We start from the raw sequence: 72,089 nt of genomic DNA, 5'->3' as shown, positions 1-72,089 counted from the left end.
ATTGATCATTTTAGCACGAATGGTACGTCTGTTTGTGTTGCGACCGTTCTTTGTGCTGATAAGCTGAATGCCCTGTGACAGCCTGGCCTCCACCGCTTCAGGCTTAAACATACCTATAAAAACTCAACTTGGGCACGCTTCTCATCCTTAGTCCAAGCACAGAGCTCCGTATACAGTTGTAGCAGAAAGACGCTCCAGTCCACCCAGTAACCTTTACGTTTTGTCTTTTCATGTGTGTTTGTCAATCTTTTTCAGACCACAGGTTCGCAAAAATTTAGCTCAAACCCTCTTTTTGGTTTGTTCTTTTTGCACCCTTTTTTCGACACATAAATCTGTCTTTTAACTTTCACGTCCTCTGGCTAGGGTAGGCCTTAGCGTGCCTATACCACCGAGGTACACAATTACATGGTCCTGACGAATGCCCAGTAACACACGTACACTTAAAGGGCAGAAACATGTTGACCCCGTTGTAAATCGTAAGGGGAAAACACCCAACACACTAGTTGGTACATTTCCCGACACATACTTTTTAACTAATACCCAGCTAACCACGGAATAAAGTTTTTGTGTGGTAAGCGCTGCTGGTATTTTTTAATATAACTCACTTTTTTTCACATTCTGTCACAAAAAAAACCCCGCTCCGCAGTAACCTGGCGTCGCAGCACACCAGGGAGACATTCGGTTTCTCCTGGTGGGCCCAATGATGAAGCATGTCACCACCCAGGGTGGTGAGTGAGGGCTTAAAAAGAATCCCTTGGAAATTCCTATTCAGGTAGATTTAAACTTTCCTTGTCTCTGTGCTGGACACCTGTACCCTTCAGTGGGCACTCTTTTGTTGTTTATTACTATCTCGTGGGGGACCGAGAGTGTCCTTTCCCTCTCTCTCTCGTTGTTGTTATTGCTCCTGCAGATCACCATAGAAAGAGATTTGGTAGAGGGGTTATTGATGCGGAAGACACAGCCGGACAAGAGGGAGGAGATTTTCTAACAGGGTTTCTTCCTTTTGGGGTCCAATGGTAAATAGTAGAAACATCAGACACCTAGTTTGTGTGGTTGATGCTACCATAAATGTAGCTTCTGGAGCATTGAATAATTTGACAGCTGAACTTCAGGTGGATCGCCTTATGACTTTGCAGAACCGAATGGTTCTAGACATTGTCCTTGCAGATAGAGGAGGAGTCTGTAAATTGATTGGGTCCAGTTGCTGCGTTTAAGTTCTGGATAATGCCCCTACAGTATACCAAGCCATTTCTAAGCTACATGTCATCTCCGAGTCCATTCATCAGGACACTGGAGATTGGTATGTGATGGGATGGTTTTGGGGACTACTGTCCACATGGGGATGGAGAGTGTTAACTTTCCTTGGAGCGATTCTAGCAATCATCTTTTCTTGTTGTCTTTGTTTACAGTGTGGTCCAGCTATTTGCGGAATTTGTGCCACTGTGTGTGTTTCTAAGCCAGTAACACAGGAAACAGAGAACATTAGAATGATGTTGCAGCAACACCTCTATGACCTCATGACCATCGATATCGACTCAGACTAACATGAGTCTTTTTGTGCTTTGCCTGAGTATGGCAAAAGGAGGGTCTGAGGTTACGTGGTTTTCGACTTCGCTTCGTATCTAGCCGCCATTTTGTGTTTAACCGCCATTTTCTGTTGCCTCACTCAGGCAGCACGGCGGACGTGGTGAACGTGATGTTTTTGCCTTTTCAGCTGCTACATGTCTCTCCCGTTAAAGAGTAACTCCTGCCCATGTTTACGAAACCGATGTCAGGGTCTCCCGAGTTTTGTAAATCCATGTCTAGACTGATTAATCCATGTCTTACTCCACTGTATGGGTCCCACCATTCTTCTTGACTATATCTTGTTTAACTGACCTTCGCGATTCTCTTTGTGTGTTCTTCTGTTACATAGACTGACCTTTGAAGCATTCAAACATGTTCTACCACCTGCAAATTGAATTACGGGCACTAGTGTTGATTAACTTGAGGGGAGGAGAGCATCCAGAGTCTGAAAGGAGGGTGTAATTTAGACATTCGATAGCTTGTTTTCAAACTATTCCTATTTGTCAGTTTTGTATGTTTTGGGAGTTGGCATTGTAAATCTGTCTAGTATAATATATTGTGCGCAACGGAATGAAGTGGCAGTCTCCTGAGAACCTACCATTTGGTGTACTTACAGGACCACTGTGCTTAGCTGCAGCTAATAAATCTGCTTTTCTATGCCTAACAGAGTGTCATGTGCCTCTGTCTGCCAAAGCAGGTGAACCCAGAGATCTTAGGCATGCCCTGCGCCGCCTGGCCCATAAGGTCAGGTTCTACACTCCGCTACAGTGTAGTTCACTTCAGCGTGATTGAACATTTTTGACAAAAAGGCCACCGGATGCAGCTGACCCGTTTGTTTGTCCCTCTGTGATAATACTGCCCCAATAGCCACATCGGAGGCATCAGCTCCAACAATGAACGGAACATACATAACACAATGTGGGTTTCCGAACTCTTTCCTGTGGAAACCTCCAATGAAGGTATCTTCTACTCCTGGTGTGAGATACGGTCTTTTATGGCTCTCTTGCTATCAGGCTGAGCTTCGGCAACCAGAGCCGCTGTCATGACTGCCACCTGTTTACCAGGGTAGAAAGGATTTCTCTTTTTTGGCTTAAGAGTGCATTCCCTAACATAGTGCCCCTTCTTGCCGCAGTACATGCAGAGGCCCTGAGCACGCCTGCTCTCCCTTTCTGCCTTTGTCAAAAGGGGACGGATAGCCCTGATATCCATAGGCTCAGGACCGGTTTCTTTTGTACTGGCTGGTGCTACATGTTCCAACCCACCACCCATTCTATCACTCCTTTTACGTTCTCCACCCCTCTCAGACATACGATGATCAGATCTTAAGGTGAGGTTGATCAAATCGGTACAGTTGGTGGGTTGGGATCTATCTGTGCCAATATGTCTTTGATTTTTTCAGTCAACCCTTGATAGTACAAAGCCATTCTCTTCTCTTCTGGCCAGGGGGTTTCCACTTCTAGCCTATTGAAGGTGGTCATGTATGACACCAAATCCTTTCTTCCCTGACGCAACCCCAACAGTTCTCGATCAGCACTAAGAGTGGTTGCTCGCCAGTCAAACACCCTCTCAAATTCCTTTCCGAAATTATCCCAATCAGTTAATAAAGGATCATCATTGGAAACTAACGGGACCGCCCAATTGGCTGAACCCCCTGTGAGATATGAAATAGCAAAAGCCACTCTCAACAGATTGGTAGGAAAGGAGGCCAGCCTACATGAAAAGTGTAAAGTAATCTGTGTCAAAAAAGTCTGTATTTTTAGAGGGTCTCCAGCATACCTCTCTGGACTAGCCAATGGTATAGGGGGGGCACCATTACCTGAATTTGCGGTGCTCCTGTCAAAGCATCAAAAGGGTTTCTAGTATGTCTGTCCAACCTTTCCTTAAGAGCGGCTGTTTCAGCACGAGAACGGGATAATTCCTGTTGCACCAAAACCAATGCCTGCAATACATCATCTAGCATAGCCATCTTTCAGCAACCCCTGACCGGGAGGAGAATAAAACCTGGGTCCGTGATTCTGTCACGATCGTCACCTCCTCAGGATCAGGGCGATGCTCAAAGGGGTCCACCTCCTGATTTCCCCGTACTCTGACTGATAAACCATACACAGAGCAAAAAGGTAATCAAGTGAGAGAAAGGTAAGGGAAGGGACAGGAACGGGAAGGGACAACTGAAACGAGAAAACACAAGGATTATAACATGTATCACTAACTACCCTTATTAGAGTCTCGCTAGTAGAACACGTACCAAAAGTAGCTTCCTGGAGGTGAACCCTTCCTCTTTGATTCTGGTAGCAGATGCTTCTCTCTACACGGATCAATCGCTTTCTGCAAGATAAAGCCAAAGTTACATGCCATTCATGCTTTCTCAGACTGTTAGAAAATAGAAGCACACTACGTTCCATACATACCCGTCCAGTCCCCCGAAATGAAATAAGGAACCCCTCTCCAATAACCGGTGAAAAGAAAAATACTCAAGGGGTAAAAATAATGAATTTAGCAGATACTTCGATCTCACCAAAAAAAGTCTTGTACTTTGAAAAGACAATGTTTAACAAGATCCGAGCTGAAAATAGCTACAATGTTAATCCACCATTTGAAATGTTGTATCCCAATCTAGAAGAAAATGAACTTGAAACCTCACACAAGGCTTACCCCAAAATAAATGTCACGATCCTCAACAAGAAAACATAAACCTTCCTATTAAGTGGCAGCCATTTCCGCGACTGATGCACCCGGGAAGAATGCAAACAAAAGGTTTTCCAAACAGAGGGAAATACTCCAAGAAATGAAACGCGTCTCTGCCGAGAACGCGTAGCATCCTTTTCCACTGAAGCCGCTAGCAGGAAGGATCCTGAAAGGTCGTCTAAAATATCCGAACCTCCTAGAGCCTCCAAATCCTTGACTTTCTCACAACAGCATCTCAGCCGAGAACGCGCAACGACAACTCCGCCACAGCCGTAGACGGCAGATATCTTCCAGCAAATAGGTTCGGCAGCCGCCGAACATTCCAAAACGAAAGGCCAGGTACTTCTTTAGCCAAGAAATCAGTGTCTCAGCTGAGAACGCTGTAACCAAGTACTTCCCAATGATCTGTAACACCAAAGTAAACACGAAACAGATTTCTGAAGTGGAATCACGTACAGGGCACGTTTGTGCTACGTGCAACTATATGTCTTTGGCTCCTCCCTTGCACTGGGCATTCTGGGACCTGTAGTTCTGCAGGCGCTTCCGGCATATCGTGACAAAATGGAAGGTAGTTGCAAGGGTTAAGGAAGGTAGCAGACAAACCATCATGGTACCAGCTGACGCTGCCAGCTTACCCATATTCACTGAGGAATCACTCTATAAACGGATAGTGCAGGGAATCTCTAATCTTCTAGACCCTCTGATGCAAAAATTGTGCCAAATAGATGAAAGACTCACAAAATTATAGCAGCACTTGTCTCTCCCCACACCAATTTGTGCTGGAGCATGGTTGGAAGTGCGGGCCTGCACCACCCAGCGGGTAGGGTGGAGAATAGGGGGGACATCACCAAGGCCTGGACTTCCACCAAACAAGCCCATATTGCCAATCCCTGTGCACCCTCGACCCAGGGTAGCATCAGTACTCAGGGGCTGCGGCAAGATATGAGAGAAACACACATACGCACAAGTTCCCCCAATTAATTGCGCTCAGAAGGGGCACAATGTGCCCTAACTACTTACATTTACCACCGGTAGCAGCCCCCTACACTGTAGTCTTAGGTAATGTTCCCGGGCTTGCCCCACAGGCACATGAGGATTGGTCCACCCTGAGAAATAAGGCTTTCCATCTACTGAGTACAAGAACAGGGATCAAGGATCGATTATTTAATGAATTTAAAATGGCCCATAGAATACCCTGGGTAGGGAAGTCCGCAAAGTCACTCAGGGCTGACTGTGTGGTATTAAGCTTCTGGACACCTGGCTTAGTTCATCAAATTTTGGAGAGAGCTGGATATTTTGTTGGGGACAATATCTCTGTTCTCCCCTTGGGCTATTTTTATTGACCCTATAATGTTCCCTTTATGGTTGAAAGGAGAGGTTTTTCACATTCATCTGGCCACCCTGTTAATCCTGTTTCCCTTAACAACCGTTTTGATGTCCTCACCTCCTTAGAAGACATTGACTGATTGACTAAGTCCAACTGTTTGGTCCCAATTGGGTCCACCTTGTCCAGGGAGTCTGAGGCTGCTGGTAATTGCTTCCCCACATGCCTGCCTCCGTACTCCCCATTAGGAATACAGGTTGATATGGCAGAGGGGGATGCCCCATGTAACAATTTAAGCCACCTTGGAGGAGGTTGCCTCCCGCAAGGGAAACACAGAACGGAAGGGTGGGATGACTTGGGCGATGTCCACTCAGCAGGTCTAGCTGTATCTAACAACTACTATTGTTCCGAAATGCCGGTGGGCAATACATCCCCCCTTTACCTCCCTTGTGGTAGCCTGCGCCAAGGACAGGCCATGTCTGTTATGACAGTAGGATCCTGAAATATTGCAGGCTTTGGCAGAAAACATTATCCTACGACTGGGCAGTGTTTATTGATCAGTTTGATCTTTTGCCCTATTTTGCTGGGTGAGACAGCAACAGGGGCGTAGGTATGAGATGGCGTCTATTGATAGTGCAGACATAATGGTATTACGGTTATGCACGGATCATGACTGGGTTACATTGATAATTAACATTTATGCCAGAGGGCAACCTGGAGGGAGGCGTTCGGGCACAGTTGCACTTTTAGATAGCTTCATAGATAGTCCGAGGAGTGGGTGTTCTTTGATTATTCTGGGGGATTTTAACTGCACTTTTGAACCGCTTGATTAGGAGGAGGGTAATTTAAGCTCCGGTGAGGATTTGCAGTGGCATATTCCATCCCTAGATCTATGCCCTATAAAAAAATGGACGGAAGCTGCCCTGCAACTTAAGGGGTTATGCTTGGAAAGATTGGTGCTAATGGTTAATGGGAGGTCTCAATCAGAAAAGGAAGGTGCCCATACATTTAACAAAGGGCTGAGGAGTAGCCATATTGATTTTATTATGCTTAACATCGAATCATGGCATTCCCTTCTTGACATGAAGGTCCAGAAACACATTAAAAGTGACCATGACCCCCTTATTAAGACAATTAAGGCCCAGAGTACGTTAAACATCCCTAACAAGTCTGAGGTAGGCATACACACTGAAATCCTGTTTTCTAATGATATGAGATGGGTCAGATGGTCCTGGATTATTGAGAAGGAAGGGGATCTGGGTGCAATGAAGGATTTGGTAGCCCCTTCAATAACATGTCTCCAATGCTGTTCCTCACAGGAGGATATAAACCAGATTATCCCCCAGGTTCACAATGATCTGTTTACAAACCTTAAAACCATTTTTATCAAGCCCAGTAAAAAGAAGGCAAAGGATGGGGTTCTGATGGCCTCTTGGTATAATAAAACTTGTAGAGAGGTGTAAAAAGTATTGGCAAAGGCCAATTATAAACCAACCCAAATGAAAGCAAAAAAGGAGTGGGATAACAACCGATGGCAAGACCTGCTTTTGGCAAGTAATGATAAAAATATGGCCAATTTTTTGCGGCTAGTGAAGCGGAAAAGTGTTGGGGGGCATCTAATTCACCTATAAATGTTGTACCGCCAGATCAGTGGGCCCAGTATTTCAAGGCCCAATTCTCCTCCCCCATTAACAACCTGGAAGCTTTCAAAATGTCTACACGGATACTCACTTTTAAGGAAACTGAGGTAGCGACAGTCCTATCTCTGGCCCTGAGTGGTAGGGCCCCGGGCCTTGACTGTGTTCCTGTGGATTTATTCGCCCATGATAAAGATAACTGGGTGACTTACATTACTTACCTAGCGAACACCATTGCTAGTGGTGGGAGTCTTCCTGCTACCTGGTCTGGTGCTGTTATAGTTGTGGTGTATAAGAAGGGGGTCTGTGCATTACCCGGTAGTCACAGGCTCATTAGCCTCATAGACTCTATCCAGAAAATAGTTGCGAGGCTAGCACTGATCCGAGTGCAGCAATAGAGGAATTTAACATATTATCACCTATGCAGGCAGGGTTTCGACCCCATACCAGCACAATCGACCAAGTACTCAAATTTGTAATGATATTCTGGCAGGTGGTTACTTTAGGTGGGGGTACGATATATGTGGCCTTAATCGACTTGAAATCTGCATTCAACTTTTTCTCTTGTAACAAAATGTGGCGAGCTTTTTTGGAGGTGGGGATGCCGACGGAGCTGCTAGCTATTATAGTTAAATTGCATGACCATAACTATGCTCAGGTCCCATGGGGTACACACGGAGAAGTTACAGATAGATTCCCGGTGGCCAAGGGTGTGCACCAGGATTGTGTCCTTGCCCCTACCCTGTTTACTTTATTGATTGATAGGGCGGTACAGTATTATTCCACATGCCCCACCGATGCTCCAACTCTGGGGGGCCTGAAAACCCCCTTGCTCATGTTCACGGACGATACTCTGATTTTATCTAAGACTCAATCTGGCTTACAGGTAGCCCTGTCCAGATTTGAGGAGTTCTGCTGCAACCATGAGTTGGTAGTCAGCGTGGATAAGACAACGTTTATGGTGCTCCACTCCCAAAAGGTTATGAGGGGCAAGGTCCATACGATTAATGTTTTTTTTGAGCAGACTGAGATTTTTACCTACCTGGGGGTAACTTTAAACAGGAAATTGCAATGGAAGCCCCAAATCAATGTGCTCGTCCTGAAACATGCACAGCTGGCAGGTGCTCTTTTAAAAGAGCACAGGCTTTCCTTCTAAACCCCTAGCTCCCGCACTAAAAATATAGAATTCCAAGGTTACGAGCGCAATCCTATATGGTGCAGAATTGTAGTTGACATTACATCTATATTCACAGCCCAAAACAAATGTATGCGGGCACTGACAGGCCTGCCGCAATCCACCCCCTTGGTGTCCCTGTTTTTGGACTTCAGATGTCTTAGTATCGAGGATCTGGCCCGATTTAGGCCGATAGCACTGTGGAGAAGGCTGTAGGCTACACCTGAGCTGTCCTTGTATGCTAACTCCTTATTGGACTTTAGGGCAGTTGGGTGCCTAAGCAAGATTAAGTGGATTAGGCATATGAAAAATACTTAATAGATATGGGGATGGGCACATTGTGGGAGAATCCAGAAACGTCCCCCCTACCGACAAAAAATTAGCTTAACCCCTTCCACGCTGATGACGAGCTGGGCTCGTCATGGCGTAGCCTCCTCGCACGCTGATGACGAGCCCAGCTCGTCACGTAACATGCGCTTTTGAAAATCTCAGCGTAGGAGCGGAAGTCCGCTAGCGCGCATGTGGTTAAAGCAGCATACATGGACATGGTGAAGTCCAAATGGTTTTCCTCTACTACTAGGCCTACCTTGACTAGGGATTTTTAGTCATTGAAACATGAGGCTGGCTTTGAACAATATTGGGACACCATCTTAAAACCTTGGGATAGGAAGCTTTACCACCAGTTTAGGGTAGGTTCCCTTCCTACCAGAATTTTTTCTGCCAAAAGGCTTAAACCAATGTCCGATCTATGCCCGCTGTGTTTAGGGCAGCCAGAATCAGTTGCCCATATTTTATTTGCCTGTCCAGCCTACAAGTCACAGAGGATGAAACATGTTAAACCCATTTGTTCCAACTTAAGCACAAGAGATTCTGCAGTTGCTCTAAGTATCCTACAGACCTGCACACAGGAACCCATCGCCCTTGCCATGGTGAAATTATGGAGTTGGGCCTGGGTGACACAGGAAAATAAAATGAAGGGCTTATTATCCTAATTTGTCCTTTTTGGAATAGATCTTTAGTGGGACGTGTGACAGCCAGGTCTACCATATTGCTGAGTACCGAGGTTTTTTTTGTGGATTTTGATAGCACCTGGGTAGTCCTTTCCCCAGAGTGTAGGTGACTTGGTTTTATTCTTCCTGCTCCCTCCATGAAATTGTAAGTGGGCTGAGATTTTATTCTATCTTTTTTAACTAGATGTTTTAACTGTCATCAGTGCTGTGTATTAACGGTTTGATGCTTTTTTTAGGTAATTTATAGTGTGATTTAGTTCTGTGTAATTTTGAAATTGTCATTATTTATGTAATCATAGTCTGTATTCGCTTATTGTTTTGATAGTATGTCTTTCATGATTTATAATCGTAATAAAGACTGTTGAAACTGAAACTTAAACTCCACATCAGTTATTCCATTCTTCTGAAAATAAACAACCTTACTACAGTCAAATCTATAAATCACCTAGTGGGTACCTGTTAGACATGACATCATTGGCTTGAGTCTCTCCTCCATTTTTTCTGTTTTGCCTCCACTGTTTTACGATGTTTTGCTGGTATATGCTTTGGGCGCCGTGCCACTGCTGATCAGTGCCATAGCGCAAGTGCTCCCTAGGTTAAATTGATGTATCTATTGTATCCATGTTTGGCTTATTTGGTTTACTGTCAGTCCCTAGTCTAGTGCACCAGGAGTGCCGGGGCTTGTAAATACAAATGCCGCTCGTGGGCTTGCAGCACGTGTTGTGCCACCCACAGGAGCGGCCTCATAAAAGAATGTCTACGGGTCGGTCATTGCGAGACCCACGTGCAGCCTAGTGCTGTCACGCAGGCTGCGCAAGTATACCTACTTGCCAGCCCCTCAAACCTTCCCTTGACTTCATGTTAGTCACCCCTATGGTAGGCCCACGGGCAGGGTGCGTTGTAAGTATAAGGTAGGACACGCCTGACCAAGTTGGCATGTCCTAATAGTGAACAACAGCCATCTTCGTTCTTCACTATTGCGAGGTAACCTGCTCTCCGTTAGTTAGAATGGGCCACCGGGATTATTAACGCTATGATCCTAGCTGGCTCGGGGAGCATGGTGCAATGTCGAGTTTGGTATCCCTGAACTCGGGGTTTAATTACGCATCCGTTGGTGTGGATGGTTTTTGGACTCTGGGTTTGAAAATAGCACTTTTAGAAAGTGTCTATTTTCTTGTCTAACCATATCTGGTTTCTGCTGGTCTTGCGTGTGTGTGACAGGAGCTGGGTGGCTCCACAGGTCTGGATGAGTCAGTGTGGGATGAGTGGGACATTTGCGTTGAGAGTAGGGGGAGAGTAGTTGCTGATAGCCTGCCCTGCCTGATACAATGCTGGCTCCACCTCCTGCTGGGCGTCTGAGGACCCAGCACTGCGCAATGAATAGGCCAGGTGCTTCTGCCTGGCTCCACCCACAACAGACCCAGGATGTTGGGAAATCCCCATGCATGGACAAAGGGATCAAAGCCGAAAAGGGGTATAAGAGGAGGACCCCTGAACCAAGAATTTAGATCACTTCTGACAAGGAACCCTGTAACCAAGGACAAGAGGCTTGCTGATCTGAGGCCTTGCCTACCCCTTCTGCCAGTGTGCTGTTTGCTGGGGGGAATCCTGCAGTGCTTCTTTATTTTTGCCAAGGAACCAGGAGAGAGGAACTGTGTGTGTACTCTCACGCTTGATAAGAAAATCTCCACGGACTGGAAGAGTGCCATTCTCCTGCTGAAGTCACAGGGCTAAAGGACTTCATCTGCTTAAAGTGCTATTTGCTGGAACCTGTGAATCCAGCACCTCTGAAAGAGCCAGCAACCTCGACGCCGACGGACGTCGCCGAATCCAGCTCGACATAGTGGGTAACGGCCCCAGTGTCCCGCTTCCTCGATGACCGGCCGCCGGGCCCGACCGATGCCAGCAGCAACGCCAGTGAGTGGGAGTACGGCTCCAGCTCCAAGGGACCTCGTGTCTGCACCGCTGCTGATCGCATCGCCCTCGTGCCCTCTCGACGCCGTGAGCGCTGCTCACTCTGTGCAACAGCATCATCGACAACGACCCCTGCTGAGGCCTGATCGACACCGAAGACGCGACGCCGGATTGCTCGACGCCGCTGATCATCGTGTGCTTCATTTTCCAAAGGTACTGTGTTGTTGGGGGTCCGTGTGACTCCGGGCTCGACGTAGCGCTCCTCGCGGTCGACGCCGAACCTTTGGATTAACTTTGCCTCGACGTCGTGTAGCCTCCGTGTGGGTTACCCTGTTGCTAAGAACTGTATTGCCAAGAAGAAGATTTGCTTTGATACTAAAGACTTTTTGTGCTAAAGAAGAAACTACCTTTGAACTATCATTTTTCCCTTCCCAAAGTATTTATTAAGATTGTGTACATTTTTGTCGTTATTTTGTCTTGTGCTAAGCCTTATATAAAAATACTTATTTTTATAATACTACTGTGTCGTGTCCATTTGTAGTGCCTTCACTTTATTACTGTATGTGGTCATAAATGCTTAACACACAGCCTCTGATATAAGCCTGTTCTGCTCTGCCAAGCTACCAAGGGGGTGAGCAGGGGTTATCGAAAGGTGTGATCCCCTTGCCCTGACTAGAAAAGGTGTGTCCCTATTTGTCAGAAGTGCCTACCTCTGCCAACTAGAGACAGCCGGTTCTAACAGTACCAAATCAAAATTCCTCTCATATCTGGCAATATAGTTTTGGGGTTTTTTCTGCACAATGGAATCTTAGTGAACACATCCCAGGGATTGAGCATTAGATTGCTGATTAGCATTCTCGCTGCTTACAAGATTACTGCTCTGTCATTGGTTTGTTCCAATGTTTAAGGAGCTTAAAAATTGATGGGTTCCCTTTTCCTTCAACTTTTTTGCATATGGTCTGAATTTTCAGATTCAAAAACTTTACATATGAAGACCACATGCCATAGCTCTAGTGTTTGATGCATTCCTTCATCTGTGGAGCTTAGGCATTCCTTAGAAATTCCCTCCTTTCATTCTAAGATATAGAATGATATAGAAGATTTAGAGAGAAGGCTCCAACCTAGTCCTGATAATTTTAATTTGGAATTCTCAGACATGTTTCCCAGATTTTCTAGATCTCTTTGTAGATTATCTGATTTACCCTCTGTCTTTTACCCACCTCCTCTCTGACCTGAACATCCTAGCACACAAATAAATCTACTCAAGCCTTCACACTTCACCTAGTGTCCTCGAAGGTATCAAGACAAAGATCAAGACTACTGGCCTTTCTTCAAGCTCTATCCCATCCATCAACAATGCATGAGCTCCAAGCCTAAAAACGTGCATATATCAGTCTGGTCTGAATTAACAGGATTCATATATTATGTAAAGGGCACACTGTCCCTGTTTGCACCATTGGCCTTTTTTAAACAGGTGCCCATGAAACTAATAGGGACAGTGTGCCCTATTATAACTAATGGGCTGCCTGAAGAAAGCTGCAGGCTCGAACTGCCATGAAGGCAGCTCATTAGTGAAATATTGGGTGGCTGTTTTAATCAGCCCTCAAACGTTTCTGTACACTCTGAACCTGCCTGCGCATTAAAGAGGTGACAGTGATTCTTCTGCAGGCAGGTGCAGTGAGCTACTACACCTGCTTGCAGAAGGATGTTTTGGTGGGTCCATGCACTCAGGGGGCACACTTACTATGGACCAACTGTCTGTGGTGCACAGTCAGTGCTCCTTCTGATGGCCTCCTTGCTCTGCATCTGCATCCATAGTAGGGCATATGTGCAGAAGCAAAGGGTTTGCTTCATTGGCATGGGCCAATCCTCCATGCCAATAACAGAATGCCCCCTAATGATAGCTAAGCAAACATAAGGAGATGATGGACTGAGCACTGAAACTTTTCAGACTCTCACCCCTAGTCACAGATCTGGGTTAAATCCATCTTGATTCTTTAGCTCACTTCGCCACATCAGTTTAGACCCAGCTATATAGAAATCAGTCTCGACCTGGTGCCTCATGGGAACAGTCTAGCCTTAACTGCCAGCAAGGTCTTCCCTGAACCGGAACCAAGCATACTGAGACCGGATTCTGGGTAACACCCTTTATCACCAAGGCTAGCTTGAACACAGTGACAAAGTGAGCAAGGGACCCATGTCTGGGCATACCCTGCCACCTTAGGTCGAACAAAGCAAACACAATGAGATGATAGATGGAGCGCTGAAACTTTTCAGACACTCACCCCCAGTCACAGATCTGGGTTGAATCCATCATCATTCTTTAGCTCACTTCGCCACCTCAGTTCAGACCCAGCTATATGCAAATCAGTCATGACCCTGTACCTCATGGGAACAGTCCAGCCGGAACTGCCAAGCCAGGTTTTCCCTCAACCGGAAATAAGCATCCTGGGAACAGTTTTTGGGTAACACCGTTCATCAGCAAGGCTAGCTTGAATCCAATGGCAATGTGAGCAAGGGACTCACGTCTGGGCATACCCTGCCAATTGAAGTTGAACAAAACAAACACAAGGAGATGATGGGCGAAGCGCTGAAACTTTTCAGACACTCACCCCCAGTCACAGCTCTGGGTTGAATTAATCATCGTTCTTTAGCTCAATTCACCACCTCAAGTCAGACCCGGCTGTATGCGAATCAGTCTTGGCTCTGTGCATCATGGAAACAGTCCAGCCCGAACTGGCAAGCCAGGTCTTCCCTGAACCAGAAACAAGCATCCTGGGACCGGTTTCTGTGTAAGTCCCTTCCTCAGCCAGCCTAGCTTGAATCTGGTGGCAAAGTGAGCAAGGGATGCATGTCTGGGCATACCCTGCCAAATTAAGGCGGACTAAGCAAACACAAGGAGATGATGGATGGAGCGCTGAAACTTTTCAGACACTCACCACCAGTCACAGCTCTGGGTTGAATTCATCATCGTTCTTTAGCTCAATTTGTCACCTCAGTTCAGACCTGGCTGTATGCGAATCAGTCTTAACTCTGTGCCTCATGGGAACAGCCCAGCCCGAACTGACAAGCTGGGTCTTCTCTGACCCGGAAACAAGCATCCTGGGTCCGGTTTCTGAGTAGTACCCTTCATCAGCCAGGCTAGCTTGAATCCAGTGGCAAAGTGAGCAAGGGACCCACGTATGGGCATACCTATCCCACTTACGGTGAAAAATGCTACGCAAACCAATGATGTACAGAATGCTGAATAAATCACACATTCACAGACATTTAAGAGATCTGCGTTAAATCCATCGTTCTTTTGCTCACCATTCCACCCCAGTTTAGACCCAGCCATATGCAAATCAGTCTTGAGCTTGTGCCTCACAGGAACAGTCCAGACCGAACTGCCAAGCCAGGTCCTTGACTAAGTGGGATGGGAATGCCCAGATGTGGGTCCCTTGCTCACTGTGCCAGTGGATGCAAGCTAGCGTGGCTGATGAAGGGTAATACCCAGAAATCAGTCACAGGATGCTTGTTTCGGGTCCTAGGAGGACCTGACTTGGCAGTTTGGTCTAGACTGTTCCCATGAGTCACAGGGCTGGGTCTAAACGTGGGTGGCACGGTGAGCAAAAGAACAATGGATTTAACCCAGATCTCTTGACTGGTGGTTAATGTAAGAATTATTCAGCATTTCATCCATCATTTGTTTGCATAGCCCTAAAGATAGCTAGCACAGTTGCCCTGTGTGTACAGTGCTAACGGTATTACTGATGAGCACACACAAGAATGTGCTTCTTCTGTAATACTATACTGCCCAGAGGTGCACAACATGGTTGTTCAAGCCCATTGCGCACCCTGGGAGCTGTTTTTAATATGCCCACTAGTTTGTGGATTCGGATGTCGATCGCCTTTTGAAGGATGCCTTGGTTATTGCAAATTTCTTAACATCTCTGGATAAAAAAGGTAAGACATATGTGGAATAAATTTGGTTATTAGTGGAGAGATGTCATAGGACTCAAATAATAAATGCAATCCTTGTTGGGTTAACCACAAAAGTCTCTTTTAGTTATCCTGTGCATATCCCTCCTGTAGTATGGCACAAAAGGAGTCAGGCTTAATTTCGAGCCAATGTGTAAAATATGTATGTAGTACACAAACAGTGGTAAAGGCAAAACACAACACAAGATAACTCCCAGAATAGTTTAGAAAAATAGACAAAATTTTAATAAATAAATTGAAACAAAAACAAACAGAACCCAATCAGTAGAAACAGAGATATAAATCTTTAAAATTTTAGGCTAAAATATGCCAAGGCGCTGAGAGTGCCACTCCGAGTTATCTGGTCAGGCTAGACCGCAGAAAAGTCACAAGCTCAGACTGACCACAATGGTTCACGGGTCTGATACAGGCACCAGGTTGGTCCTGCTGAAGTGTAATGTTCTCAAAAGAACGAGGGACCCCACATCAATAAAATGAAGGTAGATGGGGAAAAATAAAGTGTCAAAACAGGAAAGGAACCTGCCCAGAGGTTTAAGAGATTGGCCTATAATGGGCCCAAATTAAGTACCACTCTGAGCCCTATGTGGATATCTCATAAATGCATCACAACTAGAATTATATCAAAGAAGTTTAATATGGGTTGTTATAGTTTATTTTTGTCTTTTTTAGTATTTTTTAGATACAGGTAAACATGTGCAACAATGGCAAATATAAATATACAATAAAACATTAGGATTATTTCCTAAACAGGGCCCATATTTCCACAAAACATATCACCAGGCATACAGACAGTCATTCTCAATCATTCACACTTTGCTTCACACAATTTCCGTAGATGAGTATGGGACAGATGGCATAAAGTCCCAAACAGGTTATTTAGTGGGTTCCAAGGGTGGAACAAACGCCGACGCGTGTTTCGGTGTATAGCCCAGGCCGGGCTACACCTTCATCAGGGCGGTGGTGAAGAGGAGGGAAACTGGGGCCACAGGAGAAAGGTAGTTCTCTGTAGGGAAGATATATTAAAATAACATTTATTTAGAGGATATCCAGGAGAGGGTTTTTCGAGTTGCATGATTTCAAATAGGGATATTTTAAACAAAATACACAATATCATAACAAAGACAACCAGGGGTTCCAGTGATCAGTATGGCCAAGACAAACATAGTGACGTATCATTTACATAAAACATTCACACATTCATAGGGCAAAGAGATCCCATTTCTAACGGGTGTTATACCTTGATGGAGAAGGTGGAAGGCGAGCTGAATCTCCCAATTCGCTAGGGGATTGGATTCAAGGGGAAATTTGATAGGGGGTGGAAAATGAGGGTCAGGTTATAGTGACTAAGATGGTAAAAGGCATACTCGTACCTAGATAGGTCTATGTAATCTTCTCAAGTCTGGTGTGAAGATGCCGGTCGCATTAGAGTGGGCAGTGAGTAGGAGGCTTTTGGCATGAGAAGGAGGTTGAGCATTGTGGATGATCGTTGCTGAAGTGCGAAGAACTGGTTGTCGCTGGAGTTTTGTGTTGGTTGTTCATAGCGGATGGTTGCAGTCTGCACATGTCATGCTGCTGGCCATCACAGAATGTCGATATCAGCGTGAAGAGTAGGTCCCCCTGGAGTTTTGTGCAGCCAGTCATTGCGTTCTGTCCATTCTTGGCACAAAGAGTTCACTTCATGGTCGCTAGGAGTCTAAAACCTTTTTCTTCATCTTTTGGATGGAGCTCTCACTGATGCCAGCCAAGGGGCTGGGATCTGGGAGATACCACTAGGGCTTTAGGACTCAATGAGGCTGTGGCCAGTAGCAGTGATCAGGCATATCCAGGTCGGTCCAGTTGGTGCTGGTCTGCTGGCGAGTTGCAGGAAGGCCTCTGGAAGCTGGTTGCATCCCTGCAGGTGAAACAAGGGTTCAGCAAACTACCCCTTGAATTCACTGTGGGTTGCCTGGGATTTAAGCAAGCAGGTCCAATCTTCCTTCGTTGGACAGCAAGGCAGTTACTTTAGCATTAGTGCAGTCCTTCGAATGAACCTTCCACAGGTTCAGGAGTGTTCTGAGGAGTAGTTCAGAAAGTCTTACTTTTATAAATAGTGCAAGCCTTTGTGTGCAGGGAATCCCTGTCCCAATCCCCAAACTAGCTCTGGTCAATGTTGCCCCTTGCCTTGGTGCCAATCTATCTAGGTAGACAAAGGCATGGGCAAGTCTGGTCTCAGTTTCCTTTGCAGGTGCTGTGGTCAATGCCCTTTGCAATGTAATTTGACCAGGGTCCAGCTTTTCTCCAACAATCCTGCCAGGAAGACTTTGTCCCCTCATGCCTAGGCTTCCTCTGCCACACTGTCTGCAAGCAATACGCAACCTAAAACATCATGTGACCCAGGAAAGTGGCAGAAAGACACATTTGGTTTCAGAAGAAAAATAGCAATTTTCTAAAAGTAACTTATAAAAAAGCAACATTGCTCTTATGTTGCTTGTGCCCAAGTTTAGAGAGCAACTGGTTGCCAGTTGGAGCTGACCTGTTCCTAGTGGGGAAGGATCAAGACTCATTTGCATATTGCTGGGTTTAATCTGAGGTGAAATGGTGGACATAACAATGATTGCTTGAATGCAACCCCAGGCAATTGCCAGTGGATAGACTTATTGCAAGCATCTTTCCATCACTTTTTGTTTGTTTGATGTAATATCCTAAAGCCCAGGGAATGCCTGGATGTGAGGCCCGTGCTCAGTGTACCACTGGAACCAAGCTTCACTCGACTGAAGAGCCCCAATAAGAGTGAAACCGATCATGAGTTGCTTGTGTTCCGGTTTGGTAAGGACCGGGCATGGAAGTTTGGGCTGGGTCTAATGTGAGTTGGAATGGTGGACAAAAGAACAATAGGATGGAGTTCTACCCGAAGGGATTACCTAGGGTCAGACTTATTGCAAGCATCCTCCCATAACCTTTTGTGTGTTTAATGTAACACTTTATGTGGCTACGGGTATACCCAGACATGGGCACCTTGCTCACTGTGCCACTGGCATCATGCTGCAACTGCCTGAAGAGGCCCAATCAGGGTGAACTTGGTCTTTGGTTGCTTGTTTTCTGGTATGGAGAAGACCTAGCTTGACATTTAGGGCTGGACTGTTCCTCTTGGAGCATGGGCAAGACTGATTGGCATATGTCTGGGTCTAATGTGAAGTGGCACAGTGGGCAAACCAAATATGATTTTGAACACTACCTTGAGCTATGGCCAGTGTTTAGACTTATTGCAAGCATCCTGCCATCACCTTTTGTGGGTTTGAATAAGCTAAAAGTGGCATTTTTTAAATTATAACCTAAAGTCTAGCTTCACCAAGAAACAGTATTTTAAAGTATAATTAATTTGAGTGTAAACATAATTTCTCTGTTTGCTCCCAATTTGAAATTAGCCCTTATTAACTGCAATAAGGTAAGACAGTCTTAGTGTCTGTTAGAGATAGGCCTTACAACAGTTAAAAACAAACCTAAAGAAAAATTGCCTGTAAAGAGCTACAAGGTGAGTGTCCAACAATCCTCACTCATGCCATGTATCCAAAAACATCTTCTAAAAATATCACAAACTGCATTTGATAAATTATCTCAGTGAGATAATGAGATAGTCCATCAGACATCCATAAATTAGTAGTCAAGGTAGATGAATCATTCATCTTTGTTCCTTTGGTCATTTTTCAAGATAATAATATACTAATAAAAATAACCTTGTAAAAGATTATGATGCATGTAGGAAGAATCACCTGTTAATCATTTTAAAATATAATTTAGTGTCCACAAAATAGGCAGTTTATCACAACCTAATAATGGACTGACAAATAAAAGAAGGGCACAAAATATGTGAAATACTGACCCATAAAATGAAAATGGTAGAAAGTGTATTATTCAATTAAGTTCATAACACATCTACATATGACATTTATAGGTTAATAAAACAAAAAGATGTTTGTCTATAAAAAGTTAGGGGATACTCCTTTTTTTTTTTTAAATGGTTGATAAAAGTGTTACTTAAGCTCTATAACATCTTTGGTATTCTGACATTGCTTGAGTGCCTCCTTGCAACTGAAGATGCCCCTTTTCTTTAAAAATGTGTATTCAAAAGTTTTGTATTTCCTCTTTAGCCCTGGGACAGTGGCAGAAAAGGTGTAATATAGTTTTCCTTTGATAGTAGCACAGTCTGAATAGAAGCTTTTTGTGCATAATTTGTCCATCACCTCCTGAAGTATTTTATTGGAAGGAGCAAAACGCACATTCAAATAATGCTGAGACTATTTTGCTTGTTTTAGTGCTTCCTTCAAGTAGTATTGCATTAGTAGTGTGTTCCATGAGCCACTAATAAAATTGCCTTATTGAATTGGATGAAGGTGGTGTAGTCATTACTAATGACACAGCTGCTGGGCCGTCCATGGGAGTTGGGTGGGGCGAAGGTGAAGATGGTGTGAGTTCCCACCACCACCAGGCCCCCACAGCCAGACCCATTCTTCCTTGTCCACTATGTCCTGATTGAGAAGGGCTGTGGGTGAGGTGTTAATGAAAACACTTTTTCAGGGCTGCGTGTGCCCCAGGGGGGCTGAGGTGAAAATGTTTCAATGGCCTGAGGAGCACCTGGCCCCCTGGGAGGACAATTCTTACACACAATCACCCCTCCACAGCCCACCATCAGCGTGATTGCAGGGCAGGGGTTTAATAAGAGGCCCCTACTGATCACCGTTGAACGACCGCCCAGTGAAGCTGCTTTCCGCTCCCTGTCAGTGCTCTCTGTGGACTGGAAAAGGGGAAGAAAAAAACGACCCACAGAGGGCACTGAGACACTGGACCTTCGGCCCATGCCCGAGTGCCCGCAGTGCCAATCCGTCCCTGGTCATTAGTATGAAAGATACGCTTGAATCGCACCTTTAAGGTAGATTTAAAAGCTGCTTTGAAGTCTATTTTGCTCCATATGGCCGTGAGTTCTAGGTTTGTGATGACTTTTCCAAACATTTTGGCCCAAGGGTTTGTGGGGAGGTCCTGAGCCTTAATCAGTTCTTGCAGGGACAGAAACAAATGCAACCCCAGGCAATTGCTAGTGGGTAGACTTATTGCAAGCATCTTTCCATCATCTTTTGTGTGTTGTATGTAATATCCTAAAGCCCAGGGAATGCCTGGATGTGAGGCCCTTGCTCATTGTACCACTGGAACCAATCTTCACTCTACCGAAGAGCCCCAATCAGGGTGAAACCGATCTTGAGTTGCTTGTGTTCCAGTTTGGAAAGGACCTGGCATGGAAGTTTGGGTTGGGTCTAATATGAGTTGCAATGGTGGACAAAACAGCAAAAGGATGGAATTCAACCTAAAGGGATTTCCTAGGGTCAGACTTATTTGAAGCATCCCCTCATAACCTTTTGTGTGTTTGATGTAACACTTTATGTGGCCACGGGTATACCCAGAGATGGGTACCTTGCTCACTGTGCCACTGGCATCATGCTGCACCTTCCTGAAGAGCCCCAATCAGGGTGAACTTGGTCTTTGGTTGCTTTGTTTTCCGGTATGGAGAAGACATAGCTTGGTAATTAGGGCTGGACTGTTCCTCTTGGACCATGGGCAAGACTGATTGGCTTATGTCTGGTTCTAATCTGAAGTGGCACAGTGGGCAAACCAAAGATGGGTTTGAACACTACCCTGAGCTATGGCCAGTGTTTATACTTATTGCAAGCATCCTGCCATCACCTTTTGTGGGTTTGAACAAGCTAAAAGTGGCATTTTTAAAATTATAACTTAAAGTCTAGCTTCACCAAGAAACAGTATTTTAAAGTATATTTAATTTGAGTGTAAACATAATTTCTCTATTTGCTCCAATTTGAAATTAGCCCTTATTAACTGCAATAAGGTAAGATAGTCTTAGTGTATGGGAGAGATATGCCTTACAACAGTTACAAACAAACCTAAAGAAAAAATGCCTGTAAAGAGCTACAAGGTGAGTGTTCAACAATCATCACTCCTGTCATGTATCTGAAAACAGCTTCTAAAAAATCACAAACTACATTTGATAGATTATCTCTGTGAGATAATGAGATAGTACATCAGACACCCATAAATTAGTAGTCAAGGTAGATGAATCATTCATCTATGATCCTTTGGTATTTTCACAAGATAGTAATATACTAATATAAATAACCTTGTAAAAAATTGTGATGCATGTAGGAAGAATCACCTCTTAATCATTTTAAAACATAATTTAGTGTATACAAAATAGGCAGCGTATCACAACCTAATAATGGACTGACAAATAAAAGAAGGGCACAAAACATGTGAAATACTGACCCATAAAATGAAAATGGTAGAAAGTGTATTATTCAATTAAGTTCATAACAGATCTACATATGACATTTATAGGTTAATAAAACAAAAAGATTTTTGTCTATAAAAAGTTAGAGATACTCCAGTTTTTTTTTTTTAAATGGTTGATAAAAGTGTTACTGCAGCTCTATAACATCTTTGGTATTCTGACATTGCTTGAGGGTCTCCTGCAACTGAAGATGCACCTTTTCTGTAAAGATTTGTATTCAAAAGTTTTGTATTTCCTCTTTAGCCCTGGGGCAATGGCAGAAAAGGTGTAATATAGTTTTATTTTGATAGTGGCACAGTCTGAATAGAAGCGTTTTGTGCATAATTTGCCCATCACCTCCTGAAGTATTTTATTGGAAGGAGCAAAACGCACATTCAAATAATGCTGAGACTATTTTGCTTGTTTTAGTGATTCCTTCAAGTAGTGTTGCATTGGTAGTGTGTGCCATGAGTCACTAATAAAATTGCCTTATTGAATTGGATGAAGGTGGTGTAGTCATTACTAATGACACAGCTGCTGGGCCGCCATTGGGAGTTGGGAAGGGCAAAGGTGAAGATGGTGTGAGTTCCCACCACCACCTGGCCCCCACAGCCGGACCCATTCTTCCTTGCCCACTATGTCCTGAATGAGAAGGGCTGTGGGTGAGGTGTTAATGCACACACTGTTTTAGGGCTGTGTGGGATCCCACGGGGGCCGAGGTGAAAATGGCTCAATGACCTGAGCAACACCTGGCAATTAAACAGCTGGGGGCAAGCCAACTATCGGATCTGCAAGGGAGCCTGGCAGGTTTTAAAAAAGCCGTAAACAATACAGTTAGGAAAGAATCCCTCCTACAAGACAAAGCATCACTAACGGAGAGAGCACATGGCTGGCTGACAGTACAAACCTACAATAAACTCACACCACAGGCATACCTTCTGACCAGCTTCACTAAAAAAACAAAAGAAACATTCCTAAAATTACGATTAGGAGTATTACCCTCAGCTGACCACATGGCCCCTTGGCTGCGGCCCCCAAAACCGTCAAACTGTCGCCTGTGTGGAACTCATGAGGAAAATATAGTACATCTCATTACCATCTGCAAAGAGCTGCATCAAGATCGCAGGAACCTACTGAGACCCCTATTCATAAAAAAAGGAATCAGGACGTGCAGACAAGCAACTCTGGCTTGCTTCAGAGGCGATGAAGTGCAAATGGCTTGCCGACTGGTTAAATACCTCGGAGCTGTAGAAAGCAGAATCAACACAAAGAAAGAACAAACGGACACGGACAGCACACCCTCAATATTGTGAGTGCCAAAACATCAAGACAGCTCAGAGACTTAAACTGAATTAAAACACTGGCATACTATAACTAAAAGTTACGAACATTTAGGGCAAATGCCAGCCAGTCTTCTTCCAAAAAGGAATAGGCACTGCAACACTTAACTATGTATAGAAATGAGGGTCAGGACTGACAAAAGAAACCCTCTCCGTAGAAGGACACAAGCATCTAACGGCAGACGGACACTCCGTTCTTTTTAACTTTTTTTTAAACTGCACTTTGTAACATAGCTCAAATTGAATAACTCCATCATCTATGCTGCTACAAATATTTTTAATACTTTCCTTTTTTACTGCTGATTGTTTTTGTAATGGTTTTTATTAACTGTACAATAAAGTATTACTTACTTACTTACCTGGCGCCCTGGGAGGACGATTCTTACACACAAACACCCCTCCCCAGCCCACCATCAGTGTGATTGCTTGGCAGATGGTTAAGGAGAGGCCCCTACTGATCACCGTTAAACGCCCGCCCAGTGAAGCTGCTTTCCGCTTCCTGTCAATGCTCTCTGTGGACTGGAAAAGGTGAAGAAAAAAACGGCCCACAGAGGGCACTGAGACACCGGCCCTTTGGCCCATGCCCGAGTGCCCGCAGTGCCAATCCGTGTCTGGTCATTAGTATGAAAGATAAGTTTGAATTGCACCTTTAAGGTACATTTAAAAGCTGCTTTGAAGTCTATTTTGCTCCATATTGCAGTGAGTTCTAGGTTTGTGATGACGTTGCCAAACATTTTGGCCCAAGGGTTTGTGGGGAGGTCCTGAGCCTTAATCAGTTCTTGCAGGGACAGAAACGAGAGCACCAAAAGAACTTTTTTCAAATCCGGCTTAAGGTGGAACAAAACATACCTAGAAAACAGGAAAATACAAGTTAGAGAATTGGCCCCATAGAAAGAAATACCTTGCTTTTCTAATGGAGAAGTGCGATGGCCTATACGAGGCCTTGTGCCAAGCGAAGGTGACCAACAATAAGTCAAGGCCAATGGCAAACCCCATTCTAAGGGGCACCATAGAAGGGGTCAGAAACTTGCAAATCAGGGAAGGGAACCTGCAATTTAAAGCAAATAAAGAAGAGGGTGTCGCCAATGCATCATGCAGGTACAGAGATCGCCTGACTGAGCGTGGCTCCCAAACACCCTCAGCTCACGAACCTAGCAAATATGTACCAGCAAAATGTAAACAAGTGACAAGCCCTAATCTAATAATCTGTTCATGGAACACACATGGGTTAACTGACAGTAAAGCTCAAATGGAAGCCATCAGCGTATTAAAGAAGTTCGATAGCCTGGGCCCTCTATTTGTCCCTTCGCCTGACTTTACAGCCTCTAAATCAATGTCAGTAGCCTCATGGACAGGGGGCCATGCTTCTGGTGGGCTGTCAATCTATGTGAAGAATGATTTGGCAGCATCTGTCATATCACTGTGTAAAGGGAACGGCAACTACATTTTCGAACAAACTTTCGATGGCTAAAACTGGCAAGGTAAGAACTGAGCTTACAACAATTGCTTTAGACTGCTTCTTTCTTCCCCCTGTTAAGACAAAAAGAGAAACTATGATAGACACACTATTCCCAGCCATGAAAAAAACTGTGAGCCTTCTTTCCACGTGACATGTGGATTGTGATGTGCGATTCCAACACAAATCTCATGCCTACAGACCAAACACTCCCTTCATGGCCCATGATCAAATCTGGGCCATACCATTAATAAAGAGGCAATTCCAAAGATCTGACAAATAGGGAGCTATAGTGGCCTCCTTTCTAAACCAGTGGGCCTACGTTTGTTAAATGGGAGATTCTACACAGAATTACCTGTGGCTTACACACACACCTCCTGTTTTAGAATAGCCACCCTGGACTATATCTGGGTATTACTGGCTTTCAAAACATCCGCAAGTTTTTCGTGACCTCAACCCTAACCAGTGATCATGCAATGCTTACTTGTTGAGTCCTAGCCCTTCGATAAGCTCGCCCCAAAATAGGACCTCTCAGTACTGAGGAACAGTATGAGCCTGTCAAGAAAATAAAGTGGTCCACAGCAAACCAAGAGAAGTATGGGGAAAGAGTGGAATTTCCTGGACACATTCCAGTAAGCCAGCAATGATATAACCAGCACAAACCTCTGGTAATCCCTTGTAAACATTTAAGGGAAAACATAAATGGCATGGGCAAGACAGGAAAAGATCATCCATCACCAAAGTTTAGCTGAGTAGCTGAAAGGAAACAGCAAATAGCATTCTTGAAATGTGACTTAAACAATGCAATGTGGAAGCTTAGCAAGGACAAGGAGGCATGCTAAAGGTAAGCCTGTCTGCGCCCATCCGTGCCTGAACATTGCCAGACGCCAGGACTCCTGGTTCTGAACTGTCCGTAGGCGAGTTTACAGACAGGAATTTCTGCTTGCACTACAATCTACAGCCACTTGTGGACAAAAGAACTGGCATCTTGACACTTCCCCACCGCAGTGCAGCGTATGCCGTCTCAGGGGGGGTACGTGGTCTCGGCAGCAGCTCCATGCCTCTGGGTTTAAAGATTTTGCCATCTGAAGTCTTAATTGCAGGTCCCTTGTCAAACATCATGCAGAGGTATTAGACCTCCTGCAAGAAACCGCACAATACATTCTATTCCTCACAGAAACTTGGCTCACTAGTGATTCTGTTGCCATTCAGGCCTTGGCACTACCTGCAGGCTACACGATGTGCACACAGAACAGAACAGTCGGGAGGGGGGGTTAGTTATTATACTTAAATCAATATGTTCCAGCAGCCTCATCCGCAGAATATCCCCAACTTTGAAAGTGCCCTTTTGAAAATTACACTGACCCACAATTTTACATTATCTGGGCTGCTTATCTATCATCCACTCTGTCCTCCGAAAGCCTTTCAAGAAGCCCTAGCTAATACTCTATCCACGCTAACAAGCTAACAAGCAGACAACTTTAGCATCATTGGGGACCTTAACTTACACATGGAATCCCAAGAGAGATATGGCTGAAAGCCAGCTAACGCAGTTGGTTGAGGGACCAACACATGTAGCGGGTCACTTTCTTGACCCCGTATTTTCAAATCTCCAGACTATGGAGGCTAACCCCCTTTCCTATGATCATTCCCTCATCTCTGAGACTTTGCTTAGAAGGCCCCCCACTGCAACTCTTTTGCCCGCCTTCAATGAATCGCATGTGGCACAAATAAGACTTGACTATTTTTACAGCCACTCTAAACTTGCATCGCCCAGAATGGCCAATAGATATAGAGGCAGCTGACTCTGCCTTGAGAGTTGGGTCAATAATGCACTAGATAGCTGTATCCCAGCAAAAATTACCCATGCCAAGCGTATCCAAACTCATGCATGGTACAATGAGTCAGTGATTGCGTAAAAGAAAACATTTAAAATCCTAGAACTGGCCTGGAGAAGTTCCTATGATCTCAGAGCAAAAACTTTCTATAGGAACGCAGTTAAAGTATACCATAAACTGGTCTGGAAGACCAAGGCAATGCTCAATGCTAACATGATTACTACGAGCAGCCATACAACTAAAACCATTTTTGCCCTATGAAAGAAATGACAAAACCCCTGCCTCCTGCCAATAGCACTATATCCTTCAATTTGCAAATCGAGACACCGGACAAATTCTTTATTTGCAAGGTGAAACGCATCTACAGCACACTTTGTCTGGGGAAGGCTTCTTTTTATCTTCGGGAGAATCCACTCTAGGTCGCTATGTCTCACTCCCTCCAGGACCTTCTGCACCTGTCCCCTAAAGACATGGAGGCCCTGTCAGTCAAGGTGAAATCAGGCTCCCCTGACAACTCTTTAAAACCCGACCTCTTTAGAAAATTCCAGCACTGCCTCATTTCCGATGGCCGGGAGCTGACTGATAGGTCACTTTCAGTGGCAGTGATCCCTAAGTCCTGGAAACATGCCAAAGTTATCCCCCTGTTAAAAAAATCGACGCTGGATGTGTCTCTGCCAGAAAACCTTCGCCCAATGTCTCTGCTACCAGTACCTTACTGAAATCTTGGAGTCCTATGTCAACACCGTCTTGACTCAATACCTGGAAGCAAATTTGATTCTAGATAGGTTACAAAATGGCTTTCGGCCGAGACATAGCCCTAAATCTACACTACTTGCAGTTAGAGAGCATCTATGGTCTGTCTTGGAAAAGGGAAGAACCTCTGCACTAATCTTGTTGGATCATAGCACGGCCTTCAACACGGTCGACCATAGGATCCTGTTACATCGACTAGAGGAGATCTGAGTCAATGGCAAGGCCCTGGACTGGTTTGTGTCCTCTTTGACCGATCGGTCTTTCTAGGTCTCTGCTCCTCATTTTACCTCCAGTGTCCATCCTCTCAGTTGCGGTGTTCCACAGGGATCTGCCATGAGCCCCACCTTTTAAAATATTTAAGCCTTCTGGCCAAAGCTTGGAACATGGCCATGGTATCATACGCCGATGATACCCAATTGGTGTTCACATTTTCCAACAACTCAAAGCAAGATCAGGCAAAATTCCAAGACAATCTTACGACCATCTCTGAATGGATGTCTAACAACTACTTGCAAATTAATTCCACCAAGTCAGAAGTGCTTTTGGTGGGCCAAGATACCCATTAATGGGCAATCAGTGGTGGCCTATGGCCCATGGAACCCCCAACCAAAACCCGTGGTTAAGAATCTGTGAGTTCTGGTGGAAAGCGCCCTCTCATTTGAGGGGCATGCTAGGAGAGTGAGGGGCATTTGCATTGGTCTTTTACGTGGCCCGAGTCTCGTTTTGGGACTCTTTGACATATCCATCCAAAAGATGATCATCCAATCCACTGTGCTGTCTTGACTAGACTACTGTAACAGGCTACTACTTGGCGTTAATAAAGCTGTGGCCAAAAGACTTCAACAGGCACAGAATATGGCTGTCTACAAGCTCTTTGCATTACCTGAGTATTGCCATGCTTCAGACCTTCTTCACCGGCTCCACTGGTTGCCTATAGAACATAGAGTCTTCTTAAAGACGCTATGCACTACACACAAGATCCTGCATGGCATAGGTCTGCAAATTCTTAGCAAGCTGTGCTCGATGTATGTTCTGGCCTAAGCCTTGCGCTCTGCAGACCTGCATTGGGCCTGTGTTCCACGGGTGCACAGGACAAGAGCAGGAGGGTGCTCATTCAGGTCATATGCATCTGCCCTTTGGAATTCCATTCCTCTTGCTGCCCGCAGCATGCTAGACCATTGGGCTTTTAGGAAAATGATTAAGACGTGGCTTTTTTCCAACCTTTAGCTTAACTTCTTCCCTGTCCGCTTCTATTAGATTTTTTCACTGGGACAGCCCATTGCTGGGGCAGCCATGCACTTTAGCTGTGTAGATAACATAACATAACATAAGGAAGTGAATAAACAACTATGAACCCATGTTACCTCAATCTGTCGGGAATATGGAAAAGCTCTATATTTCCATTAGAGGGAAGAGTAAGACCAGATGGGGATTGAAGCACATGAGGTGATAACATCTAAGGACTAGATAAAATTCTGGATATGGGTGAACAAATGATTCAAACCAAACCATCAGGCAGTCTGCCCCTGGATACTGGAAAACTTACATTAAGGCCCTTTATGTGGACCTCACAGTGGCCCATTGCCAACTTAGATCTCCAAAAATCAATGACCAAATGAAGCAACCAGACAATGATAATGTTTTAGAGACACCAGATGATGAGGATACGCTCACAATAACTGCAGCCCAAGTAGCACTAGTTATCAAATCAATGTGTGCAGGTGGTGTGCCCGGATCAAATAGCATCCCGGCAGCTGTATGCAACTGGGCACCTTCCCGATGGACCACAGTGATGGTGCTTTTATTCCAAGAATGCTGACTAGGGGGAAGTATTCCTGAGACATTGATGGGCTCACTACTGATACTGACCCATAAAAAAGGATCACAATCATACTCAGGGAAGTGTTACACCAGCATACTAAATCAAAAGCTATTAGCTTGGGCAGAAGAATGACAGCTGAACCCTCTATCGCAAACTGTCTTCCAAAAGTCTTCCAAAAGGGTTACCACATCACAAACAACCTTATTTGCATCTCCCATTTCATCAAAGCCATGCTAGTAGCGAAGAGAAGGTCTGTATACGTGGTTCATTGACCTTCCGGACCCCATTTAATAGTGTGCCTTGGCATTGACTCTGGTTGAAATTAAGTTACTTGGGCATCCCTCAAAATGTATTAAAAGCAATCATCACCCTTTACTAGGACACCTGGGTTAAAATAAGAGTTAGCATTGGATAGGTCACCTAAGCAAAATTCAGACAAATAAAGGCTTGAAACAAGGGTGCATATTGGCACCGCTGCTATATAAAAAAAGACATTTCTCCTCACTACAACTCACCAGGGGAAGCAAATAATTTAGCACATTCCCAGGTTTTAAAATACATGTAAATCTGGGAATGTGTCAAAACCATGGGAATTGTGTGCGAATACCCACCACAATGCCCATGGAATGCCTCACTTGCGCAGAGTAAGGCAACGCAGCGATGTGTGCTGTCACTTTACTCCAGATTATTTAAGCCATTCAAAGTCACAGTCAAAGTGGCTTTGGTGGGTTCATAAATCTGACTTAGAGGCTTGTGTCACACATGTACCACTTTGCCTGGTGCAAAAGTGATGCAAGCCTCTCATAATTTTCCTCTCAGTATAGAATTTGTTCTTAATTAGATCAACATGACATGCAATTGTGTAGCTCACTGGGCCATTGTTTAAGCTCATCGAAGGAACTGCTGACACCCGTCAATGGGTTAAGACCTCTGAAGGAGCCCCAAGAATAACGTCTGGAGTGAGGAGGTCCCAGCTGCTTCCTGTATCTGACCAAGACAGCCGGTTAGCTGACTGCAATCGGGAAGGGAGCGAAATACAAAAATAGGAAAAGGCAAAGAAAGGAGAAACGCATCGACAACTACTGTTAAGAAGCCCTACACAAGTTTAGAATGGCTAGATGGGGGTCCCTACACATAGAAAATTGCAAATGCAGGGCAGCAATAACCATATTACACAATGACAGCATTCCTCCTTTTTTTAGCTAACTTGCCACTTGAAAACTACTTGTTGGCCCAGGGTTAACGTTCATACAGTGTTCACAGAATGGTCCATTGGTTTTGTGTGATGTGCTTTATGCTAGATCTTCCAGCGGATCTTCTTAAAAAGTACTCTTGTTTCCAGTGGAACCTTGATATTGTTGTTACTAATGCGCAGCCCGTCCTGGTGTATGAGTAGAGGAAAGTCTTGAGGTAGAAAAGGAAGAGGTCCAGGAACTTCTCAAGTCCAAAAGTAGGAGGTTGCACACAGCGTGCTCCACATTGATTAAAATCGATTCTACGAAGTAACTACTGTTCTTTTTCTGAACATTGAGCATTGGCTTTACCGCTGTCATCATGGACATGTGAGCATAGAATATGGTGGCAACAAATAGTTAGAAACAATGGTAGGGGTTGCAAGAAGCCATCATGTTCTGTGAATTGAACACCTATCTGGCCAGCTGAGCCACATTAAAAGCATACATTTCTGTCTGTCACTGCTGTTCCTTGCAGAAACATCCGACAGAAAGAAACAGACAGACAAATGGCTTCTAGTTGAAAGATAGTTCTCAGAGCTCAGCTGTTCAGATTCGTAAATCAAGAAGGCTACTCCTCATTAGAGTTGGAGCCCAGGTACTCCAGATCCCCGTACGTGGGTGTGGTCAACTCAAGGATCAATAAGCAAATGTTATACTATGCCTCGTTGTGAAACCAGGTTTCGATTTGGAGTTCTCAACCAAGTTGTGAACAGTGAATGAGGCATTGTAGGGCTTCACAACAGTGTCCAGGAAACTGAGAGGGAACACCATACTAAAGACAGTCATGAACCTGGTGGGATTGCCTACATGAATATTCCAGATTTGTCGCATATACATTCGAGGGCTCGTGCCAGAGTCGCTGCCCTAGGAGTAGGTTTTGTGTTAGGTGTGGAGATTGTCCAAGCTTAACTCGCTCAAAAATTCTGGGTTTATGAGCCATTGTCCCGTTTTTGGGAGCACAACTGTGACCAAAAATGAAATTATGTGAATTCTATATCAGTGCAAATATTCCCAAATTCATAGAATCTATTGAAAAAGGGTCCACATCAATGAGGATTACTTGTATACATATTTTTTTACCGATTGTTTCATTGTAATAAACACTTATCTATTCCATGTGGTGGTCATTCTCTTCTCTGTACCCAAGGAATCACAGCGATATTAATCAGTGGTTATGTTCTAAAACATTTTTGTTGTCACATTGCACAGCCTACAAGTGCACAATGTTCCGAATTATTTCATGCAGGCAGTGCTCTAATTGGCTGGTGATCTCTTTGCTAGAGTTTTTAAAGGGTGAGTGATGCAGGCACTCGAAAAAAAACCGCAAAACTAGTCTGCTGCATTTTCTACATCTTCCTACCTCTACTTTCAGCTATCTTCCTTTTTCTGTTTAGTGGCCTCACATTGTTAAGCAAATGTGGGATGGTCTATGTGTCTTTAATTGCTCTCCCAATAGACTATTGAGAGTGTACTACATTGAGCATTTACCCAGAGTGTACCATTGTGGAATGTAACTAATAAGTCTTAACATCGAATTTACAAAACAAGGCGCAGACAAGTTTACATATACTCCTGAGAGACTTATATAGATCTTCCAGACAAAAGTTGTGCAGTCCATCATAACTTGGGTAATTGAGGCACTGTTGTAGCTTCACAGTTATCTCGTTTCTGTACTACATTTCACTTGCAGCTCAGAGACATGCATGGACATTGTTTTGACTGCCTTTATAAAACGTTCCCATGATGAGTCCTGTAACAGCTTAAATTGTATGTATTTCTCCAGCCCTTGTCCTCCCATGCATGTGCAGTTGTCCTTTTCTTGACCCCACGCTCCTGGTTCTGGAAGTCCTGGAAAGTGCCTGCATATCTGTTCTTTGCTCTGATTGCATCGGGGTAAAGTGTTTGAAGATAGATTACCTCCTGATAGGCCTTGTCTTCCAAACCATGGCCCCATATTTAGACTGATACTGCAGCTCAACATGCAGTTATTTATATTTGCCTTGACTTCTTCTGCAGCTCTGCCGCATGAGATAAGAATGGATGATATACCATGATGACCAGGGCTTTGTGTTGAATTACAAAAAATAGAGAAGAGCCTAAGTCTGACATAAAACTTGTTTCAATTCTGGCAATGTCTTGCCTGGAAGATGAGCTTCTGAACTGCCCAGAAAGGAGAAGAGTTGCACTACGTTAGAACAGAAGCACAATACCTAAATGACTCATACGTATCTGGATGGTGATTCAGTGAAAGACTGCCCAGGAGCCACTCATATCTACAGTTGAGTTCTCCTGCACCAAAACCTAGAGAGAGAAGCTGAAATGACTTTAGAAGACAATACAAAAATCTTCCAGACAACAAATGATTGACCTGCTTATGGGTCAGCACTTCCTTTTAATCTGTACATCAGCTGACTAATGGTGACTTACATGAATGGAAGTTCACAGAATCCCTTTACTTGAAAAGATGTGATATTGGCATTCCCTCTTCTTGATTCCCAAAATACGTTAAGAGTTTGCCTTATATCCTAGATCCCTGGGTCACAATGTGTAGGCAGCTAGTGACTTTGTTTAACATAAAGCCTGTGTAAACATCATCTAATAATACAACATCTTAGAGATAGTATGGCTGGAAGCTCTGTCTGCTCCACAAATCTAACCTAAGGGTATTGTTGTCTCCGATGGCTGACAACCAGTCCAGTCAGGTCCCCAATACTCTTGGAGCACCTATCATTTAAAATCTTGACCATACCAGCAGCTTCTGAGATACCAGCCACTAACATTTGTGACTTCCATTGATTACCAATTGAAAGGGACCATTCTATCAACTGGTATCAACTTGCACTTACGACAGTAACTGGAGTAGTTCATGTTCCACCACAGTTGTCTTCACTTTGCCCAGAGTTTTTTGTTTTCGCACTGTGGATAATATAGTACCAATGGAATGGACACACTTTATTTTAAAACTATTTCCAGTGTCCTTTTTGCTGACCAATAACAGTATAAGTGTTGGTGGGTTATCAGATTTAGGTTATTGTTAATGTTAGAAAGTGGGTTTCTGGGTGGCAAAGGTATGTACTCTGTGCAAGCAGGAAACGCATTTCTAGTCATGGTAAGTCAGACATGAACCATGAATTAACCTGTGCTCACCCTCTGGTAGCTTGGTGCAGAGCAGTCAGGCTTAACTTAAGAGGCAATGTGTAAAGTATTTATGCAATACTTCAAACAGTAACATAGTGAAAACACTGTAAAAAGACTTACCACCAGTCTAGGGAAATGGATTATTGTTTTATAAATCAAACAAGGCCAAAATGACAAACATCCAATAAGTAGAATTCAAGATATTCATTTTTAAGGAATAAAAGTGTTAATAGCGGTTAGAAGCAATAAGCGCCTGCAGAGTTATCTATTCGCACTGGACCAGGGCGAAGTCAAAAGTTTAAGCGGACCGCGAAGGAGCGCGGGCCGGATGCAGGATCCTTGCATGGCCTGCTGAGCAAAGTACCTTTATCCTGGTTGCAACAGCAAGATTTTGGGGTGAACCCCAGCAATGGGTCGGTGTCGATCCTTCAATCGAGGTTATCCATCAATTTTCTTCACCCATAGGTAGCACACTTTGGTTCTGAGTATGTAGTTCTGATGCTGACATGCATTGGTCCCAAAGCCAATGTGCCAGGTTTCTCCATTCAGTTGAGGGGATGCTTCAATCGTCTCTCACTGCAGCTGTGGCGATGCAGCAGTTCTAATGCATCGGTTCTGGATGTCATGAACTGGTTCTGTTTCTGCAAAAGCAGCTATGGGTCAATTCTGCTTCGCGCAGCAGAGGATGCATCAGTTCCACTGGAGCAAGCACCTGGATTCACTTCTTATGGACCAGGTACAGGAGCAGGTGGAGAAGCTTTGATATACGTGAGTGTCAAAATGAGAGGCAAGCCAGCATACCCTTAGAGATAACTTTGGGTTCATGCAAAAGTCCGGTTCTTCCTCAGCAGAGATAGAAGGCAGCAGGTAGCAGGGCAGCCCAGCAGAAAAACAGTTTTTCCAGAGCAGCAGCCTAGAACAATGGCATTCATTGTAGCAGTGCAGCAGTTTTTCTTCTTGAGAGAGCTTCTTTACAGGTCCATAAGAGTCTGATTTGGTGGAGTCAGAGATCCAGCACTTCAAAGAGGGGTTCTGAAGTGCACAGAGGTCCAATCCTTCCCAGTCCTGGCTCCAGACTCACTACAGGTGGCTATGCCATCCTTTGTGAGGGGATAGGCTACTGCCCATTCAGGTGTGTCAGCTCCTACCTCCCATCCTGCCTAGGATGACCCATCAGGATGCTATGGCCACTCAGTCACATCTATCCTTCCTGTGTGTGTCACTGTCTATAGGGAATATGCAGATTCCAGTTGTCACCCACCCATTACGTGTATTGGAGACAGGCTGCAGGCACACAGAGCTTAGTAGCGGAGATATGGCATCTTTATAAAAGTGTACTTTTTAAAATAGTAGAGTCAAATCCAACCTTGCCAGCAAAGAGTATGTATCATTATGATTCCAATTATATTATTCATGGCATGGCTACTCCTTCTTAATCAGGAATTAAGAGTGCTAACCTATGAGAGGGGAAGCCTCACAGTAGTGAAAAATAAATGTGGGAGTTTTTCACCACCAAAAATATAAAACTTAGAAGTACATGTCCTACCTTTAAATTACACAGCACCCTGCCCTATAGGCCACCTAAAGCCTATCTTAGGGGTCACATGTAAAAGTGTAATTTAAGGCTTTGCAAATAGTTTTAAATGGCAAGTCAACATGGTAGTGAAAACTGTACACACGGGCTCTGCAGTTACAGGGCTGAGACATGTTCAAAGTGCTACTGTGTGAGTGGCACAATCATTACTGTAGACCCACAAGCTGCATTTAATTTACAGGTCCTGGGCACATGCAGTGCACTCTACTAGGGGCTTATAGGTACATTACATATGCCAATTGTGGATAAGTCAATCAAACCACATTCAGGGGAGAGTGCAAATGCACGTTTGTACTGGTTAGCAGTAGCAACAGGTGACATTTGAAAGTGGTGGGTGTAAAGGTTCTGGATGAGGGTGCTGTGGCAAGTGAATATAGCGAGTGAGCCTGACCGTCATCAGGTATGTAAGGGCGGTTGTCTCCTTGAGAAAAGTTTGAAAAAAAAGTGGGTAAATGCTGCATTTTCAAGCAAATTTGAGAAAGAAAGAAGGTTGATAAGGCAGTTGTGAAAGTGTAGGTATGACATCAATAAAGAGATTTCATATTATATTTAGGTAGGTAGCTGGTCCTTTTCAGTACAATCACAGAAATTCATAATAGAATTTGAGATAACAATGCTGACTACCACCCAGATGTACTTATTTATTGATATACCTTTCCAAATGAAAACATCTGAGGGAATACAAATTATTGTGATTTGTCTGATTGGACACAATGAGACTTCAAGGAATAAACATTAAAAGGCAGTAGGGCACTCTACAAGGCACAGTACGTATCATTCAGGGTATGAAGAAATATGATCACCCTACCCCTATCCTGATGATGGAATTCCATTAGCTCCCTTTGCTGGACCACTTTAACATAAAAAACAGCTGCATATTTTACAAACATTGCAAATGATGCAGCTGCTGTTCATGAAGACGTTTTCCTCTCTGAGAAACATTGCAGTAAACCACCATGTCTCCATGTGAAGGTTAATTATTGGCATTGTAAAATTTACTTTAACCTATCATCACAGATACATTTTTATGGCCTGTAAGTAAATCAATACAATGTTTTGTGGCTGTGTGCACCATAGAGCCTTGAAAACTCTTGTATGGTATGCTATATGTGTATGTGCAAAGGCGCACACTTCCACAGTTGGCTGATGCCTGGCTGTGTAATGCCTGGGTCAGATTGGCAGGGCCCTGGGCAGTGTGGCAGGCAGCGATGCACTGTATATGGTTTGAAGGACAAAATGTTACTTCTACATGTCAATGTATGCGAAATGTGTATGTATGAGATAGTTAAATGGGTGGACGCTGCAGTCATTGTCTCGATCTTGAATAAGCCTCAGTGAATAACACAGTCACACCTCGGACCTACTGCAGGGTAGGTCATCATACTTAAGAACATATTGTTTTACACAACTGTTCAGAAGCAGTACAAATCAGACAAACTCCAGAGAGACAGAAACAGGCAAAAGTGTGACCGCGGTGGTCAGTGCCTTGATGCCGGATATGCCTCAGAAGAACTCAGTCACACGTCGGACCTCGTGCAAGGCAGTGCATCAATCTTGAGAACATATTATTTCACACGCACTGCCTAATGGCCACCAGCAGGAGCAGCTCAACAGACGCCAGAGAGACAGAGACAGGTAAAATGCGTGGCCATGGTGGTCATGGCCTAGATGTTGATATGCCTCAGAAGAACCCAGCCACACCTGGCACCTCCTGCAGGGCAGTGCACATGCCCACAGCCGATCTGTAAGGATCAGATAATATATGCCTCAGGCAGCCCTGACCCAAACATTGGCAACTTTGACAAGTGAGTTATGAAAGAATTAAAAAATGCACTGCCAGCTTAGTTGCCATTGGTAATTATGAATTTGATTCTTCTGTAACTTGTCTGCCAGTATTTTCATAAAAAAAGAGGCAGGACAAACTTTGTGCTCCTATTCCTGCACGCCTCCCAACGGGGAGACGCTGTCAAGCATAACTTTACCAGGCTAGCGCCGCAATGTGCCTGTAGCAGCTTTTGCACATTGGCCTTCATCAGGTTCACTCCAGACAAACAGTCTGAGAGCTGACTTTTATGTTGGCACAAAGGAGGTAGATGTCAGTGCTGCCTTGATTGCAAGACAGATTCTGTCACCAAAACTCAATTTCTGCAGTACCACTGCACTTCATTGCCTCAGTACCCTCTGCTGCAAACACACGACTAAGTTTATTCCCACTTACAGCCTTCTGCCTTGGGCTGTGTTTGACGAGTGAACACTGTGAAAATTGTTTTTATCACCCCATTTCACAAATGACTGGGAAAACACAGTGATTTGGCTGCAAAAAGTAACAGTACAGATCATTCTGTCTGCTTGGAGCAGAGCCATCTTCTGTGAGTTGCAGTTAAGAAGGACCGGGGTGCAATTTCTCTGACTGGCTAAAGATTCAAAATGTAGTAATTATTTAAAACGGTGCAGGAGAGTTGTATTGCAGCGAATGTGCTTTTTTATCCATCAAATTTCTGTATGCAAAAGTACAGATGTATAAAGAATTCCATTTAGCAATTTTCCTTTCAGGCACCAAGATAGCGGTATTTTATTATATTTATATAGAATTTGTAGATTTTCTTCATGCACACTATCCAGTTCACCATTTAAGCACACTCACATTTAATATGCTCATCCACAGACCTACATCGAGGAGCATGATACAGTTTGGGGATTTTTGCTCACACGCCTATTTCGGCAAGCACAACATGGTTTTTAAACAAAGGGATTAATCCCAATGTGGTTTATACATGTTCACGGACAGTAATTAATTAATTGTGCTCGTAATAAATTAATTTTGCTCACATGGTGTCAGGACTCAGGGCCATATTATCAAGCAAGGGCGATACATTATCGCCGCTTTCATCGGCAGGAAACTGCCGCTAAAGTGGCGATAATGGGCTTGATAATATGCCCTTGTGAATTCCCATAGAAGCCCAGGTTAACACCAGAACCTGGGCTTCTATGGGAATTCACAAGAGCATATTATCAAGCCCATTATCGCTGCTTTAGCTGCAGTTTCCTGCCGATAAAAGCGGTGATAATGTATCGCCCTTGCTTGATAATATGGCCCTCAATTCGGGACACTGGCATGTGTCAGGGACTCTGGCAGCGACTGGTGCCAGGGAAGACAAAGTAGGCAGAATACTGGGTACAGAGTATCCCCCCCGATCTTTTAGATATCATTGTTCGTTTGCACACACACAACTATGCACAGGTTAGGTGTGGAAGGATGGGCAGCCTCTCAAAAAGATTTCCGGTTGGCAGAGGGGTAAGGCAGGGATGTGTCCTAGCACCCACCCTGTTTTGCCTCTTTGTCAACGGGGTAATCGATAACCTAACTAAGGTCCCCAACACAGATGCACCAAGGCTCAGCGGCAGCAGGGTGCCCACAATTATGTTTGCGGACGACACCCTGCTGCTGTCAAAATCCCCAATGGGGATTCAGCATATCTTGGAGGGTTTTGAGGCATTCTGTGGAGAGCACGGTCTCGAAGTTAATGCTCTCAAAACCAAGTATATGATTTTTAACCCCCCCAAGAAAACACGCCCTAACCCCTCTATAGGCCTGAACAGGTTAGAAAGAGTCTACACGGTTGAGTATCTGGTTGTGACCATGAACGACAAATTGGAATGGGGCGATTATCAAGCTAAGTCCCAGCTCAAACTAGCTCAAATAGCAGAGGGAATAATTAGGCTAGTTAATTTTAATAAATCATCTGTTAGACCAATAGGCCCCCCGCTGGAGATCTATAGACTCCAGGCCAGAGGTGCGATTCTTTATGGTAGTGAACTCTGGGGCCATGTGTGCAAAAAAGGTCTAGTCACTGCTGAAAATAAGTTTCTCAGACAACTCCTAAAGTTACCGGCTAGCACCCCCCTTTTGCCCCTTAGGTTGGATCTGGGTTTGAAACCTCTGGACGAAGTACTGGGTGTAAAGCCCTTATCTTTCTGGCGAAGATTATGGTCCACTCCTGAGTTAGCCAACTATAGGCAGGAACTGCAGGAAATTCTTTCTCTGCCTACTATAGAGAACATCCCATGGTTTAAATATCTAAAAACTGAATTTTCCCGGCTGGGTCTTCCGACCCTGTGGAGTGATCCTGAATCGGCGTGTCAGGGACTATCTCGCAAACATCTGGTGGCAACTTTCCACGCATGCAATCTTGCATCCCACACACAGGGTACACGCCCAGATTCCATAACTAACATTTTCCTCAGGGTCAAAGATTGCTACAAGTTTGAGACTGTTCTAGACGACATTTTCCCGAATCTTGCCAGGAAAATAAACCTGCAATGGCGGTATGGCACTCTAAGAGCCTTCACCAGTAATTGGAAACAGCACTCCCTGGAAAATTGTCCTGGCTGCAATTGTGGGCTAGAAAATGAATTGCATTTAGTTTTCTTTTGCCCTGCCTACATTGCTGCTAGAATGTTTTGGATAATTCCACTTTGTAAAAATCTAGGGTTTGCTAACTGCTCCGCGGCCTTCAGAATACTTAAGACTGACCTCTCAAGTGCAATTGTCTTTGCAGTGGCCAAATTTCTCGAAGCAGCATGGCACAAGAGAATGTTTTTAACTCCTAGGGCACTCCAATCTTGATTCAGACCATGCACCAGTTAGTGTAACAAATGTTTATGTATTATGTCATTTCATGCAAGATTTTTAGCTGTTAGTGTTAAATCGCTTCTATTTTTTTATATTCCATAATATTATAGATTGTTGTTAAATAATTAACTAGTTCTGAATCATCCAACTGTTTTTAACTGTATAGATTGTTGTGTATTGGGGCCTTGTCTTTGAGAACCACTAGCCTGTACCTGTGTGCTACCTCGCTATTGATGTAGCACTGATGTCTGATTTTTCATTTGTATTGATTTTATGCTGTATATTTTATGGCAAAATTGCCGAAATAAAGATTAACGAAGAAACGATTTAGCATTCAGAAAAACTACACACAGGACATATATGCAATACATATATATAAAACAACATTAACAATAAAGGGAATGTGGGGTAAAGCACTCGGGAGCTCCACAAGGGAAGACTGAAGCTCAGTAAGTTCCTCACCCACAATTGTTGTTACAGATACTGACTGCAAATACCCACATATAGGATATGCATGCAAAGGTAGGGTTATTGGAGCTGATACCTATGGTTATGTTATAAATGTAACTCAAAGACAATACACACAGTGAACAAGAAACACCACCTAGTTTGTCAGCTGTGCCCACAGATCCTGGTGATCAAACAGGAACAAGCAAGGCAGTAACAGCAAAGGGATAAAACTAAACACAAGCATGATAGAAAAGGGCTGGAAAGGAGGATTGCTTAATAGGAAAGGAAGGAAATCACAGGGCACACTTGGCAGAAACCAAGTAACAAACATACAAGGTAATTAGAAGAAAGACAGCAGGAATAGAAAGACAGCATACTAGGAATTAGAACCAAGGAAATGGGAGGAAAGGCAGGGACTGGAAAAGGATATACAGAAGGGGAAGTCACAAGGGTTTACTAGAATAGAGCAGATTTCAGGAATCAAGAAAACAAAGTAGCATTGAAGGCAGTGCTGGGGCAGGAACACAAATTGAGCTAAGGCTCAGGAGTCAAGGTAGCACTGCAGGCAGTGGTCATTCCGGAAGAGAAAATTACTAAAGCTTCAGGAGTCAAGGTAGCACTGCGGGCAATGTTAGTTCAAGGAAACAGGAAATAGCTAAAGCACAGGAAGCAAGGAGTCAAGAGAGCACTGCAAAGCAGTGCAAATCGGGAACAAGAAATACCTGAAGCCCAGGAACAGGAACAAAAAATAACTATAGCTCAGGAAACAAGATAGCACTGAAGGCCGTGCTAATTCAGGCACAAGGAATAGCTACAGCTCAGAAATCAGGGAACAAGAATTAACTCTAGCTCAGGAATCAAGGAATATCAAAAGCTCCGGAAACAGGATCGATCTCCCCAGAACACAGCTACGATGACCAACACTGGACTGAAGGGAGCTGGGGCTGAAAAGAGCTCACAGTAATCACATACATCAGGAGTGAGCAGGCTAGCATCAGCCAGCCCACGTAAGCTGAATTCTTCCACCCATCCTTAGCCTGTAGGGGTGGAAACGAAGCAGTTAGCAGGGAATTCTAGGCAATGGAGTGTCAAACATGAGCAGGCTGGCTTCAAGCATGAGCAGGCTGGCTTTTACAAAAAAAGGCATGGATTGGGAATGGATGAAAATTTGCAAATAGAATCCAAATGACTGAAAGTCAGTATACGCATGAAGGGGAGGGTCTGGAAGCTTATTAGAAGACTGGAGAGCCCTACAATTCAGCCCCCTGGTGGTGGGCACGAGAATGCAGGGAGCGAACTGTGACACATGGCTGCTGCGAATCATACGCAACGTCCATGTGTTCATAACATCATAAGCAACGTGATTTGCATGAATGTGTTTTAACCTAACAAATAACACAAATTATACTAAGTAAACCTGGGTGGAGTTTGTGTTGCGGCGCAACGCGGAACTCTATGAAGCAGTTAAAAAACTCTACGTGCTAGGCGGAGTACCACGAGCGGGTGTAGTTTTTTGTCCCATCCATTTGCATGATGTTTTCCGCTGGAAGGCAATGCAGATTTCGTGTTCGGGGGGAAAGATCACGCAAACTGCACCACAAGGTTGCGCGTGGGCAGTACCATCTTATTTTCTTTTCTCTGTTACGGTGATGGGGCCTACTTTTCAATCCTGCCTTAATATTTTCAATCCTTCTTTCTCAAATCTTTTTTTCTGATCTTTTTTAGCGCAACACTTTCCGGCCTGCCTAGAGTGAGGGAGGCTCCTCTTAGGGCTTCCATAAACTCCGCTGGTTGGCTCTTAACTGGCACACAAAAAAATCCCACCACATCTTTCCTGACTTGCGGGACCTGAATTGGCTTCCATATGAAGGTTGGATACATTTAAAAATTGCATGCATGGATCACAAGGCCATCCACTTCAAGATCCCGCTGTACCTTGCTCGGAAACTGGAGCTCTCCTGCGGTTCTAGAGTCTCCAGAAGTGCCATCATCCTTTTGCTAAAACCACAAAAATCCAAGAAAAAAAAGACCTGTAACCCAACCTTCTCAGGGATGTGTCAGAGGATCCTGAACTTCCTTCCACCCGAAGTCAGGGTGAACCCCTCCACTGTCTTCTTCAAAAAAGAAGTCAAAGGACTCTTGATGAAAAAATGTCTTCCTAAGCATGGGTCCTTCATTTGGTTCTGGGTCCTTACCCGTTGACTCTGGCCCAGCCACTTGGTTCACGAGTTTCTTGGACAATTCTAGATTGTGACCTTGTCGCGCTGTCAATACTGTTTTTCCCTCAGGATAATGTTTGTCAATTATACTTTGATTTTGTTACCTTGTTCATTCTGTTTTGTTTGCTTATAACCTTTGTGATGCATAATCTGTAAAGCGCTCTGATACCCTCGGTGGTCATGTTTGCGGTATATAAAACTTTAAAAATAAATATATAAATAAATAAATATTATCTTCCCCTGTGTCTTCCTAAGTGTATATTTTGTGTTGTTTTTTACTGTTTGTGTGTTTTTTAGAGCGTTTCTTTACTGTTTTTCTGCATTGCTTGCTTTCTAATTTTTTACTGTCCTTCCTCTTTTCCCTTCATTGTTTACTTTCTAAATGTTCTTTTCCGCTCCCTGCCCCCGTCCCCCCAGCATCATGGCAGAGAGTGTGACCCGGGTAAAGAGGAGCCGGCGGCGCCCGGAAGGGGTGCAGCCCAGGGCCTTGTTTTCTGAGGTGGAGCTGTCAGCGCTTGTTTTTCTTGTGCAGCTCCACCTCCCCTCTACCCTGGTAGCAGGCAGCAGGTCTGGTCAGGGTACAGGATCCAGGAACGCCAGCAGTGGTGGATGAGGGTGTGCAGGGCAGTGTATCACTGCTCTGGGTTCAGGTGCACCCATAACCAGCTGCCGCACCGGTAGTCCGATATCTTGGACAGAGAGTAGGACCTGCTAGACCTGCTAGGGGTTGAGGTCACTTGGCTTGGTAAGCAACTAATCATAATTATTAATATGTGGTCTATGTTATTGCTAATATTTGTTTCCCAAATAGCAAGCATGTTGCTGCTCCCATGCAGGTAAGTTACGTTTCAAAATCAGCAACTTTTCACTTGCTTGGGCTGATTATGAAAGAGAACTTAAGTAAGATAATGCAGACTAGAGAGACTCCTTTCCTTTGTCCTGTCACTGAGATAGTGATAGTTATTAGTTACTTAGTTTTAGTAATTTTGCCACCACGTCCTCTCACTTCAGTCCTTAGTACAACCTTTTTTGTAGTTTGTATAGTGAGTGAAAAGCAACCAATCAATTTGGCAGATACAATATGCATGCGTCTATCTATGCATTTAAGACTAAAGGCAGACTTAGTGAATTGGCCAGTCAAAGGGGGTTGAGATGATTGTGAATGAGATTGCAACTTAGAAACAAATATCATTTTTTGCAATTCATTCCAAAGTCTTTGGAATAGGCTGGCTAGGTAGGTTTATGATTCAGGAATCGGACTGGAACTGTGGAATAATAAAGAAAGGATGGTCCATGACCGCAATACTAGTCTACTACGAATCAATCTGATTTAGGAAAGGTCAATGTTATTGCAATTGCTGTTTCCTGTCAAAAATTCTTTTTGGAGCAACTATTTAATATTTATGTAACACCAATCATTTTTGTCTCTTTAATTATGTCTTACATGAACATCAGCATCCAGTAGAAAGACAAGGTCGTCCAAGGTGGGTGCGGAAGTTGGAGGTGCCTCCCCGGAACGCTCTTCATCTGATGGCTCTGCTGACCCCAGTATGTCTTCCTGTTGTTAATATTAATATAGATTTCTGTACCTTTTACCACCCCTTATTTTGAACTATTATTTCCATTTCCTAATTTTATTTTTTCCCAAATCCTCTTCAATCTATCTGTTTCTAAAGGCTTACTGTGCCTGCATTATCCTATTTACAAACTTAGTGAAATATTTATATTTGTAGTGTCTGTATTTTTTTAATCACTAACTGGCTGGAGAAGTGTGGCTCACTGGTTAGAGCAGGCGCACCCTGAAGCAGAGGTCAGACCCAGGACCAGGGTTCAATTCCCGATGCGGCAGGGTCTTGAGCTCAAATGTCCATGGACTCGATAATTCTCGCTTCGGTGCCTGACCTAATCATGGGTTCACACTCTGCAACTCTGGGCATTAAGCTTGTTTAACTCCACAACAGCCCCCCCGCGGCGGGATGCCTGGCTTTCACCTTGGGGATGTCCTGTAGCGGCTATCTCACAGGGAAAAGCCAGGACAGGTTCCCAAGGCAAGCGCAGAGATACCCCTTCGGGGGTCGATTCAGGCGCTATATACGAAACATAATAATAATAATCTTAGTCTGTCTGTAGCTTGCTTTCTTCAGTTTTTTCAGTCAGCTTTCCCTCTCCCCTTATATATTTTGTGGACTGTCAAGGTGGTATTCAGAGAAACTATTGGTCCTTACTACTTCTAGTACCCTACTCTCTCATGCAGATTGCATGCCCAAGTAAGGTTTCTACGCATGTTTGTTGAGATAAGAAGGCTTTTTTTTACTTTCTCCTGCTCAATCAGTAAATCATGGTCACGTTGGACACCCCAAAGTTGTGTCTTCTTCTCATCTTGGCCTAGTATTAATATTAGCGGCAGTTGATGATTAACTGATTACCATGCACTGTGGCTGGGAGGAAGTATGAGGAGGAGGAGGATGGCACCATTACATTTTCCAACCAAGGGAAGACCTTATGTCTGATTATCCGCCTAGTTGGCCACTCTTTCTCTTTTCAAAAACTTAGATTCACCAATATCTCTAGCCACTGAGTCTAGTCCTTGACAGGTTGTCTTTTTGAGAGGATTTTAATAACTGCCACCAACAAAATGCCCAACCGGATATTATATTATTTCTGATAGGACAGACTGTCTACTCTGTACTCAAATCTTAGTGATGTGTGTGGTGTATGTATTGTATTTTCAATATTGCTAGTAAAAAAATAAATAGGGGGAGGAGTATGAGGCATCTAAAAAATGTGTAATGTTTTTTCTAGCCATACCGACCCCCAGTGCCGTGGGCCAGCGTGGACGGCGACTCCAGCCAGTAGGGAGCACTGCTGCAGCTGCAGGGGGTGAGCCAGCAGCAGTGGCAGGAGGTGGTAAGTCATATTGCTTGCTTATTGACAATTTGATTTATACACTCGCTGCAAGGGTATACACTGTGCACTGTACTGTTGACACTAAGGGGTTCATTAGGAGGTCAGGCGGTGGCACCACCCCGGTGCTAGCGGGCCGGAAAAATGCATTTTTTCTGCCCGCGAGCAGCGGTACTCACGTCCGCCATATTAGTATAGCAAAACATAGGTCATTTTCCATCCGCCGTCGAACGACGTGCACCGCCATCAAAGTGCGCCCGCCACTGCGGCGGTGGGAGCCAATCGACACTCACCTTTGTGCGGAAAGACGTCCGCCTGCTCCACAAATTAGGATGGCCCAAACAGCAAGACACACCGCAGCGGAGACACTGCCCAAACAGAGACTGCTGAAACTCGACAGCAGAGTGCGAGAGCAGAGACCCGGTCCTCCCCACTCCCTTCATGAACGGCATTGACCCAGCCCTACATATGCATCCGGTGATGTACCTGCTACAGCACTATCATCAAATGGGCTGCCGTTGACGATGCCGCAGGTACGCAAAAACACAAATACAACACACAACACACGTGCTGACACAGGGTCCAAAACCATAACAGACACCCTGCTGGGGGTTACAACACATCCACAAGGGCACCCACACATGGCCCACCTGCCACCAAGTCACCTCTCTGCATCCGGGTCACACATCAACCGCGAACTAGCAGCAACGTCCTGTTCCTGGTCACGTCACCGCCGCGGTCAACACATGGGCACAATTCAGAAGGCAGGGCCACTTCAAGGCATGGGCAGGGCACAAAGACCACAGGGACACACCACCCCCAACCACACATCCACACAACCCATCAAGTCACAGGCCAGGTGCCCATCCTGTGCACCCCTATGCACACCAACAAGCAACAAGCACAGCAACAAGCAAGCACAATTCACACCCTGACCCGAACAACAAACAACTAGGGAGACAGACACTGCAGGAGTGGCTGACAAGGAACACACAACACCAGTGCCTTACACACTGTAGGTTGCCAATACTTCCCAGCACATAAACACACAAACAAATACACACCCCGGTTGTAGCCACAAACAGAACACACACAAAGGGAAGCCTGAACAGATGCCTGACCAAAAACAACACACAAACACCACAGGAACACACACAGAACCCTAACAGAAATAGACATACCCTGTCAGCCAAACTGTGGAAAGGCAATGGGAGCACAAACACAACATGAGTGCACAACTTCATCACTCTAGAACAAAACACACACAACATACCACAAATCACACAAGAATTGCACCTGCACAGAACCACACTGCCACATCAAACCAACCACACATGCACATGAAAGCAAAAATCAACAAACACGACAGGACATCAGGGGATGCACATCAGTCAATGCCAAGCCCACATACACACAGCACTGTATGCACAACAAGCAGTCTGTGCACACCAAGCACAACAGCTACACACAGACATGACTGATACAACCTCAACACACACACCACAAATCAGCACAGCACAAATGCAACAGCACACACAGGAAGTGAAGCAATACCACATCCGACACTCATACATCCAACACAGTAACAATAGGATGCACCACTCTGGGATGCAAGAGCGGAACCATCTTCACCAGAGCTAAGCGTGTGCGTAAAATCTGTTTCTTTTCGCGGACTTTGCGGATTTTTGGCAAATTCAGGGTCAGCGAATTGCGCGAATTTGCCGAAAAATCCGCAAATTCGCAAGCTGCGAATTATTTTGCTTGGCGCGCTTGAAAATACAATATCACACGTGCGGCGTTGACTTACCGTGATTCTGAGTCCGCCAAGTTGTTTTTCTCCCGGTTTGCGTGTGCTGCGCCATTTTCGATCTTGCTGCGTGATCGCGCTAGAGTTTTTTGAACGCAATTACGTCATCGCGGCTCGCCATCTTGCACAGCGAGAGTTTGACTACGCGAGTACGTCATAAGGGCCCGCGATTACGCATTGCGGGAGTAAACAATGCCGAACACGTAGATGCGGCGCGCCGCTGACTTCCAGCGGGAGATTTGAACAGCTTGCTTTCCCGAAATTGCAAAAATTGCAATTCTGCACAAGAAATCCACCATAGGAAGCATAAACCTTCTGAAAATGATGATTTTGATCAGAATAACTCCTCAGATTGACATTTGGCTGCACTTTTTGGTGCAAGGAGTTCATTTTTGGGGGGGGGGGGTGGGAGGAAGGAAGTGCCCCAGAGTCTCCAACTTCCTGTTCCTGTCCAGCAGGCTCCTCCTAGTTCTTTGTCCATGCCCTGGTCCTTTTTGATTTGAATCTGGAGTTGGAAGGATTACTTTTTGTGGCTGCTGCTGGATATTTGTATTTGAGGACTTTTGGGACTTTGGAGTTTGGATCACTTTTGGACTTGAGATTTTACAAGTAAGTTGGTGTTGTTTGTTTGGGGCATTGCAGTTGCTGCAACTACAATTTAAAACTTTTTTCACAACTTTAAAAAATATATATTGTGGGTAGCCACAGTATCCAGTAGGCCCAGGGTTAGTCATGGGTGCATGATACAACTGTTTCTGTGATTTTTTTTTAATTCTCATTTATGTCATGGAATTTTAGCTCACTGTTATATGATAATTTTTTTAAAATTTTGGGGTGCCTGTAAAGACTCACTAGCCAGTAGGCCCAGGGGTAGTGAGTGGTGAATGGGGCCTAGTCTTTCTGTGGGGTGTCTTGAATTTAAACATCATTGAGGGCATGGATGGCATTGGATTGTGGTGATTCTTGTGTTTTTCGACTGTTGTTGGGGCCTGGCCATGTGGGTGGGGGCCATTTTCAGGCCTGGGACAGGCAGGGCCTGGCCATGTGGTGGGGGTCAAGGGGCCATTTTGAAGCCAGGCAGTGTGCTCAGGCCTGCACCCAGTTTGCCTTGCTTTCAACCATTATGTAAATGTACAGGAATTTATATAGCGCAAATCACCAAGCGGTTTCTAAGCTCTTGCTTAGGGAACCCGTCCTGGAATTCCCCTGCGAGATAACCCCGGCAGGGTATCCGTAAGGAGAAAGCCAGGCATCACGCCGCAAGGGGCCGTTGTAGAGATTAAGCAAGCTATTGCCCAGAGTCGCAGAGTGTGAACCCGTGAATTGAGTAGGCACCGGAGCGAGAATTGTCGAGTCCATGGACATTTTAGGACTCAAGACCCCGCCGAGCCGGGAATTGAACCCTGGTCCCAGGCTGACCTCTGCTTCCAGGTCTGCCTCCTCTAACCAGTGAGCCACACTTCTCCACATTATGCCCAGGGGTACTCAGTGGTGCATGGGCCTAGTCTTTCTGTGGGGTGTCTTGAATTTAAACATCATTGAGGGCATGGATGGCATTGGATTGTGGTGATTTTTGTGTGTTTTTCGACTTTTTGGGGTGTTGTTGGGGCCTGGCCATGTGGGTGGGGGCCATTTTGAGGCCTGGGACAGGCGGGGCCTGGCCATGTGGTGGGGGTCAAGGGGCAATTTTGAAGCCAGGCAGTATGCTCAGGCCTGCACCCAGTTTGCCTTGCTTTCAACCATTATGCCCAGGGGTACTCAGTGGTGCATGGGCCTAGTCTTTCTGTGGGTTGTCTTGAATTTAAACATCATTGAGGGCATGGATGGCATTGGATTGTGGTGATTTGTGTGTGTTTTTCGACTTTTTGGGGTGTTGTTGGGGCCTGGCTATGTGGGTGGGGGCCATTTTGAGGCCTGGGACAGGCAGGGCCTGGCCATGTGGTGGGGGTCAAAGGACCATTTTGTAGCCAGGCAGTGTGCTCAGGCCTGCACCCAGTTTGCCTTGCTTTCACCCATTATGCACAGGGGTTCTCAGTGGGGCATGGGCCTAGTCTTTCTGTGGGGTGTCTTGAATTTAACCACTTGGATGCTAATGACAAGGTGAACTCGTCATGAGGCACACTAGAGCTGTGCTCATGACAAGGTCAACTCGTCATGTATAATGGCATCCTGCATTTCTCAGCGCACAGCGGGAATTGCCTTAGCATTCAAGTGGTTAAACATCATTGAGGGCACGGATGGCATTGGATTGTGGTGATTTGTGTGTGTTTTTCGACTTTTTGGGGTGTTGTTGGGGCCTGGCCATGTGGGTGGGGTCCATTTTGAGGCCTTGGACAGGCAGGGCCTGGCCATGTGGGGGGGTCAAGAGGCCATTTTGAAGCCAGGCAGTGTGCTCAGGCCTGCACCCAGTTTGCCTTGCTTTTAACCATTATGCCCAGGGGTACTCAGTGGTGCATGGGCCTAGTCTTTCTGTGGGGTGTCATGAATTTAGACATCATTGAGGGCATGGATGGCATTGAGTTGTGGTGATTTTTGTGTGTTTTTTGACGTTTTGGGGCGTTGTTGGGGCCTGGCCATGTGGGTGGGGGCCATTTTGAGGCCTGGGACAGGCAGGGCCTGGCCATGTGGTGGGGGTCAAGTGGCCATTTTGAAGCCAGGCCGTGTGCTCTGGCCTGCACCCAGTTTGCCTTGCTTTCAACCATTATGCCCAGGGGTACTCAGTGGTGCATGGGCCTAGTCATTCTCTGGGGTATCTTGAATTTAAACATCATTGAGGCCATGGATGGCATTGGATTGTGGGGATTTTTGTGTGTTTTTCGACTTTTTGGGGTGTTGTTGGGGCCTGGCCATGTGGGTGGGGGCCATTTTGAGGCCTGGGACAGGCAGGGCCTGGCCATGTGGTGGGGGTCGAGGGGCCATTTTGAAGCCAGGCAGTGTGCTCAGGCCTGCACCCAGTTTGACTTGCTTTCAACCATTATGCCCAGGGGTACTCAGTGGTGCATGGGCCTAGTCTTTCTGTGGGGTGTTTTGAATTTAAACATCATTGAGGGCATGGATGGCATTGGGTTGTGGTGATTGTTGTGTGTTTTCTGACTTTTTGGGGTGTTGTTGGGGCCTGGCCATGTGGGTGGGGGCCATTTTGAGGCCTGGGACAGGCAGGGCCTGGTCATGTGGTGGGGTTCAAGGGGCCATTTTTTAGCCAGGCAGTGTGCTCAGGCCTGCACCCAGTTTGCCTTGCTTTCAACCATTATGCCCAGGGGTACTCAGTGGTGCATGGGCCTAGTTTTTCTGTGGGGTGTCTTGAATTTAAACATCATTGAGGGCATGGATGGCATTGGATTGTGGTGATTTCTGTGTGTTTTTTTTACTTTTTGGGGTGTTGTTGAGGCCTTGCCATGTGGGTGGGGGCCATTTTCAGGCCTGGGACAGGCAGGGCCTGGCCATGTGGTGGGGGTCAAGGGGCCATTTTGAAGCCAGGCAGTGTGCTCAGGCCTGCACCCAGTTTGCCTTGCTTTCACCCATTATGCCCAGGGGTACTCAGTGGTGCATGGGCCTAGTCTTTCTGTGGGGTGTCTTGAATTTAAACATCATTGAGGGCATGGATGGCATTGGATTGTGGTGATTTTTGTGTGTTTTTCGACTTTTTGGGGTGTTGTTGGGGCCTGGCCATGTGGGTGGGGTCCATTCTGAGGCCTGGGACAGGCAGGGCCTGGCCATGTGGTGGGGGTCAAGGGGCCATTTTGAAGTCAGGCAGTGTGCTCAGGCCTGCACCCAGTTTGCCTTGCTTTTAACCATTATGCCCAGGGGTACTCAGTGGTGCATGGGCCTAGTCTTTCTGTGGGGTGTCTTGAATTTAAAAATCATTGAGGGCATGGATGGCATTGGATTGTGGTGATATTTGTGTGTTTTTCGACGTTTTGGGGCGTTGTTGGGGCCTGGCCATTGTGGTGGGGGCCATTTTGAGGCCTGGGACAGGCAGGGCCTGGCCATGTGGTGGGGGTCAAGGGGGCATTTTGAAGCCAGGCAGTGTGCTCAGGCCTGCACCCAGTTTGCCTTGCTTTCAACCATTATGCCCAGGGGTACTCAGTGGTGCATGGGCCTAGTCATTCTGTGGGGTGTCTTGAATTTAAACATCATTGAGGGCATGGATGGCATTGGATTGTTGTGATTTTCGTGTGTTTTTCGACTTTTTGGGGTGTTGTTGGGGCCTGGCCATGTGGGTGGGGGCCATTTTGAGGCCTGGGACAGGCAGGGCCTGGCCATGTGGTGGGGGTCGAGGGGCCATTTTGAAGCCAGGCAGTGTGCTCAGGCCTGCACCCAGTTTGCCTTGCTTTCAACCATTATGCCCAGGGGTACTCAGTGGTGCATGGGCCTAGTCTTTCTGTGGGGTGTCTTGAATTTAAACATCATTGAGGGCATGGATGGCATTGGATTGTGGTGATTTTTGTGTGTTTAACGACTTTTTGGGGTATTGTTGGGGCCTGGCCTGGCCATGGATGGCATTGGATTGTGGTGATTGTTGTGTGTTTTCTGACTTTTTGGGGTGTTGTTGGTGCCTGGCCATGTGGATGGGGGCCATTTTGAGGCCTGGGACAGGCAGGGCCTGGTCATGTGGTGGGGTTCAAGGGGCCATTTTGTAGCCAGGCAGTGTGCTCGGGCCTGCACCCAGTTTGCCTTGCTTTCAACCATTATGCCCAGGGGTACTCAGTGGTGCATGGGCCTAGTCTTTCTGTGGGGTGTCTTGAATTTAAACATCATTGAGGGCATGGATGGCATTGGATTGTGGTGATTTTTGTGTGTTTAACGACTTTTTGGGGTATTGTTGGGGCCTGGCCTGGCCATGGATGGCATTGGATTGTGGTGATTGTTGTGTGTTTTCTGACTTTTTGGGGTGTTGTTGGTGCCTGGCCATGTGGATGGGGGCCATTTTGAGGCCTGGGACAGGCAGGGCCTGGTCATGTGGTGGGGTTCAAGGGGCCATTTTGTAGCCAGGCAGTGTGCTCAGGCCTGCACCCAGTTTGCCTTGCTTTCAACCATTATGCCCAGGGGTACTCAGTGGTGTATGGGCCTAGTTTTTCTGTGGGGTGTCTTGAATTTAAACATCATTGAGGGCATGGATGGCATTGGATTGTGGTGATTTTTGTGTGTTTTTCGACTTGTTGGGGTGTTGTTGAGGCCTGGCCATGTGGGTGGGGGCCTTTTTGAGGCCTGGGACAGGCAGGGCCTGGCCATGTGGTGGGGGTCAAGGGGCCATTTTGAAGCCAGGCAGTGTGCTCAGGCCTGCACCCAGTTTGCCTTGCTTTTAACCATTATGCCCAGGGGTACTCAGTGGTGCATGGGCCTAGTCTTTCTGTGGGGTGTCTTGAATTTAAAAATCATTGAGGGCATGGATGGCATTGGATTGTGATGATTTTTGTGTGTTTTTCGACGTTTTGGGGCGTTGTTGGGGCCTGGCCATGTGGGTGAGGGCCATTTTGAGGCCTGGGACAGGCAGGGCCTGGCCATGTGGTGGGGGTCAAGGGGGCATTTTGAAGCCAGGCAGTGTGCTCAGGCCTGCACCCAGTTTGCCTTGCTTCCAACCATTATGCCCAGGGGTACTCAGTGGTGCATGGGCCTAGTCATTCTGTGGGGTGTCTTGAATTTAAACATCATTGAGGGCATGGATGGCATTGGATTGTGGTGATTTTTGTATGTTTTTCGACTTTTTGGGGTGTTGTTGGGGCCTGGCCATGTGGATGGGCGCCATATTGAGGCCTGAGACAGGCAGGGCCTGGCCTTGTGGTGGGGGTCAAGGGGCCATTTTGAAGCCAGGCAGTGTGCTCAGGCCTGCACCCAGTTTGCCTTGCTTTTAACCATTATGCCCAGGGGTACTCAGTGGTGCATGGGCCTAGTGTTTCTGTGGGGTGTCTTGAATTTAAACATAATTGAGGGCATGGATGGCATTGGATTGTGGTGATTCCTGTGTTTTTTGACTTTTTGGGGTGTTGTTGGGGCCTGGCCATGTGGGTGAGGGCCATTTTGAGGCCTGGGACAGGCAGGGTCTGGCCATGTGGTGGGGGTCAAGGGGCCATTTTGAAGCCAGGCAGTGTGCTCAGGCCTGCACCCAGTTTGCCTTGCTTTCACCCATTATTCCCAGGGGTACTCAGGGGTGCATGAGCCTAGTCTTTCTGTGGGGTGTCTTGATTTTAAACATCATTGCGGGCATGGATGGCATTGGATTGTGGTGATTTTTGTGTGTTTTTCGACTTTTTGGGGTGTTGTTGGGGCCTGGCCATGTGGGTGGGGGCCATTTTGAGGCCTGGGACAGGCAGGGCCTGGCCATCTGGTGGGGGTCAAGGGGCCATTTTGAAGCCAGGCAGTGTGCTCAGGCCTGCACCCAGTTTGCCTTGCTTTCAACCATTATGCCCAGGGGTACTCAGTGTTGCATGGCCTAGTCTTTCTGTGGGGTGTCTTGAATTTAAACATCATTGAGGGCATGGATGGCATAGGATTGTGGTGATTTTTGTGTGTTTTTTGACTTTTTGGGGCGTTGTTGGGGCCTGGCCATGTGGGTGGGGGCCATTTTGAGGCCTGGCTTTTTGGGGTGTATAACTGATGTTCCTCTGGCTTCCATTGCTTTTAGGTGCACAAGAGAACCCCCAGTGCAAGGAAGAAGTCCTGCAGCGGTGTGTTCAGCACAACGTCACGTGACATCACTTGTGGCCACAGACAAGACAACTCTGCAACTCGTGCAACTGCGGCCTTCTGTTCTGACATCTGAAGAAGATGGCTCCAAGAAAGTTGGCAGTAGCGCCTCAGCGAAAAAAGTTGCCAGTGCCACTGCCAGTAAGAAGGAGCAGAAGAAGCAAGTGGCACCACCTACCAAGGAGACTGGTGTGCCCACCGAAACCTTTTTTGGGGAAAAAAAACTACGCCTGCAGCAGCAGCGGTGTCCGCCGAGGACCAAGCTGGAAGCAGCTCCTCCGCTTCATTGGGCTCAGTGCCACCACGCCTAGTTAGGTCCAAGAACATGAGTGCTGCTGCGGCAGCCACTTTGGTTGTTCAATCACCATCGACCAGTGATCTTGGCTCATCACAAGAAAGTACCATCCAATCAAAGCCGGGTGTAACTCAGCTGACAAGTGTTCAACAACCACAGCCGCAATGACAACCACAGGTGCAACTAGTACAAGTGCAATTACATGGGCAAAGAGAGGCGCAAGGAGAGGCGCAAGGAGAGGCGCATGGAGAGGTGCATGGAGAGGTGCAACCAGAGGTTCATGGAGCAGCACAACTGCCTACAACGCTTGTTCCTCCAGAAATATTGGCACATCAGGAAATTGATATTCAAGAGGAGGTATCATCCGAGGAAGCCACTCCTCCTGAGAATGATCCATTGTCTTCCAGATCCAAAGCAAGAAAAAGGTCAAGGAGGGCTACTACTACTACTACAAGTTCTTCTTCAAGCCCCCTTCATTCTGATGACCTTGATCGTGATTGGAACCCAGCAATGCAGTCTGAGAGTCAGTCACACCATGAGCCGACAAAGGTAGCTAAGCCTAAAAGGAAGGCTCCCGCAAGGCTTCAACTTATGGGTGATGATGACGAACAAGAAGTGGTGTCATCTGCTGCTGCTGTTGCTGATGAACAGTCTGACGATGACCCAGTCATCACTGTCGTCACTCCAGCCCCAGCGGGCATGCAGCAGACAAACATTTTGACCCTATCACGAATGGCTGCTGAGCGGGATGTGTGCGGAGTGGCACTGGTACCACCAAAAACGCAGTTAACTACAACACCAACACGACCTACAGCTTCCATCTTTTTTAGTCAGAAGGGCCGGCATGAACCTCCATCGAGCTCGACCTCAAGTAGTGGTGCTGCAAGTGAACAACAGAAATGAATTCAGCCACGCCCATCCTCCACTTCATCTGGCATTGAAAGTCAAAGTAGCACCTCCACCACCAGCAGACATCACCAGTCCCCAGTTTGGGACTTCTTTACTGTTAGCGCAAAGGTGGAAAACATGGTCGTTTGTTCGATTTGTAAAGTATCCGTTAGTCGGGGTAAGCTTGGTACCAACTTTGGTACCAGAGGCCAGAGAGGTCATCTAAAAAAACACCACCCTATCCAGTGGTATACGCACCTAAGTAAGATCGAGGAAGCCCAACAAAGTAGAACTGATCCAAATGTATCCATTCACATTGCATCTGATGCTGATGAGGGGCTGATTGCGCAGGGGGGAAGTCAAGAATCGAGCGACATTTTTTCTGGTACACCCAGTACCTCTGGCAGCAGCACTGCAGTGGTAGCGCCCACACCCTCTACCTCTGCAACATCTATGAGGCACACTAAGAGTCTGGGATAGACACCAATGCAAAAAAGTCTATCAATGAGCCTAAATGGTTTGAAGTCCCCATCATCATCATCATCGTCATCCAGCCCAGCATTAGAAGCATGTTTTGGTCCTAGGCGCCATTTGAACGCAACCACCCAACGGTACGTCTGTATAACGCAAAGCTGGCTAAAATGCTAGCGCTGGACCTTCTCCCTTTGTCTTTCGTGGAAGGGGTGGGGTTTCTAGAATTAGTGGCAACAGTCTGCCCTAAATGGAAGGTTCCTAGCCGGTCCTATTTTGTCAGAGTTGCGGGTCAAGCACTACATCAAGATGTGCTGGAGGTGATTGGGACAGCTTTGCAGAAGAGTGCTGTTCACACTATCCACTTGACAAAAGACATGTGGACCAGTTGCCAAGCCCTTGATTACATGTGCATCACTGCACACTGGGTCTCTTTTGAAGGGGTTAGAGACAAGACAAATGCAGGTGTTGACCCGGACACAGTTTTTCAAGCTACTCGGAAACATGCAACATTAGCCATGTTTGCCTTGGAGAAATCTCATACTGCAAAAAACATTTTGGAGGAGTTTAACAGTAAGGTCTCTGAATGGCTGCAACCAAGAAATCGCATAGTTGGTTATGTTTCCACGGATAATGGCAGTAATATAGTTAAGGCCATGCAGTAAGGTGACTATTTCAGAGTACCGTGTTTGGCGCACTGTGTAAACATGGTTGTGCAAGATTTCTTGAAAAATGAAAACACAGTCAGGAAGTTACTGACCACCTGCCGAAGAATCTGCACACATGTCAGCCATTCTTTTAAGGCCCGGAAGGAGCTGAGGAGCATTCAACATGAACGTAAAGTGCCAGCCAAAGGACTCGTCCAGGAGGTGGCAACATGTTGGAACTCAATCTTTTACATGCTTGAGCATCTGTCTGAGCAGTGAATTGTAATCAATGAGTATGTCTTTCAACTAGGTTCTACTATGAAAGACATGAGGCTAGAGTTGGAGGAATGGAAGCTAGTTAAAAGCCTGACAGACATTCTTCGTCCTTTTGAGATCTTCACGCGTGAAGTCAGCAGGGAGGACTGTTCTTTGGGCAAAGCTATCCCATTGTTGGTCATGCTAGAGCACCAACTGAAGGCGGTGTCGTCAACGTTCAGTGATGCTGGTGAAAAAAAGCAAGACGCATATCAGTTGGCGGAGAGCTTATTAAGCCGCCTAGTTGCCAATGAAAGGCTTAAAAACATACATACAGAACAACATTACATTTGTGCCACTATTCTGGATCCACGGTACAAAAAGGCAGTGGCCAGCAAAGCATTCATTCCTTTTGATGAAGCAGATGTTTCAAAGTACAAACATTGGCTAGCTGTGTCAGCCACTCGGTTCGAAAAAGATTGGCAGAAAATACATGGAGCCAGCAGAAGTCCAACTGAATCAGCAGGCCATCCTGCGTCAAGTTCCACTTCTGAATCTGTGGGCGAAGGGAGTCACGTACCCTCACAGCCGTTAACGACATCAGCAGCAACCGTATCATCATCTTCACCTGCACCAGGCCCAGCCGTAATATTGTCAGAAGCGGATTGGCTAACTCATCAACAGTTTGCTCGTTCCAGTGCTGCAAAGGCCACAGATGGTACGCAAAGTGGAGTAACCATGGAGAACCTTGAGTCGATGGTGCAGGCCTATCTGGATGACCCAACAGAGGTCTTTCTTAATAAGAACTCATTGCTGCATTGGTACAGGAAAATGGCTCTATGGCCACTGATCACCAACCTGGCTGTAAATTATTTGTCTTGCCCACTTGCAAGCGTGTCTTCAGAACGTGTTTTCAGTGCTGCTGGTGCCATTGTAACTTCAAAAAGGACCCGCCTCTCGGCCAAAAATGTGGAGAGGTTAACACTTATCAAGATGAATCAGCACTTCATACCACCAGATTACAAAGTACGTGAATGCACGCAGGAAGAAGAGGACACCGACTTAGGTGACGGAAGTTCTTCTCTGTTACCTGACCTACTCCCGTCTCAATTCATGGAGTTTGAGGACGAGCTCTACTTCCCTGACACCGAGCCCTGAAAATGACTTCCTTTTTTCGTCCTTATTCACTTTTATTCCTGTGTGTCTTTCATTATTTTGCAACTTTTACCACAACAAAACTCAAATCACCTAATCACAACAAGTCCATCAGCAGCACTGTCTGCATCTTATATTCCTTACTGATTTGAAGGTGCCGCAGTCTGCATTCTTGAGGTTCACAAGTTCACAACTCAATCATGCTCCTTTATACTCCTCCTCCAGACTCCCCCTATCCATTTCCCTCAAGGCAGATGGATGGATTACGACGAGTCCCCTCAAGTAGGACTTAAATTACTGACTGACTACATGCTTACTTATTGCTGACAGAGTTACTTCTGATATTGACAGGAGCGGTTGCCCTATGGGCCCTCACTTTCCGAAAAAGATGCGGACAAAAAGTAGAACAGGTAATGACTAATTGAGAAGATGGCATGCAGTGGAAAGCAATGACTGTCTGGCTCTGATGAAACCAATTGCTGTTTGTTTTTTGTGCATGAAATGATGATTCATATGTCTTGTCTTAGTTATTATTTAATCTTTTACACAGTAATTGTAACTCATGTCAACAACTCTGTTTTTTTTTACCTTGTTTAACTCAAATTGTACTTCAAATTAAGGGGCCACTATATTGCATTTCACAATATGCAAAATGTCCTTGGAGCGGACTCACTTGCCAATATACCATGATCTTTGATTAAATAATATATCTTTTTTCTTTACAGTCACTCACTGGGATGAATGGATCATCAGCGTCGATTTACGGAAGAACTATCGCCAATTTGCGAGTGGCAAACAGGTAAACCAGTCTACAACAACTACTACAGCAGAACTACATGTCTGTCTATTCGTGGTATGTAGTGGTCGAGGGCGAGGCAGTGTACTGTTGTTGTTATACCAGGCAGAGTGCACTCCAGACAGCAGTTCATGTAAAATTGGGGCGATGTGGCTTGCTGCATACAATTAGATATGCTTTGTCTGTCTGACAAAGAGCCTAGGTATGATACATCAGGTTGCTTCACTCAGTGGTGCCTGCCTTGACCCTCTGCATGGCACTGCCTCAAGCTTGGGCCAAACATATGTTATGTTTGCTAAATTTACTGTTTTTCGGTATTTTGCAAATCTCTTGAAATTACCGAAAAATCGCAAATTCTTGAGCGGAACGGATTTATGGCCCATGCTTGCGGCAGGGCCATGCAGACGGTCAAGGCAGGCATCACTGAGTGAAGCATCCTCCTGATGTAGCATACCTAGGCTCTTTGACACAGACAGACAAAGCATATCCAGGGTTTAGGGTTTAGTGGGATTTACTAGGGTTTTTGGATTTAAGTTGGTATGGTTCACGCTGATTCTAGGGCTCCGGGTCCGATGCAGGCTCATTCATAATAATGCTGGCAAGGTTTTAGGGGGGTTTGGTGTTCTTTGGTCCAGAATTGGCAGAATTTTGGCCTTTTTGGGTGTTTTGCGGGCGCGTGTGTTTGGGTGAAAACTATGTGAAAACTAGTCGTAGACCTACTTCTCATTCTTCTTCTTCAAAGAGCGCATTGGTTCGATTTTGTTCTGCCTTGCTGAGATTCTTGTGAATCGCCGGAACAAGTGACTGTCCAGGTAAGTTTCAAGAGGATCGAAGTAGTGGAAGTGCTGAAAACAGCAATGTTTTGTGAACAGCGCAATTTACCATGTTTTGAATATACCAGTATTGCATGTTTTTGGGGGGCTGTTTGGGGGTGTTCTAGATTTGTGGGGGAGGGTCTGGGGGTCTGGGAGCACTGCTGGGATAGCATAATTTTGATTGCAAGTGATTTGAAGAAAATCCATGATGGGAAAGAGGAGTCAGGGCCTAGCTGTAGAGCGCGTTTGGACCGATGTTGACTGGTTGGCTGAAAATGTTCTAAGTATGAGTTTTTGCATTTTTAATTTTTGCCTGTTTAGGGGTGTTCTGCTTTTTTGCGGGTGGCTGCAGAGGTCTGGGGGCATATCTCGGAAGGTCTAATATCGGAATCAAGTGTTTTGGACCAAATCCATGGTGAAAAAGTTTTTGGGGTGCTGTTTGGGGGGCTTCTAGGTTATTGGGGGTGGGCTTTGGGGTCTGGGAGCACTGCTGGCACAGTCTAATTTTGATTGAATTTGTTTTTCAGAAAATCCATGGTGGAAAAGGGGAGTTAGGGCCTAGCTGCAGAGCGCATTTGGACTGAATTGAAGGTAGGCCCATTTTTGCTTTTTGCCTGTTTGGGGGTGTTCTGCTTTTTTGCGGTTGGCGGCAGGGGTCTGGGGGCATTGCTGGGAAGGTCTAATACCGGATAAAAGTGTTTTGGATAAAATCCAAGGTGAAAACGTTTTTCACTTTCCAGAGTTTTCGCTCACTTTCGTGTTTTCGGGGGCCTGCTTGGGGGGGGTTCCTGGTGTTTGGGGGGAGGTTGGGGGGTCTTGGAGCAACGCTGGGTATGGAAAGTTTTGATTGCAAGTGGTTTGGAGAAAATTCATGGGGGCAAAGGGGAGTTAGGGCCTAGCTGCAGAGGGCGCACTGAGTGATTTGGGATGGAGGGCTAAATTATTCTCTCACTTTTTCCGGTTTTGCTTTTTGGCTGTTTGGGGGTGTTAAACTTGTTTTCACCTGGGTTGACGGGTCTGGGGGCATTGCTGGGAAGGTCTAATACCGGATAAAAGTGGTTTGGAGAAAATCGGAGGTGAAAAGCGTTTTGGCACTATTTTGAACTTAGGGCTCGTTAGGGTTAGCAGTATTGCATGTGTTTGGGGGTGTTCTAGATTTTTGCAACTGGGTTCTGGGGTCTTAGAGCTCTCATGGGAATGTGTAATTCTGGTTGCAAGTGGTTTGAAGAAAATCCATGGGGGGGAAGAGGGGATTTGGCCTAGTTGCAGAAAGCATTTGGCACTATTCTTAACTTAGGGCTCGTTAGGGTTAGCAGTATTGGATTGCATGTGTTTGGGGGTGTTCTAGATTTTTACGACTGGATGTGGTCATTGAACACTTGTGGGAATGTCTGATTTTGATTGCAAGTGGTTTGAAGAAAATTCATGGTAGGAAAGGGGGGTTTTGGGCATACTTTCTGAGTGCGTTTTCGCACGATTTGAAATTAGGCCTCTGCGAGGTAGCAGCAGTATTCTGCACGTTTTTGAGAGGGTAATGAGGGGTGTTCTATATTTTGGGGATTGTCATCTCTGAAAGTGTAATTTTTGCACTACACAGGGTACCTTATATATTTTTTCCTCCGAGGTGTATTTATCACTTACTGTTGTGTTTTTACATCAACAATTACAGGCAGACTTTTACCCTGTGCCATTGATGTACTACTCAGGCTTACAATAAGCGATCTGCAATTCCGCATCAGGCAGGCAGTGGACAGTGTGTCTGGTCACCAATATTGATCGACGGAGCATCCAATGGAATGAAGGTGTACCGCGAAAAAGAGGAATGGCTGGATGCATCAACTTCACAAATTTAACCGGACAACTACAAAAAACAGTTACAGTATCCAAAATTCTCCTTATCTTTTAAATGATATTCTTGTGAACTTGAGCTTACTTCTACGAATGTGACTCTGTGCGTTTGTTTGATCTCTGCTTCAAATTCATCCCTCGAGCTATTTGATAAGTCTTTGCTATGTTGAACAGTAATTTATTGTTCTAAGTGTTTATTCTCGCTGAGGGCAGAGAGGCAAGTGAAATTGCGTAATGGCTGCAGCCCTGTACTGTCAACTTGTTTCTTCGTAGTTACTAGTAAGTTGCAGTAAGTAGTAGTACTACTTTTCAGTAACCTAACCATCCATTTAGTAAACAACTTCTGGCATGCAGTAGTGCACTTCCTTTATGTTCCTTAAAAGATTTATCAATATCTTCAAATCCAAAGATTTATTTCTCTTCATTTGTTGTTTGACTGTCCATGCTGTGTTTTTTTTCCTCTCTACCAAACTTTCCGAAAAACCCCATTCCCATCCAATTTTCAAACCCTAACCCTCTTCCCCTGGGCTGTGTGGTATTTCATTGAGGTGTGACTGACAACAACAATAAATTCCACACACTTGCTGGGGAGGATAAGGTCAAAGCAGCCAAAATCATTACAATCAGAAGTTCATGTGTGCCATTGTGGATTGATAAGAACATCCTCCTCCTACACAACGTGAACAATCAAATGCTTAATGCTTACGTTACGTTGATGACGTGTCCTTTGCCTTAATTTCTTATAGCAGTCAAACTCCACGCAACTACTACTTATATTTACATTAATTTAGCACTGCTTAGGCTACAATTTAGGGCACTGTTCTCTACCGTACTATCTATTGTACTGTTTCTAATGCTACGCTCAGGCCACTCAATGTTTCATTTCCTTTTTTTCATATGGTGATACTGCCAGTGTTTACCACTACTGCTACCAGCACAACAATGATATTGCATCCGTCGAGGATTCAAGTCAACAACCAACCTTAATCACCATTTGCAATGCAGGCAGTCCTGGGGCTACCCCGATTCTCAAACACAAATCACAGGTAAGATAAGCATATTGAAGAGGTAGTAGCAGAATAATGGGCTAGGACTAAGTTGGGAGGAGAGCAGAGACTGACAGTACTACTAGTAAAGTACAGTAGTAGGGCTACTGAATTGACTAACTCGGTTACTTGCATTTTGGTACATTTCAGGACAAGATGTTTCATTCATGCTGGTAAGTTTGAAGAAAACAAACATCCAGTAACCACCGCCAACCCCCACACAAAATAATATATGAACGCGTATACTGTGTTTTTGTAAGAAAAATAATTATTAAGAAATATATATTCATGTTGTTGTCAGCACAAAAATAAAATAAATTACCCCAACTCACCCCCCCTTCCTAGCCAAACCAATGTCCAAAAGTCCCCTTTCCCAAACACCCAACTCCCCCCCCCCCCAACAGTCTTTAAAAAAGGGGCAAGGGACAGTCACTTCCTCCGGTGGCGTAGTTTGGACAGCTGGCTCTACACGTCCTGCAGCTCTTTGCGGAGGTCCCGGAGCTGACGCTGATGTTTTTCGCCCAACCGCTCCGGGTAGTCCACTCTTGTACGTAGCCGGCGCACACGAACCATCCAGGATCTGGGGGGGGGCGCTGATTTTGTTGCTGCTGTGCTCTGCGGCGGGAGGCTTTTGAGCCACGGCCCTGTTTGGCTAGAGGCTTCTGGCTGGTGGACCCGGGGGCAGTGGAGGAGGATGTAGTGGTTGATGTCTCCTCTAGCTGCCGAGCCCACAACCGCCGATACTCGGCACAAATAGCCTCCAGCTTACGGGCCCTGGCCCGGACAGCCATCTCCTTGTGGGTGAGCTTTTTTGGAGTAGCATCTATGAAGAAAGAAAGAAAAATACTGTAGCCAATAGTCTTTACCATAAAGTCAAAATAATTCAACAGAAAGTTGACACTCAGTAACACCAGCAAGTAGCAAACACAGTATAACATTTTGGCATGTATCTTTCCGCCGTCTTTGTAGGCCTGTGACATTACTGGGAGTTTCAGGAATTCCACTAGCAGCACTATAGGTGGACTCACTACTACATACATAGTCAGAGAGTACTAAAAAAAGGCCTTTTTTTCTTTTGTTTTGCAAAAGAAATTACTGGTACGTGAACTTGTGGTAGTTGCCATAATGGCAGCTCACTCAGCTTTCACCCAAGAAATACAGACACAGGCCATGATGATGCAGACTCGCAGTACTTTAAGCAGTATATGCAGGTGGGGATAGGAATGTCTTACTTTTCTATAGGGGTGGCACTGCCACTGGCCATACTTCATCCACTCAGAGTCTGCTCTACTACATCATACACCTCTGCTATCGATGAGGATAAAGAAGATAACATCCAGACTTCCAAAGTACGTCTATTATTCTTCTTAATGTCTCAAATGTGCCAAAATTTCTTTTTGTCAACAATCAACTAACACCCGTTTCATTATATATTGGAAACCGACGTCTTCTTATCTTGAATTGCATTCAACAAAACCATACTTTACAGTCATAAATATTAAGACTCGCTCGTCCTTTGTTTCACCCTTCTTTAACTTTTCGTTCTTCACATCCCTAAAATTACATCTGATATGACTTGGCTTCACAATAAAAATTTGCCAGCTGAGTTGAAGTGAAATAGAGGGGGCCATTGGTTACCCGAGAAGTACCGTAGCTAATGCTATTACAAGTCAAGGTTGACTGTCTTCTCCGTGATAGCCCAAAAGTAGTTCTAAATTAGTAACTGTTCTTAACAATACAGTCTACTTATACTAGTGTACTGTGTACTAATGTACAGTACATCATACACTCCTTTGCGAGCCTAGTCAAAAACATTTCAATGAGTAAGGAGTATAATAACTTACCACCGTCCGCCGCCGCTGAGTCTTCCCCCCCAGCTCCTCCTGTATGCGCCGCCGCATCCAGAGTGGACCCCTCCGCACTGCTGGCCCCGGCACTGGTGGTCATCTGTGCCGCATCAGATGTTGTGACGTCTAGGAAAAACATGTCATATTTTCAGATGCCATACACAACCCCCTATTTTGTCTCGTAATGCTTATTCCATTAAATGCTACACTTCTTCTTATGACAACTGATGAATGCTTGCTTAACGTGCACCATTTTTCTCATTACAGAAAGAAGATTCCATTGCCCTTCTGCCAGACTATTCACCAACTATTAGTAAGTCATCACCAGCAGTACTTTAAGTACTTTAAAGAAGGTGGGGGCTCTCGCACAGTTATTCTAATAATTTCATGTGTCTGTTAACTATTATTAAGTTTGAGTCATACTAATTTCATTCATGGGAATGTTGTTTAAACTTTAACGTCATCTTCATCCATCACCATTGCTCGCTCTGAATACTACGCTATTAAAAATAAAGAAATAATGTTTTCATTTCTTAATTGAAAATAAAACTTTAAAACTAACAAACACTGTGTGGTTTTTGTTCACGAGTGAGTGAGCGGAAGGGTTTGAACTACTGCACTTGGCAGTCATGTTTCAGTGACTCAGATAGGCCGGGACTCGGCTGTAGTCTTCTTCTGTTCTTCTGGGTCGTAAAATCATTGGTCAGACACACTAGATAGTCAGTCAGGGTATTGGGGGTTCAACTTCTGTTCGGACTGAGCTATGTCGAAAGTCGAACTGCACCTATCATCAACAATGTTCTATTTCTCTTGTCCATACTTCTTTGTGTGCAGAATAGTCCCTGAAACACTAGCGGTATGGCATGTGCTCCTCTCAAATCAAAAAGGCAACTTCTACTTTTTACTTGGTGTAAACAATGACATTTTGTTGTTGGAAATTGTCAAAGCACTTACATTAAGAAGACTGGAATAAACAGCAAGGGCAACCCAGAGGACTGCACTCAGTGCCTAGAGCTATTGCTGGATCAGAGTTTTGTTTCACACCGTTTGCCGACTGGGCAAGCTTAGCTACCTACACAGATCGACTCATAATCGTAAATAGTAGTAGCACAGAGAGTGATGGTAGAGGCAGGATAAGAATGTAGAAAGTAGTCTACATTAGAAGAAGATCAAAGACTATTTTGTAAAACATATAATTATTAGGAAACAGTTTGTAATGAATAGGAGCTGTAAAAGTTAGGGAAGTATAAGTATTAACATAACAATAGAACAACTTACTGGGGCCAGCAGAAGAGCCTGCAAGGGACTGATCCTGTCCACCTTCTTCCACCGGAGTCTCAGTCGCCGCCAGCGCCTTACCCCTGGGAGGTGCTGGTGAACATGAAATAAAGAAGCACAACAGGGATGATTGTTTTTTTGGAAATATTTGATTTCTTTGAACACAATCTAAAATTATCTCGGGGAAACAAATTAACAACAATTACATCTGATCTGGTCAACTAGGAGGATAGTAGTAAAGTATTGCAGGATTCGCAGACCGTCTAATAGGAAAGTTATGTAATTCACTAACTGCACCAACAACATGCGCCGGACCCCAGACTTCTTACACATGCCCCGGCACACCTTCTCCCATAGCTGGCAACGCTCCCGGAGGCCGTAACCGGAAGCAATCCGCCCACCTGCTGCCACGGTCTTAGGGAGGTAGACTTGAACAAAAACCATCAAGGCGGCCACCTCCACCCAGAGAAGATCTCCCTGGCCTGGACTTCCTCCCCCCTCAAACGCCCACAAGGGCGCCGGGTACGGGGTGCTGGGCCCTTCCCCTTGCCCTTGTCGGCTCCCTTAGCCATGGTCCTGGGCACAAGAAGAAGGAAAGAAGAATAGGTGTGAAAAAAATAAGAGAGAGAGCGAAAGAAATAAAGTAGGTAATAAAGTAACAAAAAGTAAAAAAACCACAAAATATAGATGTAGGAAATTGTAGAGATAGATAATAAGCAAAAAAAAGCAAAAAAAAGTTCAGAACAACATAGGATTACAAAGATGTAAGATGGATAGAAAGGTAGCATGCCCAAAAACCATGGCAATGAATGAAAAACAAGATGGCCGCGCCCATAGAGGACCGCCTGGGTAAGTTTGCGCGATATTTCCCCCGCGAGCACGCAAAAACGTCAGCGAACCCATAAACGCGCCACGTGCACAACGCGAGCATGCAGCTAGCACCCGGAACCGGAAATACGCAATGCGCACAGGATGGCCGCGCCCATGTACGACCGCATAGGTAACTTCGCGGTCGTTGCGCTGCAAGCGGCCCGCGAAGACCCAAAAAACCCTGCAAACACGCAAAAAACATAACAATCCGCAAATTTGCACAAATTTGCAGATTGCGAGTTCGATTTCGAGCGAATTCGCGCCCCGCGAATCTCGCGAAATTGCAGAAAAACAAGTTTTGCAAAACTGAAAGCAATTAGCAGATGCAAAAGTTCAAGCTAATTTGTAACCATTCCCTGTAGTGCTTCCAGAGGGGCACGTCCAGAGTTCAGTTGCCTACTTGCAACTATTCTCTGACCCTGCTCTGACCTCAAAGCAGGGTCAGAGAATAGTTACAAGTATGGCACAATGCACCTGTAAAAAAAATAAACTGCAACAGAAAGCACTTACAGCTAAGGAAGCAGGTGCCAGACTTGAAGCTCAAATTCAGTGGCACATTAACCAGCCCCAAATTAATTAATCTCTGTTGAGGCTGGGCAGGTGTGCTTTCCCCCCATAATCTACAGGGGTGAACCAGAGGGTGCTGTGATGAACCAGAGGGTGGCAGTGCTGAACCAGAGGGTGGCAGTGATGAACCAGAGGGTGGCAGTGGTGAACCAGAGATTGCTGTGATGAACCAGAGAGTGACAGGGGTGAACCAGAGGGTGACAGTGGTGAACCACAGGGTGGCAGTGATGAACCAGATGGTGACAGGGGTGAACCAGAGGGTGACAGTGGTGAACCAGAGGGGGCTGTGATAAACCAGAGGGTGGCAGTGGTGAACCAGAGGGTGGTAGTGGTGAACCAGAGGGTGACAGTGGTGAACCAGAGAGTGGCAGTGGTGAACCACATGGTGGCACTGGCAAACCAGAGGTGACAGTGCTGAACCAGAGGGTGGCAGGGGTGAACCAGAGGATGGCAGTAGTGAACCAGAGAGTGCTGTGATGAACCAGAGGGTGACAGGGGTGAACCAGAGGGTGACAGTGGTGAACCAGAGGGTGCTGTGATGAACCAGAGGGTGGCAGTGGTGCATCAGAGGGTAGCAGGGGTGAACCAGAGGGTTGCAGTGGTGAACCAGAGAGTGCTGTGATGAACCAGAGGGTGACAGGGGTGAACCAGAGGGTGACAGTGGTGAACCAGAGGGTGCTGTGATGAACCAGAGGGTGGCAGTGGTGAGCGCTGAACCAGAGGGTAGCAGGGGTGAACCGGAGGGTGTCAGTGGTGAACCACAGGGTGCTGTGATGAACCAAAGGGTGGCAGGGGTGAACCAGAGGGTGGCAGGGGTGAACCAGAGGGTGACAGTGGTGAACCAGAGGGTGCTGTGATGAACCAGAGGGTGGCAGTGGTGAACCAGAGGGTGACAGTGGTAAACCAGAGGGTGGCAGTGGTGAACCAGAGGGTAGCAGTGATGAACCGGAGGGTAGCCGCGATAAACCACAGGGTCGCAAACAGGCTGGACACGTAGAACAACATGGTCGTGACCGTTGCGACCACACAAGTAGGTTTGCGTTCCCGAACTTGTAAAAAACCCTCGCGAACTGGCAAAAACCCTCGCAAACACGCAAAAAAAAAAAAAAATTGCGGATTTTGCGGATTGCGAGTTTGATTTCACGCGAATTTGCGGAATACGAATTCACAAATTTCGCCCATACTTAGTTACCAGGGTACATTCTTACAATGGGGGCTAACAAGTGCACACACCATTGCAGTACATTTTCTAGGGCATCTCACACTACACATGGCCTAACAACTCTCTACCATGGGGGAGACATGCTAAAATAAGGGGGTGAAAAGCGAACATTTTTGGGAAAATGGGCCAAGTCCAACAAGAAGCAATAAGCCAAGGGGAACAAAGAGAAGACAGTCAGTCCAATGGCAAAAGCACAATGATTGCCTTAACAAAAAGGCTGCCAGCCACAAGGCCAGGCCACAATAAGAAGCAATAATCCAAGTGGAACAAAGGGAAGACATGCAGGTTTATAGCAAAAGATTCACACTGACTGCCTTCCCAAAATAGGCCACTATCCACATGGTCACAACAACAATAATCAGGAGTCATGAAAAACAATGACTACAAGCAGGCCTATGGACACAGACTTTTTCAAAATGGCCCCTAGCCACATGGGAAACCAAGGCAAATGCTGGCCTACTATTTCAATGCCCTACCTCCCTCTATCTGTAGCATCACTGAACGTTGGATCTTTAGAAGGATGGTGAAGACCTGGCTCATCTCCAATCACTAGACCTCATTTGCCTCCCACTATACTAGACAGTTAGCGCTGGGACACCCCATTGCTGGGGCTGCCATGCGCTCTATAAATATTTTAAGATAACATTTTTTTAACAAACACACTCACTTACTGGCCAGACAAAGGCGGCATGCTAAACAACAACACATCTTTAAGTTTAGTGCCACAATGCCAAAAATGAAAATTCCCAGGTCTAAGAAGGGTTGCATGAAACAAAAGTGAAATACCACAAAAAAAATCAATTTTGTTTTTCAATCCAATGCCATCCATGCCCTAAATGAGATTTAGTTTCAACAGAAACCGCAGAAACAGTTGTTTCATGCACCTATGTGTGGCTCTGGGCCTACTGACTTAAAGGCCTATTGGCAGACTTCTGGGCTACATAGTGAATTAAATCAATATTGTTAATGGATTTCAAAACATGGAGAAAATGTAGTGGACTGTGCAACATGTTTCCTTTATAAAAGAGAAAAAAATACTTACATAGAAACAACTAGTGACCACCGGCTCCAAGCCCAGTCCTCAGTTCCACCCTTGTGAATCCTGAGTCATGTTACATGCTTCTCCCTTGCTGTTTCTGTTAGAAAGCAGCATGAGAGCAGCGTGAGAATTGGCTCAGTCAGGCGCTGTCAATGATGCAGAGGAGACTTGAGGGCAGTGGCAGCAAGACCCCAGGCCCCCTTCATTGTGCATGTATGCAAGGGTTCAAGTGCACATATTAGGCTGGTTGGATCAGATACCCGTCCAAACCAACAAGTGTGCTTCAACCCAAGGAGGTCTGACACCCAGCTGGTCAATCACTGCCTCAAGCGACCTCTCAGTCAGGGACATGTGGCTAAATAAAAAAGAAAACAGTAAATGTACAGTAAACATTTAATATGGGCCAAACAAACAGGGGGTGACGCCGCCGCAACCCAGAAAAAAAACTGCCATTGAAGCGTTCAGATTATCAGATTACTAAGGCCAACACAAACAATTCAGCAAAAAAGTGAGGAGGAAGGCAAAAAGTATGGGGGTGACCCTGCAGAAAGGGCCATTTCCAACAGTTAATAACAATAATACTGTTTAAATATTGTTTTATATATATTTTTTAATCATTTGAAAATAAACAATTGACATACATTTAATTTTATTTTAAGTGATAATAATGCTACTTTAATATGGTATTTTACATATTTTACATATGATTAATGAATAATCCCTATTTAACTATTATTTTTTAATAAAACAAATTATGTATGTGTGTGTATACATATGAGTGTGTATACATTATGCATTTATTTAATTCAGAGCATTAATTTAAATTAAATATTTGATATGAATTTTAACACTTAAATTAGGTTACATACATGTTTTAATTATATATAGGTTACATTATTTTATTGCTATTTTACTTATAAGGTATTGTTTATATTGTTAATGTAAAACTTTTTTTGTAATTGCTGATCAATTCTTTTTATAATTTTTTAAGTGTATGTATATATGTATATATCTTGCAAATATGGTGGGCTAGTTGCACCCCAGGGGCCCTCAGTATTCAAGGGGAGTTAATCCCCCAACTTAAAATCCACCACGGGGCGTGTTTGCACAGTGGTGAAGGGAGGGGCAGGGCCTGAGTTCACATGTGTGCAAACACGCCCTGTGGCACGGTTTAAGTTGGGGAATTACTTCCTTGTCAATCCTGAGGGTCGCTGGGGGCCTATTAGCCCACCAGGTACCTCCAGTAAGCGCCACGGAGCTGCGTTGCAGAGTGCTGTAAAAAGGGTCATGGACTCTGAACACCTCTCTGCAACGCAGCTCTGTGGCGCTTACTGGAGGTACCTAGTGGGCTAGTTTGACCCTAGGGACCCTTAGGATTGAAGGGGACTTAATCTCTCAACTTGGAACGGTGACAGGGCGCATTTACACAGTGGTGAAGGGAGGGGACAGGGCCTGATGTGATGTGTGCAAACACACCCTGTGGCGAGTTTTAAGTTGGGGAAAAAAATTCCACTTCAAACCTGAGGGACCATGGGGGCCAAGAGGTGGTGCAGGCCGTGCCCCTTTTTACATCTCTCTCCTACACAGCTCTGTGGTGCTTACCGGATGTACTACGAATTCCGATTTACTCACCTGTTATCAGGAGCGACCTCAGTGCTGCATCTTTGAGCCCAGTACTAATCCTGAAAAGTCATTCTAACCGTACTTACCAGTAACTTCTATTTCCTTTCATAGGAATCCATTGTCTAGTTTTCACCAGAAAAGTTTCTGTCTATTTTCACAAACTAAAAATATTCCTAAAAAATCGCCTGTACGACTTACACACATTCTTTCAACTGTTTACAGGAGATGCACCAGTGCTAGATCCAGGATCCACCACTGAGTAAGAAAACGCAATGATAACACTACTTACCTGCTAAGTGAATTTCCTCCCATAGGATAACATTGATGATTCTATGTGAAAAAATGTGTCAACTTTTAAAATACAATAATATTTCTTAACAATCACTACTTAACCAAAACGCTTTTACTCAACTGTTTACAGGAGATGTCCAAGGACTGAATCTAGGATCCAGACCTGTGGTTAGAAAAGTAATCCATAAAGTAACGAATTGCATTTAACTAGATATTTACATTGATCTCAATGTTGCATTGTGTTTGAAATTGTGTTGCCCATTGCAACAACTGTAACTACTGTCCTTAAAAGTCTATTGCCTATTTGCAAACTATTTAAACTAAAGTAATTCTGTTCTTTCCTCACTGCTGCTGGGCGGACTACGCTTCCCAGATCTCTATCGGCCGCTCACGGCCGCAACGTCATCCGAGAGCACCAGGGGTGCTTTAAATCGCCCTGCACACTCTAGCACCGCGGACCACGGACGAAGCCCAGACCAAGAGCGGGCCCGTCTGAGCCTGTCCGAGACTGGTAGAGGCCTGGCTGGGCCCAGACCCCTAAGAACTGGGACTTGCGGTACTTACACTATTACAAGGCTAATGGTGATCTGTTGCCCTCACCCTGATTATTATCTTTGTCTGCGTGGTAACTTGATAATGAGTAAACGTAAACACACTACAGGACAGGGGGTGGTGGGGACTTTAGATGCGTTCCTTTTAAGAGCTGAATCAGTTCTGATACATGAGATCGAACTGATGGAACGCAGGCTCTTGTTAGAACCACAGCACCCCTCAACCATGCAAACAATAAATGTCCCCCTTATGAATCCCATACAGCCTGACAATGTAATCCTGACCCAAGAAACCTCAGAGTTAGGTATTGTCACAGAACGCACTTTATCCTCAGAACATAAAAATGCAGGTAACAGCCCTCATTCTACTGTCATAGGGCAGGAAACTGATATTACTCATAACTCTAGCCAGGAACCACCCATCAAGTAGGGGCGCACAGCGAGCATCACATAAGGCAGATAGTCCGAGGATAACTAGGCAAAAGGCAAAAACGATGGAAGAGGTGCTAATCAGGACCCTATTAGTCAACAACAACCAAGGGTTTATAATAGCTCATCGCCAATGACTATGGAGGAGGGTTTTTGGAAGAGAATTGAGACAATGATATCAGGTATGTTGGACCCTTTGGTTCAGAAATTGACATTAATTGAGGATATGCTTATGAAATTGAAAGGGCCCGTCACTGATATCATTTCAGACATTAATAAGAATGCCAAAGGTGGGGAGGTAAGGAATGTTAAGGGATCTCTAGCAGATAATATTTCAGTGGAAAATTTTGTGGCTGGGACATCAAGTAACCCGCAGCCAAGCTTAATCAAGGGGGTTAAACACTGACTCAAGTAGAGTTCAGGTTCAGAATCAACCTACTATACATAGACTGCAGCCTCCCGTACCTCTTTTACCCAATCAGTTGCATCCAGGTGGATTAAATCTTGGGAGCGGACTGGGTCCTATGTCCTCCACCATAGCTCCTATAGTAAATTGTGGAGGACCTACTTTGAGACAGGGAGCAGGAGCGTCTGCACCTAATAATACTCCCAATCACAATCATGACACTCAAACTAGCCCAAATACGATCCTAGACCTTCCCCCAGAAGCCACTCCATACAC

The sequence above is a fragment of the Lissotriton vulgaris genome, chromosome 11 (assembly GCF_964263255.1).
Source record: "Lissotriton vulgaris chromosome 11, aLisVul1.2, whole genome shotgun sequence".
NCBI lineage: Eukaryota > Metazoa > Chordata > Amphibia > Caudata > Salamandridae > Lissotriton > Lissotriton vulgaris.
The sequence above is the reverse complement of the archived record's forward strand: the minus strand, read 5'-3'. Positions refer to the sequence as shown.